Source organism: Magnolia sinica, chromosome 2 (genome assembly GCF_029962835.1).
Source record: "Magnolia sinica isolate HGM2019 chromosome 2, MsV1, whole genome shotgun sequence".
NCBI classification, from domain to species: Eukaryota; Viridiplantae; Streptophyta; class Magnoliopsida; order Magnoliales; family Magnoliaceae; genus Magnolia; species Magnolia sinica.
This window is the reverse complement of record NC_080574.1, coordinates 22,847,482-22,898,081: the sequence shown is the minus strand read 5'-3', so window position 1 is coordinate 22,898,081 and position 50,600 is coordinate 22,847,482. Positions and strand designations below refer to the sequence as shown.

The 50,600-nt window shown below is 40.9% G+C and overlaps 3 protein-coding genes across 3 annotated transcripts; 1 reads left to right on the top strand and 2 right to left on the bottom strand.

Annotated features, from left to right (window-relative positions):
* The first annotated feature begins 10,545 nt into the window (after positions 1–10,545).
* Positions 10,546–14,272, top strand: LOC131236640 (uncharacterized). Its single transcript, XM_058233947.1, has 6 exons — positions 10,546–10,942; positions 12,601–12,712; positions 12,827–12,920; positions 13,041–13,218; positions 13,337–13,406; positions 13,513–14,272. Exons 1-6 carry the CDS (start codon positions 10,617–10,619, stop codon positions 13,822–13,824), a joined length of 1,092 nt encoding a protein of 363 aa, XP_058089930.1. The 5' UTR covers positions 10,546–10,616; the 3' UTR covers positions 13,825–14,272.
* Positions 14,273–15,392: 1,120 nt separating this feature from the next.
* On the bottom strand, positions 15,393–17,831 carry LOC131236639 (probable methyltransferase At1g29790). The gene has a single exon (XM_058233946.1). It carries the CDS (start codon positions 17,436–17,438, stop codon positions 16,125–16,127), a length of 1,314 nt encoding a protein of 437 aa, XP_058089929.1. The 5' UTR covers positions 17,439–17,831; the 3' UTR covers positions 15,393–16,124.
* An 11,532-nt stretch (positions 17,832–29,363) lies between these two features.
* On the bottom strand, positions 29,364–32,441 carry LOC131224313 (uncharacterized). The gene is made up of 5 exons (XM_058219836.1): positions 32,404–32,441; positions 32,057–32,309; positions 31,658–31,816; positions 29,807–29,953; positions 29,364–29,700 (listed from the first exon to the last, which is right to left on the bottom strand). The coding sequence occupies exons 1-5, from the start codon at positions 32,439–32,441 to the stop codon at positions 29,581–29,583; spliced, it is 717 nt and encodes a 238-aa protein (XP_058075819.1). The 3' UTR covers positions 29,364–29,580.
* Positions 32,442–50,600: the final 18,159 nt, after the last annotated feature.

Below are 50,600 nucleotides of genomic sequence, written 5' to 3'. Positions count from 1 at the left end.
GTCAAAATAAATGTTTTATTTTAATTAAGGATCATATAATGAAAGAATCAACTAGAAAGGCCAGAGGGGGCTCATCATCTTCATTCCCAAATTTTCATGGGCCATTTGGATTCTTGTGTTAGCCTATACTAAGATTCACAAACCCAGGTTGGCAATGTCATCTAAGGGATTGACCATTCCCCTCTCCAACCTCCCTTCCAATAACTTACCTTTCGCCACTTTCATTTTTTTTTTCTCTCTCAAGTATTCTTCTTTCATTTTAAAAATGTGTCAACCAAACAACAGATTCACAAATTCCATGATATACGATTCTTATTCCACGCTGTAAGTTAAAACAAAAGAGACATCAATCTCAGGAGCAGTTAGTTCAGGGTCAACCACACTCTGGATTCATAACTTCATCAGTACTTAATAGCTGTAGCCATCGAAATGTCCACTAATGTATACATGGTATTTACCTCAAACCCAAACCACCCAAATCATGCGACCCATTGTACATTGGTCATATGTCCAAAATACAATCCTCCTGGACCTGATGTAGGACGTGGATCAAGCATGTTCCTAACACACATTAACTGGAAGAAGTCCAAGGAGAAATCGACAAAATTCAGCATACTTAGACCGGTTGAAATTCCACGAGAAATTTCAGATTGTTTGCTGGACAATTTCTGCCAATTTAGACAGGTTGATAGATCTTGTCGACAGGTTGAAGGCCCGTTCGACAGGTCGACGGGATGAAATTCGCAGAATTTTTAGTTTTAGTCTCTGGATGTTTTTGAGCCTGTTTGACCGATCGACTCAACTAGTCGACAGCAAAACGACAGATGGCGGAAATTTGCACGTTTTTTAGAATTTGTTTCCTTATTCAATTATGACTCTTTTATTACATTTTAGACTTTGTTATGATTATTTAAGCATGCTAAACTCGTTTATTTTGGAAGCAATCAATTAAATTTCCCAATTTTATACTATTTATCTTGTGAATCCAAGAAAATTGTCTTGTGGATTCAAGGCGTTTACCAATTGAGGAAGACAGTTCTCCACCTCATCACGTCCTTCCCCGCATCAGGACCTTTGATTAATCGAGGTACTTGCCTTGTCCACATCATGAATGTCCGCACCATCCATCGTAGTTTCAGTCCAATCTTTGTTAAAGTATTTTTGGGTTTTCAGTTTATAGTTTATACAAGTGGAACCGTGGCCTAGCTATCCAAGCCGTTGATATAATGGACCTCATCCCGGAAGTTCCATCCATCAAAAATATCATTGTTTGAGGATCCTTGTTGTAGAATTTCCTACATTTTTCTTCTTCTTTTTTTCAGTTGAATGTGAACAATTTCTGTATTTTCTTTCTTAACTGCGTATGGTTGCCAGCCTCCATCAGCATCTTGGAAATTGATTTAACAACATTAGTTTTTGCTGATAAGCCTGAAAATGGGAAATGGATTCTTAGTATGGAAGAATAACACACAGCCCGTTTGGATCCTGCATTTGTCTATCTTGGATTTTTCGTTTCTAGATTATCGATCTTTGTATAGAACTTTCAGATTTTCAGTTTGCACAAGTGGGCCAAGTGGATCAGTGATCCAAACTGTTCACACTGGATAGCCAGCCACATAAAAAAATAATAATAAATAAAAAACAAAAAAAAAAAAAAAAAACCCTCCTTTTTTGAAGATCCTAGCTATAGAATATTAGGCTGTGTTTGGGTTGAATGTGAACCAGGGCCTGGTTTCTTTCTTAACCATCTATCTGTTGGAACACCCACCCAAGGGTTAAGATTTTTCCATCTGTGAGATTTTTTGGTGCATCAGGCATTCACAGGGCACTCGACCGGTCGAGGGTGGTGCTCGACCGGTCGAGTGGTGCTTGACTCAAAGTCCAGCGACTAATTGAGTTTATTCTTCCGCGCTGCTCAACCAGTCGAGGAGTCTGCTCGACCGGTCGAAGCTCCGCTCGACCAATCAAGGTTACGCAGATTCATGTCCGGATTTTGTGCGGACTGCGTAAATTTGAGATGATTTTCGCCATGGTGCGGAAGGAAGTTGCCTAAACTATAAATACGGGTTCCTAGGGCTTTTCTAGGTAATGTAAGGGAGTTTCCTAAAACTTTACAGGGGTTTGCTAAAGGGTTTAGGGCTATCAAAGGTGTGTGTGTGTGTGTGTGTGTGTGTGTGTGTGTGTGTGAGAGAGAGAGAGAGGAAGCTTGTGGAAGGGAGGTTATGCTCATAGAGGTGATTCATTGTGCACTCGACATCTCAGCGCTTCTACATTCTCGTAATCAGTGAGATCTCTCCGTTTTTCTTTATTCTCTTATTGTTTATCCACTCCTACATGAGTAAAGAAGGTTTGATCCAAGCGGTGTGTACTTGTGATCGATTGTAACGTTGTACTTCATAGTGAATTATTAATCTGGACAAGGTCCCGTGGTTTTTACCTCTTTGAGGGTTTTCCACGTAAAAATATCTTGTGTTGTGTGGTTTGTGTTTTGATTTATTTCATTGCTTTATTATTCCATAATTCTGGTGTTTTAGGAGGCAAGATCCTAAGGTTTTTGTGCAACGCTCCCAACAAAGTGGTATCAGAGAGTTCAAGTTGGTTGAACGGGGTGGGATCAGCTCTTAATTATGAAAGGTGGCTCATCGAGGATGATCAGTCTCAATGGTTCTAACTGGACCATATGGAAGGCTAAGATGAAGGACTTACTTTATTGCGAGGACTTGTATTCTCCAATTCAAGGCATATCAGTAAAGTCAAAGGATATGACAGATGATGATTAGAAGAAATTGGACCGGAAGGCGGTGGGGTTTATTAGACAATGATTGGACGATTCCGTATTCCACCATGTGTCTACAGAGACCTCAGCCGCTATCCTATGGCTGAAACTGCAAGGGCTGTATGGGAGGAAGACAGCCGGCAATAAGATTTTCCTGATACGATGACTTGTGAATCTCAAGTTCAAAGATGGTGGCTCTATGACTGAGCACATGAATAAGGTCAGTAATATATTGAACCAAATCTCCGTTATGAAGATGGTCATGTACGATGAATTACAGGCTTTGTTATTGCTTAGCTCATTACCTGATAGTTGAGAGACATTGATGGTATCTCTAAGTAACTTTACGCCAAACGGAAAGGTATCCATGGAATAGGTAACTAGTTGTCTCTTCAATGAGGAGACAATGAGGAAGTCTCAAGGATCTACTCAGCAAGAGGCCTTTGTGACACAAGAATGGAGGAGAGGAAAGAACAGAAAAGACGAGAAGGCCCGAGATAAATCAAGAGGTAAGTCGAGCACTAGGAAAGATGTTGAATGCTGGAATTGTGACAAAAAGGGTCACTATAAGCATGAATGTCGTAAGAATAAGAACGACAAAAAAAGAAAAGGAAAGGAGAAGGAAGATAAATCAGATTCCACTGCGGTCGCTTCAGATGCGACGTTGTAGTTATTCTTTCTACAGATCATAATGTTTGTTTCATGGCTACGAGTCAAGACACCGACTGGGTGATAGACTCAGGAGCCTCGTTTCATGCGACTCCACGCAGAGATTTCTTCACAAGCTATAAGTAAGGTGACTATGGGCCGTGAAGATGGAAAATTTTGGCGTATCGAAGATCATAGGGGTCGGTGGTATTTGTGTGAAGACCGATGTGGGCTGCACATTGGTTCTCAGGGATGTGAGGCATATCTCAAACCTTCGCCTCAACTTGATGTCGACGGGAAGGTTGGATGATGATGACTATGAAAGCCGATTTGTTGGTGGGTGCTGGAAGCTCATCAAGGGTTCATTGATCGCGGCCAAAGGAAAGAAGTGTTGCACCCTTTACAAGGTAAGTGTCAGTATATGCAAGGGTGGGTTGAACGCAGCGAAAGATTTAACTATTGACATGTGACACAGGCATCTAGGCCACATGAGTGAAAAAAGGGATTCAAGTACTAGCAAGGAAGTGACTCCTTCCAGATGTGACAGGTATATCTCTTAAAACCTATATTGATTGTTTATCAGGGAAACATCTTAGAGTTTCCGTTAAATCTGCTTCTCATGTTAATAAAGTGCATGCATTAGATTTGGTTTATTCTGATATTTGTGGTTGTATGATGATAAAAACCTTGGGTGGGGCATTGTATTTTGTCACTTTTATAAATGATGCATCTAGAAAGGTTTCGGTTTATTCTTTGAAATCCAATGACGAGGTCTTTGGTGTATTTAAATTATTTCTTACTATGGTCAAGAGAGAGACAGGTAGATCATTGAAGTGCATCCGCACTGACAATGGTGGTGAATACATTGGCGACTTTCATGAGTATTGTAAGTCTCTGGGAATACGGCATGAACAGACGATTCCCAAGACCCCCCAGCATAATGGTGTGGCTGAGCGAATGAATCGCACCATTACAGAGAGAATCAGATGCATGTTATCCCATGCAAAGTTGCCCAAGACGTTCTAGGGAGAAGCAATGCACACAACAGTATATTTGATAAACAGGTCTCCATCAGCCCCGTTGAATGGAGAAGTACCCAAGAAGGTCTGGACTGGATAGGATCCACCGTACAGTCATCTCAGAGTGTTTGAATACAGGGCGTCCATTCATGTACCAAAGGATAAGAAGTCCAAGCTCGATATGAAGATCATATAGTGGTGTTCTTGGGATGCAGTGATAAAAAGTTTGGTTACAGATTGTGGGATCCGACCGAGAAGAAGCTCGTCAGGAGCAGAGATGTTGTTTTCTAATCAGTGTATAGAAGACATTGGTAAGCCAGAGAAAAACCAGCCTAGTTCAGGTAAGCTAGAGGATATGGATCCGGTTATTCCTTCCGTGGTGCCTGATGACGGGGGAGTACAGCAAGATGCAGAGGACGAGGGAGTTTCTACAGAATATGGATCGGGGGAGCAACCCCTACTTGATCCACCTGTTGAGCCACAGGTGAGGAGGTCATCTAGGAACAGACAGCCATCCAAGATGTACTCGCCGCATGAGTACATTATGTTCACTGATGGGGGAGAGCCAGAAGATTATTCTGGGGCCCTAGCCGACGAGCATAAGGGGGAGTGGTTGAAAGCTATGAAAGAGGAGATGGAATCCTTGCATAAGAACTACACCTATGATATAGTGAAACTGCCTAAGGGTAAGAAAGCTTTGAGCAACAAGTGGGTGTTCAGAAAGAAGATTGAGCAGAAGAATTCACAGACGAGGTTTAAGGCCAGACTTGTGGTGAAGAGGTTCAGTCAGAGGAAAGGTATAGACTTTGAGGAGATATTCTCACCAGTGGTGAAGATGACATCCATACGGGTGTTGCTTGGGTTAGCGGATAGTGTGGATCTGGAAATAGAGCAATTAGATGTTAAAACTGTCTTTCTCCATTGTGACCTGGAAGAAGAAATCTACATGCACCAACCAGAGAGATTCGAAGTCAAAGGCAAAGAGCATATGGTGTGTAGGTTGAGGAAGAACTTGTATGGGCTAAAACAAGCTACAAGGCAATGGTACAAGAAGTTCGACTCGTTCATGTTAAAGCATGAGTATGACAGAACAGAGTCGGACCACTATGTGTTCACGCGCAAGTTCTCAGATGGTGATTTTTTAGTTTTACTGTTATACGTTGATAACATGCTCATTATGGGAAAAGAAATCAAGAAGATTGACAGGCTGAAACAGGAGTTGGGCAAGTCACTCGCGATGAAAGACCTGGGCCCACCTAAGCAGATCCTAGGAATGGAGATAACTCATGACAGAAGCAGCAGGAAGTTTTGATTGTCACAAGAGTGGTATATTGAGAAAGTCTTAGATTGGTTCAATATAAATACGGTGAAGTCGATTAATACTCCACTGGATGGTAACTTCAGATTGAGCGACAGACAGTGTCCTAAGACGAAGACAGAGGTGGATGAGATGTAGAAAATACCCTACGCATCAACAGTAGGAAGTTTGATGTATGTTATGGTGTGTACACACCCAGACATAGCATATGCAATTGGTGTTGTCAGCCGGTATCTTGTCAATCTTGGCAAAGAGCATTGGGCAGTGGTGAAGTGGATACTGCGGTATCTAAGAGGCTCATCCAGGTTGAGCCTATGCTATGGTGACGGAAAATCTGTATTAGAGGACTACACAGATGTAGATATGGCAAGTGACATAGACTCCAAGAAGTCTACATTGGGGTTCATGTTCACGTTTGCAGGGGGAGTGGTCCCTTGACAGAGCAAGCTACAGAAGGTCATAGCATTGTCGATGACAGAGGCCGAATATATTACAGTCACAAAGGTATATAAAGATATGCATTGGATGAAGAAGTTTCTACAGGAACTTAGCCTGAAGTAAGAACAACACGTGATCTATTGCGATAGTCAAAGTGCTATACACTTGAGTAAAAATTCAAGTCAGCATTCTAAGTCGAAGCACATAGAGATTCGGTATCACTGGAACAGGGATACTTTAGAACAAAAGGTGTTACATCTTGAGAAGGTCCACACGGACAATAATGGGTCAGACATGATGACCAAAGCTTTGCTCAAGGGAAAGTTTGAGGTGTCGAGGGTGGTGCTCGACTCAAAGTCCAGCGACCAATTGAGTTTATTCCTCCACGCTACTCGACCAGTCGAGGAGTCTGCTTGACCAGTCGAGGTTACGCAGATTCATGTCTGGATTTTGTGCGGACTGCATAAATTCGAGACGATTTTCGCCAAGGTGCAGAAGGGAGTTGCCTAAACTATAAATACTGGTTCCTAGGGCTTTTCTAGTAATGCGAGGGTTTTCCTAAAGCTTTACAAGTGTTTGTCAAAGGGTTTAGGGTTATCAAAGGTGAAAGAGAGAGAGAGAGAGAAACAGAGAGAGGAAGCTTGTGGAAGGGAGGTTATACTCATAGATGTGATCTATTGTGCACTTGACATCTCAGCACTTCTACATTCTTGTAATCGGTGAGATCTCTTCATTTTTCTTTATTTTCTTATTGTTTATCCACTCCTGCGTGAGTGAAGAAGGTTTGATCCAAGCGGTGTATACTTGTGATCGGTTGTAACGTTCTACTTCATAGTGGATTGTTGATATGGACGAGATCTCGTGGTTTTTACCTCTTTAAGGGTTTTCCGCATAAAAATCTCGTGTCGTGTGGTTTGTGCTTTGATTTATTTCATTGTTTTATTATCCCATAATTCTAGTGTTTTGGGATGCGAGATCCTAAGGTTTTGTGCAACGCTCCCAACAGTTAATTCCATAATCAAGACCGTTGGCCTGTTGATTCCTTTGGTTAATAGTGAATCATACAAAATCTCCCAGATTTTAAAGTCCCATTGGAAAAAAAATTAGGAGCTGTTTTCAGTTGAGTGTGGACGGCTGTATTTCTCTTCATAACCGTCTCTTTGTAGGCCAAAATTTTAATTTTAGACCATCCTGCAACGTGGATTTTTAAAAAATAAAACTATTCAATTGGCAATGGGATGCAACAGACCAATGGCTTGGATTACTGAACCGTGGACTCCATTTCTAGTATTTGAAGGAGTGTATACAGTATACTATGTGAAGATGAGAGGCCTCATGTTGGAATTTGAGATTTTTAAAAAATTTCAGATGCAGTAAAGAAGATAAAATAAAATTAAATAGAGAAAAGAAGATCCAACAAAAAGATTAAGAAACTTATTGGAATCGAAGTACGATCAAACTTATTGAAACCAAAGTATGATGAATCACTCAGCTTGAAATTGATTTGCCCTTCTTTAAACACCATAAAATTCAAAAATAATATCTATAATCACAAAACACAACACAGAAAGTAAAATTTAAATGAATGAATAAAATTAAACTAAAGAAGTCTTTTTTTATAGATTTCAATGATCACTATCAAATGGTGTATAAACACCAAGAAAAAATAATTTAAGCTTTTCACAAGCATGCTCACATGCCTACACATAGCTTGCCCACAACATAGCATGAGACCAATGGCATAGTCCCACGCAACCAAATTCAAATGCCTCTTAAAGAGTCCTAAGCTTTTTCCAAATTTCTCTATACGTAAACTTAAAATATCTTGACATGGGGACAAAGTCCACGGCACTATTGAAGCGATTGGATTGTAAGTTATTTAAAATAAGCTACTTATTCCTCAAATAATGCATCTTAATTTTTACTTATTAAGCATACAGGCATATTCGGTAAACAACGTATTTATCAGCTTCACCTTCTTTCTTCTTTTTTTTCATCTCTCTTTATACTTCTCTTTAGCAACTGATGAAAAATAGAAAAGAGAAAAAAATAATTGAATTGATTAAATAAATTTAAGTAAAATATTATTTATAATTAATCATAAACCAAACTTCTCTCAAATAAGTTTCTTATCTACTGGTAGAAATAGAAAAATAAAAAGGTCAGTTATTTGATGGTATCCAAATGGGTCTACAAGACAAGACTTGTTACTATTTGAAAGTACTTTTGGAGAGATTTTTAAATAATTTAAAATAAATTTATTTTTTTTTTTCTTTGAAACACCTCGCATCTGATAAAACCTCATGGCCGTGCCAACTCATCCACTGTACATGCAAATTGTGGCACACGTGAACGTCAATCAAGAGTAGAGCCCGTCCATTCTATGGGCTGCATGATCATCCAGTTAGTGGTCCATCAAATAAATGATGAAAAGGAAAAATGATAGAGGTCCAAATTCATTCAGCAAATCAGACGGTTCACATCATCTGATTACTGTGGTTTCAACGTAACGCGTCATAGTCAACGGGGCCCCCAATTTGGACGGTCTGGATTTGGTTTTGCGTGAACACAATTTAGGGGGTATGGGTTAGATCGTAGCCTAGTTCGTCTGGACTTCCCAACTGCGCGTGGGCTGCACCTTTGCACGCACGCGTTTTCAATTACGGCAATTGACGTGCAAATTCCGTAATCCAAACCGTTGGTCTATTGAGTTTGGAGAATTCTCCAAAAATTCCTAAGATTGAATGGTTAAGATCTTCCTACCAAATAGATTTTGATCTTATTCCATCTACTGGGGAGTGCAAATGCAATAGGGCAACGGTCTGAATTTGACCCCAGGACTGAAAACTCATGCTGTGTGAAGATTCGGGCCACACGTTGTATAAATCTTCCCGACGAATATATCCTTCATGTTTATGATAATTACGAAAACACCTATTATCTTTAGAGAGATTACAAGGTCGTGATGCATCAGAATCGAATACTGTCCTGATGCGCTGATCCTTACAGATGGGGCCACTTTAGTTGATCTAGACCATTGAAATGATGGGAAATATCATGGATGCTAAAGTTCCAAGATTCTTCTTGATTGGAAGATCCATCTATCAGATCAATGGTTAATTTTCCTAGTCGCTGATGTATTTTGGTCAATCCTCTATTTTTAGGCCGTTGATCTAAGTTTTCAGATCTTAATTTCCACCCACCATTTCAATCATGATGTCTCCGTTCTACTATAGATGGGCCCAACAGATGCAAATTTCCTACCATAACGGTTGTAGGGATCCCGCTTCGTGGGGCCCACCGTGATGTTTGTCTAACATCATTCCATCATCATTGATCATCGAACGCGGATTGCGTACTGACCTTGTGAGTAGCCATCTCGCTGCATGTCGGTATCCTGTGGGCCCCACCATGATGCGTGTGTTTTATCCACTCCGTCAATCTATTTTTTGAAATAATTTTAGTGCATGAGCCCAAAAATGAGGCAGATTCAGATCTCAGGTGCACCACACCACAGGAAAACGGTGGTGATTGACGGCCCACCGTTAAAAACTTCCTAGGGCCCACTGTAACGTTTATTTGATACCTAACCTGCTGAGAAAGTCACACAAACATGGATGAAGGGAAAACACAAATATTAGATTGATCCAGTACCTTTATAGCCACAAGAAGAAGTTTTCAGCGGTGAACGTTCAATCATCATTGTTTCCAATGGTGTTGTCTAGAGGAGATTTGTATTTACCTATTTTTCGGGATCATCCCTAAAATGAGCTGAAAAAATGGATGGACCGCGTGGATACAACACAGACTTCATGGTGGGCCACAGCTTTTCCAGCACTGACCAGTACTACACCAGAGAGAGCCGATCGCGTACTGACTAAACTCTGTGGGCCCAAGCATGATGTATGTGTATTATCAACGCCGTCCATCCGTTTTTACAGATCATTTTAGAACAAGAGCCCAAATTGTAAGAATATTCAAATCTCAAGTGGACCACACCACAGGAAATAGTGGGGTTAATGACATCTACCGTTGAAGCTTTCTTAAGCCCCACAGTGATGTTTATTTGTCATCCAACCTGTTCATAATGAAATACAAACTTAACAGGGATGAAAGGAAACTACAAATATCATCTTGATCCAAAAACTTTAGTGGTCCCCAGGAAGTTTTCAACGGCAGGTATTTAATTCCCATTGTTTCTTGTGGTGTGGTCCACTTTACCTTTTAATATGCTTCAATTTTAGCTTTATACTCTAAAATGAGATGGAAAAACGAATGGACGGCGTGGATAAGACATATATTTCACAGCGGGCCCACAGAGATTTTACTCAGTACACAATCCGCTCTGGACACTCCGAGCCCCTCTACAACGGTTGTAGGAAAAGGCAGAGAGCGAGAGCGAGAGCGAGAGAGAGAGATGGCAGCGGCCTGCCTTTCAACCTTCATCTCTCCACCACTCTCTTCAAATCCCCGCCTCTTCTCATCCTCTACTTCCTCATCTTCTCTGCAGCTCCATCGATTAAGGCCCGCCCATCTCAGAAATTCATTCACGCTTCTATCCAACGGCGGAGATAACCTCACTGCCACTATCTCAGACAACACCTCCCTGAAGCTGACAGGCATATATGAGCGCTGCAGCACATGGAAATGGAGAGGCCACGTCATCAATTTCTTGGTCAGTGGAGAGGGCCCACCTCTGCTGCTCGTTCACGGCTTCGGCGCCTCTGTCGGCCATTGGCGAAGGTATTCTACATGCTTCAATTCCATTTCCATTGCCATTTTTGTACTTGGGTTTGTTCTGAATTTCATTTCTTCTGCAATTGGCTCTCGATAATCATGGAGAATTGTTCGCGCAATGTCGTAATTCATGCAATTTCCTTCTGCAATGCCGTTCGGCTCGAGGAGGTGCTCGGTGCTTGGACCTAACTGGGGGAATTTCGATTCGCCCCTGCATTATGCGCGTGCAAGGCATTCCTTTGCGGGATGCAGGCCGTTCATCTGGTGGGTCCTGCTTTGGATAGCGCTGGATGAAAGCTGCGCTTGTCGGATAATCGGGGCTGTTTATTATTTCCGGCACTGCAAAACGGATGTTTAGACATAAAATAGAGCCAGCAGTCCTTATGCAGCAGGAAAATGTCCACCAATGCATCCCGGGGCTTTTTGATGGATGGGATTTTTTTTATCTGCCCGTCTGTGGCGGGGGCCATCAGATGAATGGTGTGGATCGTTCAAATGTGCACGTAATTTAGATCGTTCATCTAGTGGGGCGCACTGCCTATGGGAAATGGACTGAAAATAAAAGGCAGCCAAAGAGGAATGGTGTGGATTGCTCAAACGCTCGAACGGATACCATTTTGATGGAGGACAATTAATCACTTCCTCTAAAAGCTTGAACGGATACCATTTTGATGGAGGACAATTAATCACTTCCTCTAAAAGCTCGAATTGATAGAGCATGACAAATCAATCACTTTATCTCATAGCCTAGGCCCCATATCCATGGGTTAGGTCCTCGGCCGAACCCTCCTCGTGGGCCCCAAATCATATGGGTTCCGCCTCACATGAGCCACCCGCCTCACATGGACGCCTCAACTCGAGTGTGCCCCCGCATCCCACAGGCAACTCCACTTGAGCCCGGTGTGAAAATGCCCGTGCATTAGCACTACCTATGGGACATGGACTGAAAAGACCCATGTAGGAGAATCTCAGATAACCAATTGGCGGTCCTGCAAAATGGATCCTTGAAAATAAAAGGCAGCCAAAGATGTATATGGGGGAGAAATTGTATGCTGGTTAGATGACTGGGTCTATTTTCTGATGGATGAGTTTTTGGGTCCACTCACCATCCAAGGTGGGTTCCAGCAGATGAACATAATAGATCACTGAAAGGTGAGAACTACCTGTATAAAGTCCTATCCCAAATGCCAAAAGCTTGGGCCTAGCGTTGCATAACTACCTCAATTGGTTCTTGCAGTATCTTGTTTTCTTGCTTCGCCTTTTTCCTGTAATGGGTGCTATGATTCTATCTCATTGTATTTTATTCTGTTTGATTTGAATTTGAATTTTATTATTCATCTGTAGAATGGGTTTCTTGTAATTGTGGAGAAGTGATTGTGAATGTCAGGAAATCCATTATCGTCTTAGTTCCTTCTCTTTAATGCCGTTCGGTACTTGGATTTGTTATTTGTCTAGTTCTTTCTCTTTGATGTTGTTATTCATGGGACTCTGTATCTTCTTTGTTTGATTTGGTTTTTCTTTTTAGTGTGGTTCATGCCAAGTGTTCAGATATATAGTAATTCACCCACATTCCTTCTCATAGATGCGATTAGGTTCGCTTGCTTGCACTAGTACATTCTAGGCTTCCTTTTTACAAACATTAAGTTCTGTCTACTCAAGTTCAGGAACATTGGAGTATTATCAGAAAGCTACACTGTTTATGCCGTCGACCTGCTTGGCTTTGGTGCTTCAGATAAGCCGGTGGGCTTTGATTATACAATGGAAACATGGGCTCAGGTATTCCCATCTGCTTCTCTTTGACCATGTTTTACTTGTTAAATTGCTGCAATGTCTTCCTGTTATTTCCATTACCATTCCATCACTGATCTATCATGCCAAACACTTCAACAGTTGATTTTGGATTTCTTGGATGAAGTCGTTAAGAAGCCAGCCGTGCTGATTGGAAACTCAGTGGGAAGCCTAGCTTGCGTTATTGCTGCTGCAGGTTGGGTAATGAATTCTCATTTGTCGAAATGGGTTTTCTTTCTTCAGATATGTTGTTTTGAAAAATACTGTGAAGATTTTAAATTGCTGGAGCATCTGATATATTCCTCCCTCAAACCAGAATCTGTGCACGGACTGGTTCGGGGACTTGTGCTGCTAAACTGCGCAGGTGGCATGAACAACAAGGCGATTGTCGATGATTGGAGAGTAAAGCTCCTGTTGCCATTACTCTGGCTGTTTGACTTCTTATTAAAGCAACGGAGTATAGCATCGGCACTCTTCGAGCGTGTCAAGCAGCGGTACACTTGCTACCCTCTCTCTCTCTCTCTCTACCCTCTCTCTCTCTCTCTCTCTCTCTCATTCATTGGTATATGAGGTAACAAACAAGAAAGGCCTCATGTTTTCAAGCTGAAACAGGGAGAATCTGAAGAACATCCTACTGTCTGTATATGGCAACAAAGAAGCTGTTGATGAAGAACTTGTAGAGGTGAATGACCCCTCATGGTCGAATCCTTCATTATAACTCATGTTCTTTGCCAAATTTCTACTGGTTAGTGACTGGGGTAGGATTTTTTTTCTTCTGAAAAATGCAGATCATCAAGAGACCAGCAGATGGTGAAGGGGCACTCGACGCATTTGTTTCTGTTGTAACAGGCCCACCTGGGCCAAATCCTGTATCGTTGATGCCAAAAATCTCGCTTCCTGTTCTGGTTTTATGGGGCGACCAAGATCCATTTACACCTCTCGATGGGCCAGTGGGAAAATATTTCTCTTCACTCCCTTCTCGGTTGCCAAATATAAGCCTTTATATCCTGGAAGGGGTTGGGCACTGTCCTCATGACGATAGACCTGATTTAGTCCATGAAAGGTTGCTCCCATGGTTGGGTAGTCTTCCATCCTTGTGAATGAACTCTCTACCTTAGAAATTGACTATATACCTCAGTTTTCACTCTCTTGGTGTCAGTCTCCTATCTTTTGCGAGCCTAATTCAAAGCATGAAATCTAGCAATTTATTAGTCTCCTATCCTTTTACGGTTTTAGAGTTCAAGTTGTGCTTCATATACGTAATCCTGTGATTACTCTTGCATAATTTGAGCAGAAGAGAGACATCGCATTCTTCATTTGGGGTTATTTTATCAATGTTGGGCATAGAAAACATGCTGGCATGCAGTCACAAAGTGCCAAACATGGTGTATCCAAACACCGAATTCGAAGTGTTTGGGTTAATTATATTTTGGATGTGTGGATAAAATCTTCTATTGATACTATCATCACTTGTTTGTATATATTGAAGAGCCCAGTGCTTATACATGAACAATTTTGGTTGAAAGAAGGGGATTGAATTTTACTTTTAAGTTCCACTTGATATTCTTGTCGACTTCTGTATTTTTCTGTCACAGAGGAAGAGAGCATTTAATGAACCCGGATGGTGCCACTGTATGAACCGCTGCAAGGGATGACAGATCTAGAAGAGGAGAGTGGTGGGTGGGTTAGATCTGAAGCAACACAAGCCGCGTTGGTTTGTTGGTGAGTCAGCAGCACTGGTCGTTGGCTTGGTCAAAGAGCTCCTTGAGAGGGGAGGAAGAAAATGAAAAAAAGAAAGGGGGAAAAAAAAGGAAGGAGAAAGGGAAAGGGGAAGAGGGGTTTGATGGAGGAGGGAAGGTAGCAAAACTAGGGTTGGAGAAACCCTAGCCCTGATACCATGTCATTGGAGAAGAGCATGAGAAAGGAATTTGGAGAAAATTGATAGTTGAGGAGCTAATGACCTCCCTAGCCTAGAGCACTGAAAATAAAATATCCAACATTTATTGCTCTCTAACATTTACCATGAGCTGCAGTGCAGTGGCATTGCATTTCTGGCGTTTGTGTCCTCCTTGCAGTTTAGCTTAGAGCTTAAATATCATTATCGAGCAATCAAAGGAACCATCCACCAAGCAATTTACACTAATGATTCTCGAGACACTAATGCATTGTTTGGATGTACTGGTGAATTGAATTGCAAACGTTCAGTTTAATCAAGAAGAAATGACTTATCTGTCTTCCATGTTCAACTTGATAGTAACATACCTGCAATTTGGAAGCCAGAGAATGCTATGGAATTACAATTTCGTCACTTCCACCTCATTGGACTAATAACTGCTATTGTTTTGATAGTTCATCCAAATGCACCCGAAAGGCGAGTAAGTAAAACAATGGAAACATGCATATCTGCCAAGGAAAGCTTCTCACACAGCGAGAAAATACACAATCCTTGTAGGAAACTTGATAAACCCAATTCAAAAAACACAATTTGATAATGCTCTAACATATGTGTAAAACTTCTAATATCCAAAGCTCCAAGCAGCAGTTTAAGTGTCAGTTTTCTGTCTCTCTTATGAGAATCAATGATCTTCATAGTGCATGGCTACTTAGGTCTTGAATCATTACACAACAGGTGACTGACAATTGTGATGTTTATAGCATTGGGGTCCTAATGGCAGAGCTACTAACTGCAAGAAGGCCTAGAGAAGACGTCTCCATTACAAATACTAACCCTTGTTTGCCTTGATTCTATTTATGGTAGGTGTTGGTTCTCCTCCCTTTTCTTTCTTGCTTTGGATTATGCTTGCTTTGAGCCTTTGAGGCATGCCTGTCATACATAAATTTACAGTATTACCGTAATGTTGTTTCTTTTTTCTTTTTCTTTTTCCCGTTTTTTTTTTTTTTTTTTTCCTTCTCCTTGGAATAGAAGCAAATAGACAAAATGACAAGGACTCAAGAAGCTAGTTGAACTACTTGTTGCAGAAATTCAGGTTCATCCCATCATCTATATAAATTCTGCAGAGAAAAGCTATTGCGATCGTCTTGTTAGGTGGTTGCAGGTACTAAACTAGATGAGTTTATTATCATGAAATGTACTTGCCTTAAACAAGGCAATAAACTCTACTAATATCTTCTCACCCAAGTAGAGTTTATTCCCTTGTTATTACATCAAAAGGAAGAAAAGAAGATGAATGACAAGTCAAAGAGAGTCTTCAGATTCCATCTTCTGCTCTTCAAAGGTTATCTTGCAAGGCACATCACTCCTAGCCCATTCAAGTTCAATGTCTGATGGCGTGTGCTCTTTTCATTATCCTCAAAAGACCCCTTGTCTGGTATTCTTAAATAACCTCATCTCCAGTCCCATAAGCACTGCATCACCCAAATGCCCATTTGGGTTGGTTAATCAGGTCATGGGTTTCTCCAGCAAGGCGGACAAGTACCACTCATTCAATTCTATTCCACGGTCCAACTTCCGACCGGTGTTCCACCTCAGCTTGTTGAACCCAACCCGGTTGAACATGGGGATGTAGGTTGTGTTCAGCTGTGAGCCGGCACAGAAGAAGCGGTCGAGCCAGAACAACCCACCAGGCCTCAACACCCTGTATATATCATAGAGTGTGAATTCAAGCATGGTGTCCGGGATCCAGTTGTTGAGCACATGCATGGAGTGCACAATGTCCAACGTGTTCTCAAAGAACGGGAGGCGGTGGAAGATGCTGATATGCATCGGGATGAACCCACGTGATGCGATGAAGCTGTTGAACGGCCCGTCGAAATTCATCGTGCTGGTGATGATGGTCACATTCCGTTCCCTCATACGGACTGCGAACGAGCCTGTTCCCCCACCTATGTCCAGCCCAATACGTATTGTACCAGGTGGTTTCACATGCAGGACTTCATCCATTCCGTAGTCAAGCCCTTTGTCAAATAGCCACCGATGGATCTCCCGACTGTGCAGGTCAAAACAGTCCTTGCAGTCCTGGAACCCTTTTGTGTTCTTCCTGTCAATGAGACACTGGTAGTTTTTACAGGTATATGGGTCCCAGATGATGCTTGTATCTGGAGGCGTAGCCCAGAGGCTGGCAGGATATGGCCTGGGTTCCACGTAGCCAATCGGGGACTTTGGGTGGCACCGTCGACGGGGCAATGGCTCACACCCTTTGAGCATTAACCGTTGTGCGAACACATCGTCGACCGGGCATTCCCCTCCGACCTTGTATGTCATGTACTGGTTCAACTCATCTTGGTACTGCCGGCAGGCAGCTCCCAGTGGCGGGTAGAGCTCATCAGTACCAGTATTTGGGGAGCGTCCGAGTGGGAATTTGTGAGCGTTCACTGCAAGCTTGAGCTCGCTCGTGAGGTGGCCACTCCAATCATTTGAGCTTGTTGATTGGTCTGCATGATCAGAGTCTGATTCTCGGATGTGAGCCAGTTCGTAGAGGAGGGTGTCTAACAGGCGGTGCAGCTCTGTGATGCGGGCGTTGCTGATGGTGAGCTGGGATTGGGTGGTGTTGAGCTCATCATGGAGAGCATGGAAGTCCCAGAGAGGGAGGGGGATGTTTGGGGTGTAGTCGGAGAGGTTGAACTTGAAGGAGGGGGAAGCGAAGAGGTAGATGATGAGAATGTTGGTGGTTATAACCAGTAGAAGGATCTTGAGCTTGGACTTTATATTGCTGTCTTTCTGTGGTTTCCGTAGATGGTCTTCAGAACTACCCATCTCTCTCAGTTTGTCTGTCTGTTGTTATTGGCTGTGATATTGCTGTTGTGGAAGGTCTGGAAATGGGTTTTTGGAGAAGAGGGAAATGAGACTCTCTCTCTCTCTCTCTCTCTCTCTCTCTCTCTCTATGATATTGCTATTGTGGAAGAAGGGATGGAAGTGGGTTTTTGGAGAACAGGGGAACGACTGACTCTCCCTCTCTCTGTTGTTTTGGGGGCTCTGAAATTGCTATTGTGGAAGGGATGAAAATGGGCTTTTGGAGAGGAAGGGAATGAGAGTCTCTCTCTCGATGTTGCGGAAGAAGGGATGGAAATAGGATATTGGAGAAGGGAAGAATGAGAATTCTTATAGAGAGAGAGAGAGAGAGAGAGAGAGAGAGAGAGAGAGATTTTCCAAACAGCAGTAGCTAACGGACTCGTAGGCTGCTACTGCGTTTTAAAATTCCGTTGGTATCTTCCTCGCTTTTTCGTGGTATATTATATATACGAAGGAGTTTGACTATCAAGCTTCTCCCCCGTACAGGCCCGCCCCTGCTGCGCCTTATCCGAACCGTTCATCTTGAATCTCCTTTAGTCGACGGTCTGCATGGAAAGAATCTAACTGATCATACAACCACTCTTGCATTCAAGTGTAATCAGGAAGCGCTTTTGTCGACCTTTGTTTCTAAGCTACTTTGTATGGATGATCCGACGAGTGAGATCTTTCTATGACGGTGAGATCTAGATGAACGGTCTGGATAAATAAGCCGGGAGGGGATTAGGTGTTACCAGGTTAACAGGTTAGTTGGTGTATTCCTGATGATGGGGCCCACCTTGATGTATGTGTTGTATATCACGCCGTCCAGTTTTTCAAGCTCATTTTAGGCCATGGTCCAAAAATGATGCAGATCCAAATCTCAAGTGGATGGCAAATAAACATTACATTGAGCCCTATGAATTTTTAATAGTGGGCGTTCAATGACCACTGTTTTATGTGGTGTGGTCCACTTGAGATTTGGACCTCCTTCATTTTTTCAGACCATGTCCTAAAATGAGCCAGAAAACTGATGAAAGGTGTGGATATACAACACATATTTCACGGTTGGCCAAAATTGAAGCATATCCAAAGCTCAAGTGGACCACACCACAGTAAAAAGCGGGACGATGACATCCACCGTTGAAACCTTCCTACAGCCCTTCTCATCCACTTCTCATCCAACTTGTTCATAACGTCACACAGACCTGGATGGAGGAAACACAAACATCATCTTTATCCAAAACTTCTGTGGCCCCCTGGAAGTTTACAAAGGCGGGCATTCAATTCCAACTGTTTCCTGTGGTGTAGTCCACTTGAACTTTCGATCTGCTCAATTTTGGGCTTTTTCCCTGAAATGAGCTGATAAAACAGATGGATGGTGTGGATTAGACACATACATCACGGTGGGTCTCACAGAGTTTACTAATTGCACAATCTGAGTCAGCAAGGTGTTACCCGGGTAACTCCCTAATAAACCTGTCCAGCAAACTTCTCCCCGGAGCGGGAGAGGCACGCTTTCTGATTTTTTGGATCCAGCGCCTCATACGACCGGTACGATATTAGGACGCGGATTGGGGAAGCGGATTGGCTGGTGTACCTCACACAAGCTATATAGCTGCTGTAGGTACGTGTCGTGCAGAGACGAGCACTGACGCTCCTCGATCTCCAAGTTGTACGAACGGCTCAAAGGAGATCAAAGTTACATGGGCTCGACATTGATGCAGCTTTTTAGAGATCATTTTAGAGTATTATCAAAAAAATAATAATAATAATCACATTGAAAGATCGTCTGGACCACACCATAAATAGCATCGGAGATAATGATTTTCACTGTTAAACAATTTTTAGGGCCCATCATAACGTTTATTTTACATCCATTCTATACATAAGATCAAAAATACTTGAATGAAGAGGGAAAAACTTTTCATATTAATCCAAAACTTCTGTGACCCCAAAAAGAGTTTCAATGGTAGACGTTCAATCCCTCAGTGGTTTTTGCAGTGTGGTTAATTTGATAGTTAGATCTGTCTTATTTTTCGTCTTAACTCTTAAGATGAGCTCACAAAATAGATAAACGGTTTGGATATAACACATACCTCATGATCAAACCCTCAGAACTTGAACTTGCTGACGTCAATACAAAAGCTATGCAGCTAGTGTGATGTACACTCGCCGATCCACTTGGCGCCAGTCCCTAGCTAGGAATAGACACGGGCTCTAAGGGGTCACTATGATGTATGGGTTGTCCATCTATTTGGCCATGCCAATTTAAAACACAAGCCCTAACATGAGGCAGATCCAAGGCTCAAATGAACCGCGACCATTGCAAATTTTTTTGGGGCCACCGAAGTTTTGGATCAAGCTGATATTTGTGTTTTTACTTCATCTGGGTCTATGCCACCTTATGAACAAGTTGGATAGCAATAACCATTATGATGGACCCTAAGAATGTTTTAACGGGTGGTTGTCATTATAACTATTACTTCCTGTTGTGTGGTCACTTGAGCCTTAGATCTGCCTCATTTTTGGACTTATAACCTAAATTGATATTGAAAAATGAATGGACAGTGCGGATAAAATCAATATATCACAGTGGCCTCTCAGAGACCCTGTCCGTTTGTAGCTAGTGACAGCAGGTTGTACCTCAATCCGCGTCCACCATATTACTACCCCGCCCGTTTCTAGCCACGAAGGGACAGTTCCGTGGGTGAGCTCACTGTTATGTATTTGTTTATCCATGACGTCCATTCCTTTTCTCAACTGATTTTATGGTACGAGTATAAAATTGAGGCAGATCTAACAAGTAGACTGCACCATAGATGACTCTTGCCTGTAGTTCACTTGATCTTGGGATCTGTCTCATTTTTGTGCACATACCTTAAAATAATACGAGAAAAGGGATGGAGGGCTTGGATAAACAGATACATCACATTGGGCCACCCACAGAACTGTCCCTTCGGGGCTAAAGACAGGCGGGGGTAGGACGTAATCCGCGTCCATATTAGAAGTGCGGGTGGACTTGGGAATCGTCCCTGTCAACCCGGTACTCTCAACGGTTGGAAGAAGAATAGAGTCATGGATTATGGAAGTTGTGATATGATCATCCAGACTATTGATTTGGTAGGCCACAACATGGATAGATGATAGGCCAAAAGGCAAGGTAGCTTGGACGTAGGGGACGCGCATTGCGTCCTACCCCGCCTGAACTGTAATCCATCCGGGCAGGGCTCTGTGGTGACCACCATGATGTAAGTGTTTTATCCACACCGTTCACCGCTTTTATCAGATCATTTTAAAGTATGAACCTAAAAATGAGGCAGGTCCACAGCTCCACTGGACCACACCAAAGGAAGCTGCACTGATAATGACAGCCACCAATGAAACATTTCTAAGGGCCAACGTGATGTTTTTTTACCATCCAACCTATTCATAAGGTCATGTAGACGTGGATGAAGTGAAAACACAAATATCAGCTTGATCCGAAGCTTCTCCAGCTCCCAAGAAGTTTTTAATGGTGGACGTTCAATCCCCACTTTGTGGTCCACTTAAGCCTTGGACCTGCCTCATTTGTTGGGTCATATCTTAAAATGATCTGAGAAAATTGTTGAACGGCGTGGATAAAACACTCACATCACGGTAGGCCCGACAGAGCCGTCGGGGCGGGGTAGGACGCAATCCTGTCCGGACAAAGGTAGCATCCAAATGGTTGCCTACCACTGGATGGTTAATTCAATTGCTGAGCAGAATATGTGCAACACCCCATATTCAATTACTCATTAGATAAAACTCCTAATGATCGGACGGCCAGGATTATCTTATCAATCTTATGGTTGGGTTGTCAGCTAAACATACGGTGGATTCCCCAAATCAACGGTTCCTAAAACTCATATAATTGTTTAAGCCTATTTTAAAATTTGGCGCCTACACTAATTATTAATACTTGGAGTTAAATCTTCAATTTGACCCGGGCCTTCTCCATAAAGGTTGTCGTTTTTTTTAATTCTTTCCTTCTTTTTTTGAGTTTTTGAATTACGTGCCTCTTACTCCATACTAAATAGATGGATGTCCGGTTACGATGGATCTCAAAGACTATTAGTAGTGAGGGTGTTCATACGAAATATAATCTTTACTCTCCCCATGTCAAGATCCTATCCAAGCCATTGATCTAATGACCCATCATGGATGAACCATTCCCTTAAAATCTACTAAATTGAAAGATTCTAGCCTTTAAATCTTTGGTTTTTTTCTCCCTTGAATGAAAATCTTAGAGTTGATCAATGGAGAGAATATTTTGTGAATGGGACTGTCAGATCAATGGCTTGGATAGATGAAAGATGGGCCTCACATCGACAAACCAAGTTCCTTGTTCATAACAAATACGAAATTTGGCATTTTATAATTTTAGATTAGTCATTATTTTAATTTCAACCATCCATTTCATCCTTATTAGCTAAAAGGTTAGATATGTTTGATTATTAGACAATCTTCCTCCAATTCAGATGGTCTTGAGCCCAAACCCATGCTTTCTCAATGGGTGGACCAGGCATCGAGTGGGGTCCACTTTATTCCACCAACAAATTTTCAAGCACCTGGGAAGGGTTTGAGTCTTTGGAGTTGGGCCTTTTTCCTAGTCATGAATTTTGGGACATTGGTGCTTGGGAGTCGACTGACCTAGTATTTATTTATTCACGGTTGGGTGACGCACGTGTGTCAGGTGGGTCCCGCTTGTGTGATATCTGAGCTGTGCATCAGTCGGGTCCTACCATTGCATTGGATGCTTCCATATCCTAAAAAGGATTGGTCCGGCAATACTTATTACTACTGAGTTTCAGCAATCAGCAGTGAATGTAGACAGTTATCCATTTTAGCATCCTTACCCAATAATCTAACGGTCAGGATTGTCCAATCTGTCTATTTTTCAGCAGCCATCATGTCTACATTGAGGCCTGGCCTGATGAGCGGCTCCGATCTCAAACATATGATGTAAGAAAGGTGTGAGTAGGAGTACGAACTCCTGCACATTACCACATTGGCCAATTTTACGTTCAAAATTGATCACAAAAAGGAGCATAAACTTTTTATTTTAAAAAAATAAAAAATGAAGACAGTCTTACCCTTTAACTAAGGGCCGTTTGGGAGCGTGGATTTAAAATTCCTTGGATTTGAAATCCTCCTATTCTGTTTGGCACCCTGGATTGGGAATTAAATTTAATCCAAAAGTAGCTAACTATACATGGTATACTTATGGTGATTTGAATTTAATTACTAAATCAACTTTAATATCTTTAATTAGTGAACGAACGCATGTAATAGTATACACAATGGTTGCAATAAGCCTACCGAAATATATACTTTATCTTGAAAAGATTAAATTTCAAGTCTTTAATAGGCTACAAGCAAAAGATCGTGTCTAGGTGATTAACAAATGATTTTTAACTGTTGAATTGCATGGACATTGTTTGGATGGCATTGATCATCATATTAAAATAATTATAATGATGCAATTGGTAATCTAGCTGTTTTGGGATTAATTAGTGGGTCATGTGCCCAATAGTTTAATCATCCAATGACATGCATATTACACGTACAACCCTAGAGAGCATTTTAGAGATAATTGAAGCTTTCATCGGGGATTTCAAACCCTCACTTTGAGAGGATTTCAAACCCCGGTAACTTCATGGTGCCAAGTAAGGGATTTTAAATCCTTTCAAATCCCTCCAAATCCATGGTGCTAAACAACCCCTAAGGACATTTTTGCTGTTTTAATTCTTCCATGCAAGCTAACTCATTTCGGCATGATCTTTCGCACCTATGTAAATTAAAAGGCATACAATATAAAGCCTCTTGTATAATAAGTACGTGACATTCACTCCATACATCTAAACAGCAAAAATATCAACTTATAAAAGAATCAAAATTAAAATCAAAACTCAAGTAAGCTACATCACAGGAAAAATATAGAGATAAGTTGTCTACTTTTAGAATTATTTCAAATACTCTTTTTTCTTTTTACTTATAATTTACTTTCTTTCTCCTCTCTCTGCATGCTATGCACGTGCCACACACCTAATATTTAGTCAGGAGAGGAGAGAATAATAGGAGTTTGGAGGATTTCATTATATCTTAAGTAAACTTAGAGACTGTGAAATAAAATAAACTAAAATAAACAAATAAAAATTAGAGAAGACTGTAATTAATGGAAGCTAAACTCCTCCCATGTGATGTTTTAATTCGCCTTATTTTTCTATGTTTCTTTGTTTATTAACACAAGCCCCCAGAAGGTCATTGGACTTTGCTATTAATTGTATGAGTTTGACCATCCACACGCATGCATACGCTACCGCACACGAGGCAATATGTACAACAACCCAAAATGAAAGATCGGATGGTTAAAATGAAAGATTCAACGTTCCAAGTTCAACGAACAAATGTCCACAATGATACCATCCAACGGCTATGATTTTGAAGTTTGTGGGCCGCAAGGATCATCAAATCTCTGCCAGAGTATCTTTCGCTTAATCACATCTAAGCCGGACACGTGAACATTTTCATGGGAGTTCAGGTCCCAAGGCGATTAAAGAAAATAAATCATAGGGCCGCAAGGATTTCATCCTACTCGATCATTTAAGTGGTAGTGGGACCGAGTAATGCCGGTCCCACCCATTAGGGCTCTCAATGGGTCGGATCTGGATTAGATCCAGTTAGATTCAGCTCCAAGTCCAAAAATATGTAGCCGGATTCCGATTCGAATATAATTCCATCCAAAAGTTGATATCCATATACAATCTATTTAAAAATAGTTAGATTCATTTTTCAATCCAAAAATTCATTTAGCCATCGAATTTTGGTTGAATATGGTTCAAATTTGTTACCTTATAAATTTAAAAAATATATAAGTAATATATTTAATTTAGTAAAAAATTAGTATAATATAAATATTTTTAATTTAAATAATGTAGGAGTATTGAGGTCTGAAGAGCAAAAATTGAACAACCATACCAAACTTACTACAATAAAAAGTTGACCGCTTGAAGCATGCAACAATTGAGAAACAGTAGAGATCCAACCAGATCTCACTATTAGACACAAATCCAACGGAATATGATTTGAGTTTATTTTCAAGAACTTGAAGTTAATCCATTTAATTAATCAAATTTATTTTAAGATCCAACTCCACATTATTAAGATTGGGAGCGAACCGGATCTCAGATATGACTCCTCCATTGAGAGCCATACAACCCATCACAGGATCTCAAAAAGGAGGGTGATGAGGCCCACCCATGCAAATTTGCGTGGAAGAGGTTGTGTACCAAACATCTACCACTTATCGGTGTGGGAATCCCTATGCACATGTATCGCCGGTTTTGATGGAGATCCAACTTGAATGTGTAGAGATGACGACTTCCCAGCAATGGACGGTGGTGGATTTTTTATTTTTTGGGGGACCGAGTTTCATGGAATGCGTGATTCACGCTCGTATAAATATATTTTATTTATTCATGTTCCCCAGCAAAGCTGCTAGCAAGTTCTTGGTAATGTGACTTTGGCCATGGTCATGAAAAAACAAAAAAGGTTACACGTGGCAGTGGAATACTTGTGGCTCAAATCAAACCATCAAAGTCGTGGGACTAACTACGTTCATAACCTAAAATGGAATTAAATAGACGATCTAGATCTCCAATCAACAGACGTTTGTTGGCTGAGCATTGATTATTTTCATTTTAACCGTCCACTAGATGTCCGCCAATCGGCCATTTGAGATATCAGTTACATGTGTGCCACGTGTACAACTGGCGAGTGCATGCATGTTAACCATCAAACTCCCCTCGCGGGACCGAATCCTCTGCACTCGGACTGTTTTAGGTGCTTAAAACATCCAAGTTTGAGAGGCCCACCATTTTATATATAAAATCCACTCCATCCATCAGGTTTTATTTTCAAATCTAGGAACGGGGAAAAGAACCCAGCTAGATATACGACTCATTTGGGCCACCCCACAGGGAACAGGGAACAAAGGAGAAGGAAGGTTCTATGCGGTCGACCTAATGGGAACTTCCCATGCCGTTGAGCTGTATGGGCTCCACCATGATGCATATTGAACATCAACACTGCACATTTGATGGATCCCGTTTAAATTATGGGATATCCTAAAAATAATTGTATATAGAACTCAGGTGTGATATACCATCTAAAATCATGTGAAGACATGCCTAAAACATATAAAGGCACTTGGTGGGGCCCACCTGAAATTTGGATGCGTCTGAAACTCGGTCTGACCCCTCGTCCAAGTGGGACACACATAATGAATGAGCTGAATTTGTGAACCACACCTCGGTGGGCCCAACAAATGATTATGAATGTTTTAATGGAGGGAAACCCCTATCAACTTTTGTATGTGGTGTGGCCCACACAAGTCATGGATTGACTTGATTTTTAAGCCCTAGGCCCACCATGGAATGGTGCATCTGACTGATGGGGTAGATTTTAGACATGAGTCACGGTGGGGCCCACACAGCTCGACCTCATGGGAAGTTCCCATGAGCTCGACAGCATGGAACCTTTTGAGATATATATATATATATATATATATATATATATATATATATATATATATATATATATATATATATATATATGGGGTTGAGCTGTGTGAGCCCCACTGTGATGTGTGTCGACCATCAACACCGTGCATTTGATGGGTCCCCTTTAAATTATGGGATATCCCAAAAATCAACCGTATACGGAACTCAGGTGGACCATACCATCTAAAATCATGTGAAGACACCGTTAAAACATATAAAAGCATTTGGTGGGGCCCAGTTGAAATTTTTATGCGTCTAAAACTTGGTCTGAACCTCATCCAAGTGGAACACACAAAATGAATGGGCTGGATTTGCAAACCACATCTCAGTGGGCCCAAAAAATGGTTATGAATGTTTTAATGGTGCACGGCCCCTCTCCACTTCTGTATGTGGTGTGGCCCAAAAAGTCACGGATTGACTTGATTTTTGAGACTTAGGCCCACGATGGAATGGTGCATCTGACTGACGGGGTCGATGTTTGAAACGCATCACGGTGGGGCCCACACAGTTCAACCTCATGGGACAGACTCGCGAGGTGGAGCGCATAGTACCTTTTCCACATATATATATATATATATATATATATATATATATATATATATATATATATAGACGGTTCAAAAAATGGTTACAGCTGATGGACAGAGTGGATTTGTCTGTAAAACATGGTGGGCCCCACCGAGGCTGGGTGTTAGACACTTCCATTGAGCGGCGTAAAACAGGTATTGCAGACGATTTATGTCCTTTCAATAGCGGAAGAGCTTCAAAGCTTCTTCACTACGATAAAATACACTTGCATTGATCTTATGACAGAAGTGAGAAAGAAAGATGGCTATTGACTTAAGCAAGCATTATAATACAAATGCTGATAAGAGAGAGAAATTCCTTACGACGCGGATTTCTCGTTTTCTCGAACTCTGGGATCACGCTTTTCGATTTCATTACTAACCAGGCTGTCAATTGCTGGCCTAGTCCACGGGCTTCTGGCCTTAGCCTTACCCATGGGCCCTGTCATAAAATTCAAGTCTGTTTAATACAAAGGCCCATCAGCCCGGCCCGAGTCGGGCTGTCATTGAAAGCATTTTTATAATATATGCATGTGTAATTAATAAATTAAACATATTTAAAATAGGTTTTTGTATTTTAATGTTTTAGATTAAACAATTTCATTTAATGTAATTAACTTTCGTTATTTTTCTCTTTCATTTCTAGTAATTTCAATATTAACATTTTTTTTTTTTTTTACTGTTGGTTTTTAGAAGTACGAGAGAGATCGGAATGTATGTATGGGAAACGTACGAATGGGATACGGACGAATCTCTAACATCCAAGCTCTGTGGGTCGCCAGCATGTTTGTGTGATATCCACTCCGTTGATTAGTTGAGTGGATTAGGTGTTACCCAGGTAGCACCTTAGTGGGTGTTACCTTTACCATGGTGCCCACCTTGATGATGTGTTGTATATCCACGCCGTCCATCCGTTTCTCTAGCCCATTTTAGTACGTGGTCTGAAAAAACTAAGAAAATCAAAATCTCAGGTGAACCACATCACACGAAACAGTGGTGTTTGAGTGCTTCACCATTAAAAATTCCAAAGGACCCATCGTGAGATTTTTGTAAATTTTATTTTCCATCCAAGCGGTTGATAATGTCAAGATGACCTGGATGAAAGGGAAAATATCAAATTGATCCAGAACTTTGGTGGCTCACAAAATGTTTTTAATAGTCATTCGTCACTGTTTTAGTGTTGTGGTCCACCTAAGAGTTGAATCTTCTTAAGGTTTGGCATCACGTCCTTAAAATAAAATGAAAAACAGATGGATGGCGTAGATATATAACAAATATATCAAGGTGAGCCCCACAGGGTAACAGCTAATCCGCTCCCATGTTTGGACTTAGGGTGTCAATGGTCCGGGCTCGGGGTCTGCAAAATCAGAATTTTAAATAACGCTGGCCCGAAGGCTCGGCCTGAAACAGTTCAAAATCCGAGCTAAGAACAAACCCTGGCCCGGCCTGTTGACAGCCCTAGTTAGGACCCGTCCGCAATAATCATGATGGGATCGGCCACTTCCTCTGTCTTCCTCTTCCTGTTCTTTTTTTTTTTTTTTGGGTTAGTTTGTTAGTACACACCCACGTCAGTACACACACTCCATGTTAGCCACCCCCGCTAGGGATTGATACCAAGACCTCAAGTGTTGAAACCAGGTATCCCCACTCAGTCTGCCAATTGAGCTACGGATCTGGGTGTGGATCGGCCACTCCCTCATGGGTCATCCAAAAGCTCTACTTGATTCAAAATGTAGGCGGGCCACTTCTTGGGGCTTACTTTGTAGTTTACATTCCATTCAGACCGTTCATTAGGTGAGCTTCAATATCACAAATCATCTAAAACTCAGGTGGCGACACTGAATTTAGAGGTTTTAATTGTGATTTACATTGTTTATGAGGTGTGGCCTACTTGAGTCTTGAATTGAACTTGTTTTTTTTTATGTATATTGAGAAATAGATAGCTCAACTGATGGACGGAGTGGATGTAACAGCTATTATGGAACACTGCCTCTCGGTGTATTGGGATGCCATTTGCGTGGTGCGACTTCAGCGTTAGTTTTTCACCATTTAAAAAATGGCAGTCCCTCTTCAAACGTACACATGGCACACGTGTACAGAAATCTTAACCATCGAATTTGTGGCCCAAGTGTAGATTGATTCGTAACTGAAACTTTTAACTGATAAGATTATTTTAACCATCTGATTTTCCTTTGTAATTTGAACAGCATCTTTGGTGTAGTCATTTAATATTCCTTTTGTAGCAATTGAATTGTATAAGGTTAAGTGATTTCACATGGTATCAAAGTAGAAGTTTAAGTCTTCAAATCCTAAGAGTAGTAAATATGCTTCTATAACATATTCTCTCACAGAAGGCTAGGAAAATTAAGTTTGGCCCGAGGACTGACAAATTATGGTCAGCTTGTTTATGACGTGGGTGTCCCTCCACCCTGCCGGGTTGGGCCTAGGTCTTCAAGAGTAAAGCCAGGCCCAGCCCATTGCCACTCTAAATGGAATGTCTACTCTACATGCAAGTCAGGCTGGATCAGGTCGTTCTACTCGAGCCCAAGCCTGGCCCACAGGCCAATCTAATTAGTCCAAGCCCTGTTGAAAAGTAGGCTGGCCTCTTCGGGCTGCAGGGCCCGTTCCCCACACCACTATATGTATGTCCATGCCATTCATTTTATTTCTTAGGAGTGTTTGGATGCACCACTGAATTGAATTGCGAATGTTCATTCAATCTACTAAGAAGGAAATAGCAAATAACCTACATTAGGTCGAAAAAGCTTAATATTTCAGTTACATTTCTTTTTTCCAATCCAAACGGTGCCATTGACTACACTAGTATTTAGGTAAATCACATCTGAGTTACAGATTTAGAGCTGTCCAAACACAACCCATGGATGCTAAGGAAATTACACGTTAGCTATTTCCACTTAATTAGATTAAATAACTGCAATTCAATCCAATAGTGTATCCAAACATTCCAAAATAAATGAATCAGATGGGGCCATCGACTCGACAAGCTTGCGCTAATTTCTTTAGATCATCGATGATCATGACCAACCTTGTGTTGAGCCGATTCACGAAGAACTTCGGTAGCCATCCTGCCGGATCCAACTGAAAAATACAGATCGATTCGTCAGTCCCATTTTCTAATTTTCTGCTGAGGGCACGTTTGGTTGCACCAAATATTAGAAATTGCATGATATTTGGCCATAATTACCTGAACTATGTAAGTTACCATGCATGAATCGTCTTCTAGCTTCTCCACCACCCATCCTGACTGCAGCAAGAACCCTCTGATCAAGTTTTGCTGCTTCAGTTGCAGCCCGGCCGCTATCTCTTTCGGAAGCGATGCGACCGCAACCACCTACACATCAATGAAATGTGATTATGTTAGTTTTCATAATTGAAATTGTACTATAATAAGGTCTAAGGAGCCCACATTCGTCTGTCTGTACCCATACACAGGAAGCTATATGTACCAATTTGGCCCACCTGTGTGAGATCATAGCTTTCCATCTGGTTGGGCACAATGATCACATCTTCAGCTTGTTTTGTATATGCTCTCAACAACTTGGGTAGCAAAATAACCTGATTCTTTTGGCTAGAAGATATAATCAGTGTGGCCCATTTAATTGGAAACTCTAATCAGGCACACGTGTGCCAGCATGTAGATGAGACTTTTATAAAATGCCACCCTTTTTCGGTCTAATTGAATATATATATATATATATATATATATATATAATCACCCCCAAAAAAAAAAAAAAAAACTTTAGATGTAATGAGGGTTCAATTTAGTTTACCATTTTCCATCAAATAATTGCAATTAGACTGTTTGCAAATAACAAAAATAGTCCCAAGGGGTGGCAATCTTGGACAGTGATATGTATCGTTCAAAAGTATTGGATAATGATCTAGACTATTCAATTACACTTGCTAGTAAGACTCACAAGAGTTTCAACACGAGGTCATAGGTTCAGGCACCCATTGTAATGAAATCTCATTATAGCACGAGTGTGTGAGAGGTGTGAGGGTATGTGCAATAATAATAAAAAAAAAAGTACTAATTAAAGGAAATGGTATGTGTGACACATGTACAAAGAGGAGCCAAGAGAGAATTTTAAAGGAACTAAAAAAAGAAATAAAAATAAAAGAAAAATTACGGCTATATTTTAGATCTACTTTTAGTTAGGCTAATATTGTACATTGAGGTAGAGCAATAAATGTACAAATGAATATAATAATGCAAAGTCATCAATGTAGGCCCTACATAGCTTACCACTTGGTGGTAGCTAGGATTAGAGCTAGGCATCGAGTCGAGTCAACCGAATTAGGGTAGACCCAACTCAATCTAGTTTTGAAATAGACCTGACTTGAGCTCGACCTGACTCGGTACTGAGTCCAGTGTGCCTGACCCGATTCGAGTCCAGATCTAGCCTGGACTAATCTAGATCAAGTTCCACTTGGTCATAAGTACACGAGAGTCGAGTTTCGAATTGAGTCGAGTCAGTATCCACGGGCTGAAATCAGAACTCAAAACCTACGTACACTTGTCAGAATTACAGCCTCTCCATCAGTGACACTGCATCTCATATTTGAAACGTCAAATCTACACACACACACACATACAAGTTTTGGATTGAGTCGAGACAATACCGAGTTGGATTTTGGGTGGAATTGAGTCGAGTCATTGGGTGACCCCTACTCAACTTGGTTGGAGTTCGAATTGAACGGAGTCTACTCAATTTAGATTGACTCACCCACTCGGTTCAGATTGAGCCAGGTCTAAACGAGTTGGACGAGTCGAGTTCGTCCCGTTCCCAGCTCTAGCTAGGATCACCATGGGGCCTACATGTAAAGTGGGTTACTTGGGCGCGAAATAAGAGGAGTGGGTAAAATCCAAGTTGGCATTCAAAATTCAAGCACCACTAACTATAATGTGAATATTGTATAATATCCCATGGAATCTTATATGTGATGGCTTTCCAAAACCTAATTAGATGGGTAAAAATGTCCTTTTGCTCCTTGCATTATATATGGTAGAGATTACTATTGTTGTTGTTGTTACCAGAGTTCCATCATCCATGGTTTCACGTCGCTCGTAGACAGTGAATTCCCTGTTCTTGAAAACTGGCTTCGACGTGTCGCCGAACCTGAGCCTTATGATGCTGAGGTTGTGGCAGATGTCCTTTTTGTACTTGGCTTCTACCAGGTCAGGGTCCCATTGCTGTTTCATCACAACCGTTCGTTACAACAATGCATGTTCACTCATTAGATGTATTAAATTTTGAACTTTGATAGAATTGGTAATGTTTGGATGCACTATTAATTTGAATTGCAATAACTAGTATGAATAACACAATTGCAATTTTGAGCTGATTCCTTTAATGGCCAACTAATTCTTGCCATTCAGTTCAGTTGCGCATCCAAACACGGCCTATACTATGAAAGGGAATGGTCCAATTACCTTTGCAGCGTCGATGGCATTAGCGACAGTTATGAACTGTTGGGGCGAGACTGATCTAAGCAACCAACGGCTGCGAAAGATGTGAAAGGAGCCCGATCGGCGCTTTGATATCTCGATGCCATTTTCGAGTGCAAGAATCTTCCATTTGTCGGCGGTGTCAGACCGGCTTGCATCTGAAGCGGACAAGAGCTCCTGTATGCAGCTCTCGCTTGCAAAGTAGACATACCTTCCTAAGGATTCATCACTGATGGACCTTCAAAGACCAGAGAGAGAGAGAGAGAGAGAATCAAGATTCTGTTGAGAAGAAAAGAATGTGGTGTGACAGAGATGAATGAGGAGGTCATTACCAGGATTGAGTAACAGGTGCTGGAGTGCTCGGCTGCATTTGAATGAAGGATCCTCGTTGGAGATGAAAAAACTGATTTGAATATGGGAAAGAAGAAGGAGATAGATTTAAATAGAGAGAGAAAGGAAGAAGAAGAAGTTGGCTCTAGTCATTGATGCACATGCATTGCCAGTGCAACCTCCATGATTAGAACTGCACATCTCTCTCTCTCTCTCTCTCTCTCTCTCTCTCTCTCTCTCTCTCTCTCTCTCTCTCTCTCTCTCTCTCCTGGTATGTACGTTTTCCACCATGTCTTAGGGGTAGCAATGGGCCAGGTCGGCCAACTGGTTTGGGTCAAGCTCAATGGATAGTGGGTCAGATTGGGTTAGAAAATGTGGCCCATTTACTAAATGGGCCCGCTCGAATTGAACTGATAAGCATAAGTAGAACCAAAGGTGGTGTGTGTATGTTTAGCACCAGACCATATTCGTGTTCTTGAGCCGAGCATGCACGTGCCTGGTGAGGTCCGGGTTCGGTTGAGTCCAATCCAATTACAAATAAGTGGGCCGGGTCAGTGGGTTGGGTTCGTGATGAAATTCTTAGAACTCAGGCCCATTGCCACCAACATCCAACGGGTTGCTATCAAATGGTTGATTTAAGAGAAAAGGCCGACTGAATAAGTTAAACCACCTATGTTGAACGGTTCAGATTGTCCTATTCCTGTGGTATTCTGGAATATGCACCATCAACAAAAGAGTCCGGGATTTCTTTCGGTCTAGATTGTGACACGTTTATGCCAGATGGACGGTGACACGTCACCACCATTTAGGAAGGGTGGAAAACGTAAAGAGCAGTAGGTATATATGTACAAAAGAAAGAATCTTGCCTTTGCAAAAGGAGGGGAAGAGGAGAAACAGTAGGCACATGTGACTGTTGTGGGTCAGCTCATATTACCTTGTACTGCCCGTTTGGGGGTGGCATGGACCCTATTCAAACGGCTAATCCAGTGCCACGTGCCGGCTTCGTAGGCTGCACGTCATGTGGATCCGAACAGCTGGGTCCCATAATCAATCATGTTCATGCTTTGGTGGGGCCCACCTGTTCCTTGGTCCTTACTCATCCATCCACAATCATTCACTCCAACAATATAAGTAAATAAATAAATACAAGAAGTGATAATGTAATCTCAGTTTTGGATTGGTACTTGAAAATTGGATGGTTGTGGGCCGTGTTTGTTGGTGTGCCACAGCGGGGAATGATCATATGAGAGAGCTTGAGTTCATGAGGATTACTGTACGTTCGTTCTCTGTGGGGCCCACCCATGATGCGTATGTAGAATCCACACCGTGCATGCGGTGTCCCTCCTCATGCTCATCTTGCCTGCCAAGAATCATCCTGTTTCAAAGCTCAGGTGGGCAGCACCACATGGAGAGATGAACGGTCACGACTGGAACTTATGTATTCATGTAGTGTGTCCATTTGAGTTTTGGTTTGTCCCTTTATCTTAATCGGGTGCACCTGATGGCTGGATTGATGATGGTGGATCCCACATTCCATCTGAAAGTTTCCATGGTAGGCATCGCACTCCTCATTGTCCTCACTTCTTTTTTTTCGTGTGGTGTGCCCACTTGATTTCTGGATGAGGATGGATTTCTGGACCTATAGCCTAACATATGGAGCTACATATAATAGACGGTCCGGATGGCATCACAAATGATTAGGTCCCTCCACACATCTTGAACCTATGGCAGTTACCATACCTTCGAACGTATGCGATCATTGCACGCGCTGAAGAATCACACCCAGTCGGGGTTGTCAATGGGCCGGGCTCGGGTCTGCAAACATGGAATTTTGAATAGGGCAGCCCGGCCCGAAACAGTTCAAAATCGGGTCAAGAGACCATCCCCAGGCCCGGCCTGTTGACAGCCCTTCACTCAGTTGTTGATATGAAACGGTCCCTTCACAGGAAGCGTATTGCGTACTGAGTAAACTCCGTGGGACCCATAGTGATGCACGTGTCTTATCTACGCCGTCCATCAGTTGAAAACGTATTGGGGGCCACACAGAAGTTTTGGATCCAGATGATATTTGTGTTTTCCCTTTATCGATGTATATGTGACATTATCAACAGGTTGGATGACAAATAAACATCCCATGACCTTACCAACTAGCCCATCATCACTGTTTTCTGTGGTGTGGTCCACTCGATCTTTGTATATAATTCAATTTTAGGCTCATGACCTAAAATGAACAGGCAAAACGTATGGACGGCGTGGATGATACACATGCATCTAAAGTGGCCCCCACAGAGTTTACTCAGTACGCAATCCCCTCCCCCCTTCACAAACTATCACAAGACACTGAGCAAACCGTTGCACCATCCATTCCATGCATATCTCTTGCTGTAGAGTGACCATCATAGAAGGGCCTGCAGATGGCCTATGATTGTAGCTTTCAACCCATTCGTTGGATGTGGACTGCTGGATTCTTTTAATCATCCACATGTATTGCCTACATGCTGAGTTCATCGGATTGATTTTTGGGTAAGGGAGTCTAAATGGCGAGGACCTCATGATGAACGGCATGGATCTCACAGACGTGTAGTGCAGATCCCAGCTTCTCTAAATGTTACTGAGTTAATAGCTCCCTACTTTTTCCCTATTTTGGGTTTGACACGGTTGTTTAGTATCCCTGTTTGGGCTTCTCTATTAGCTTTGTTTTCTTTTGGGCCTTCGTTGGCCTTTATATGGCTTCGACTTTCTGTTATTGGATGTGTTAGGTACTCCTCCAATCTATGTGATTTGAAGAAAATAGAGTCACTAACTCATCAGCATCACTACATACTGCAAACGTCAGTAGCCATAGAGCCTCATCTAAATCTCAGAAAGAGTCCAACTCTTTTGTATATGGACCGAGAGACTCAATCACCAAGAGGCTGATTATTAAGGGAACCGTTTTGTTTTCTCAGGTCAGCAATGCAGAAAACCCAAAAACCATAAATTAAAAATATAATTATAAATAAAGTAATAGTCATGAATGTAAGACATATAGATCCGACAAAAAAGTTTTTTATTTTTTTTAAAGGAAAAAAGAAAGCATACAACATATAAAAAATAGGATTAAGGAAATTACCCGTAAGAATAATGTTGTATTTTTATAATGAAAATATTTTTTAACTTTATTTTTAATAAGTAAATAAATATATTTATTATGAAATTTTTTTCATAAAAAGTATGTATAACTAAATGATATTAAAAAAATGGATTGTGTTCAAATTTTACTTGGGCGGTCGCATCGTCGACATGTGGAGATTGGGCTTCAAGGCTTCTCAGGCGCTTTATTAGGTGCACTTAGTAGCCATGGTTCACCTTGAAATGAAACAAGGTCTAGCTTGAGGTATGAGCCTCTAGCTATAGCACCTAAGGTTTTTATGTGAGTATTGATTGAAAGTAACTATGACATGGTTGTGCATTTACATGTGGTGTCACATGTTGGACTCATGGTGGCAATTATGATACTTACAACCTGAGTTACTTGTGGCACCGGTTTTATAGGATTAAATGGGTGTTGATGTATTAAAGAAGCACCAGGCTACATGACCCTTCAAATTCTATGTATCCTGGATACCATAGATCAAAGGTAATATTTTCCATTTTTCGGATAAAACTATTAATTATTTATTGCTCTCAGATTTGACATCTTGTTGTATTTTTTTACGCAAACCGTTATCAAAACTAAAAATTTATTCAACATTTAAATGTACAAAATTTGGTGTTGAAATTTGAATTAAGAGTTCATTATATTATAAAGATAATTTATGAATTTTCTTTATTTGTACTTGCTAGAATTACAGAAAAATGACACTGAATCTATATAAAGATATTGACTATTCTAATCAAGTTGTAAGCCTACATAACTGATTTTATTCATCTTAATTCTTTTATTCCTCTATTATGGACTTAACTTATTTTCTAACAGATAATCATTTACTAGTGCTGATAATTTATATCCAAACGGCATCTTATTATCATTAGTATTGCATCAGGCTCTTCACACTACATTACCTTCCAACCAACCAGCACTATCTTCAGAGGTTCTTTCTTTAGTTGTGCCTGTACTTCACCTACCTATCCCAAACATTGTAGGCCCACATCAAGGAGTTGTTATAGGTGAGCCTATGCCAACTTTTCTTATTTAACTTTGTGAAATTCATTTTTACCATGCATTCTCGAGTTACCAATTGGAGAATTGCAATTTATCAAGAGGGAGAAGAAGCGTCCCGACAAATAATGCAGTCACGGAATGGCCATGATGCTACTTGTCCACCGATCTTTATCTTAGCTAGAGTTGGCAATGGGCTGATTATTTGGGATAGGTACCTGACCCGAGCACAACAAAAGTCAGGCATGAGTGGCCTAAATGAGTGTGGGTAAGTATTTGGATATTAATTTGAGTCTGATTAATAATGGAACAATGTGAGGGTATATAATCAAAACTGCTGGTATATATATGGTCGAGCTGTGTGGGCCCCATCGTGATGTGTGTAGAACATCAACATTGTGCATTTGATGGATCCCCTTTAGGTTATGGGATATCCTAAAAATCAGCTGCATGAGGAACTCAAGTGGGCCATATCATCTAAAACCATTTGAAGACATGCCTAAAACATATAAAAGCAATTGGTGGGGCCTACCTGAGTTTTGGATGTGGCTGAAACTTGGTCCGACCCTTCATCCAAGTGGGACACACATAATGGCTGGGCTGGATTTGTGAACCACATCTCAGTGGGCCTAATAAATTATTATGAATGTTTTAATGGGAGTGTAACCCCTCTCAACTGTTATATGTGGTGTGGCCCACCCAAGTCATGGATTGCATTGATTTTTAAGCCTGTGGCCCGCCATGGAATAGTACATTTGGCTGATGTGGTAGATGTTTGATACACACACAACTTGACCTCATAGTACCATTTCTCATATATATATATATATAGAGAGAGAGAGAGAGAGAGAGAGAGAGAGTGGGTGTGTGGAATGCTCACCTACACACCTTAGGTGAGCACCATGTGCACCATTGCATATGTGTCTTAGACACAAAATCTGAGTGGTCATCATGATACGACACCCCTTGAAACGTCACAAGCCCAACTTTCAGTTTGATACAAAAGTGTGATGGGCTGTGGCAAAAGGAAACAACTTCCACTGTTGATTTGCATTTCTCTTTGTTGTGGTCTACCAAAGTTTTGGATCAGGTTAAAAATTGGCTCATAGAGTTTCAAGGGGAGCGCGAGTGAGCATTCCTCTCTCTCTCTCTCTCTCTCTCTCTCTCTCTCTCTCTCTCTCTCTCTCTATATATATATATATATATATATATAATTTAATTAATTTATAACTAGTAATACTAATTATTAATGGTAAATTAGCACTTAGTGTATTTTTAGTCCACGTAAATGATAACTTCAAAGCTATCAAATGCAGGTGACATCCAACTAGAGCTGGGCAGAATTTGACCCGATCTGATCTGAACAGAAGGTCAAGATTGGGTCAGATTGAGTAAGCCCACTCAGATCCGACTGTACATCGAGTTGAGTTTAGATCAGTGGCCAATCCGAACCGATCTGATCCGGGATCCAATCCGATTGGATCTGATCCGATCCGATCCGTACAATGTTCATTCAACACTATTTCTTGTAAAGTTGTCCACTTAAGATTGGGATATACCTCATTTTTTGTTTAATACCATAAAATGATCTAGAAAAATAGATGGATGACATGGATAAAATAAATACATCATGGTGGGTCCATAGAGCACCGACCATCAGTCATAGGCCGGTGGCAGGGGAGTAGTCAATCCCTCTCTCAACTCATGGCTCGAGGTGCATCGAGCCCCGAGCTCTGACACAGAAAGGGAATTCTATGCGGTCGAGCTCATGGGAACTTCCCATGAGGTCAAGCTGTGTGGGCCCCACCATGATGCGTGTTAAACATCAACACCGTGCATTTAATGGGTCCCCTTTAAATTATGAGATATCCCAAAAATCAGTCGTATACGGAACTCAAATGGGCCATACCAACTAAAATCATGTGAAGACATTCCTAAAACATATAAAAGCACTTGGTGGGGCCCACCTAAAATTTGGATGCATCTGAAACTTGGTCTGACCCCTCTTCCAAGTGGGACACATAATGAATGGTCTGGATTTGTGAACCACACCTCGGTGGGCCAAAAAAATGATTATGAATATTTTAATGGGAGGGTAACTCGTAACTAACGTTTTTACATGAAGCTTTCACAGACTAGTAGTAGCTGACAGGTGTACCAACGCACTAAGCCAACAGGTGATTTGACGTAAGTTAGTTCTGTGGGTCCCATCATGAGGTAGGTGTTATATCCAAACCGTCCATCCATTTGACGGGCTCGTCTTAAGGCTTGAGTCGAAAAATAAGACAAATCTAAAGGTCAATTGGACCACGGTGCAAAAAGCAGTGGGGTTGAACATCTACCATTGAAACAAAAGATTCGATCCGAACCGTACCCAACCTGATCCGACTCGGTTTCCCTGACTGAGTTAGACATGGTTCGAGTCAGGCCAACAGTGTGACGGATCGGATCGAGTTCTGTCAGACCATTGAAAGTTTCGAACCGAGTCGAGTTGGACCCAATCCAGTCTGACTCGACTCGATGCCCACCTCTACATCCAACCCTTTAAATAGGTTCACTCTACTATGAAGAGTATCTAATACAAATTTCGGCCATATCTACTCATCAAGTGGGCCACACCACATGAAATGATATCCAACTATTGATAAATAACAAATCACAAGTGTGGTCACACCTTGATCCATAGCTCGAAAGATACCTCGTTCCAACACTGAGGTCTTGGTATCCATCAGTGAAGTGTGATCTGACAGTGGGGGTGTACTAACAAGGTAACAAAAAAAAAAAAAAAAATCACAAGTGTGGCCCACTCAAGGGGCTGTTTCTGAGTTCTCTAAAAGAGGGTTGGATGTTGTATGCACACGAAGGGTTAGAAGGTATCCACTGGCTGGATCGTAACTTGTACAGCCGGTTGGACTTGAGCCCTCTCTCTTACGACACTTTATATGTGGGGCCACCATTGTATGTCGTAGCATGTATACCATCCAACCCGTCCACAATTCTTCAGCCGTTCGTTTGTTATGTGGACTGTGGCCCAACTGATTAGTGGATCAACCTGATTATTCTACCATGGGATCTAGATGATGGGACCACCCTGATAAGTAGATTGGATCTTTAAGTTATACGCCATGCTGGCACATATGGTGGCGTGTATATTCACTCCTTGTACCTGCTGACTTCTTAAGATCCGAGCCTGGCAGGAAGCAAGGAAAATCTCATAATCCATTTATCCTGGGCCCATTCATTAAGCCCATAAACTCTATCTAGGCCCAATCTAAGCCCACTAACCACAGCAGTTTTAGCCCAACCTAAGCCAAGCCCAAGAGTTCATACCATTGGGCCCACATTGAAGTTCAAGATCTCTACCCCTTATTTTTGACCCCATCCACCGTTTTCATGGGCCCCACTCCTCAGTACCTTCACTCATCATATAAATTGCTCTGCCCACATTGTTGTTGCTCCCACCAAACATTTCCTGCGCATATGGGACAATTTGTAATCGGGGGACATCCAAACAGTCCGCTTTCTATTTCGATTTTTCTTCTTTAATTTCAAGTTTTCAGAAAGCTTGATTGAGACCTTCCTAACTTAAAACATTGAAAGCTATGGAAATCATGATATGGTGGACCTTTAAGGAGTAGATATGGACAGTGGTGAACATACCAGGCAAGAGTGGAGGAACACTCAACTCACACCATAAATAGGCCAAATTTATCCTGATGGAGAATATATTAAGGGAGTTATATTTATTTACTCTAAAATTCAAACACTTATCATATGCTCTGATATCATATCAAACAACCACTTTCGCCAAAAGCTCCAGTTGTTAGGAGATTATCAAAGAACTTTAACACTCCAAGTGTTCTAGGCTTGTAAAGGCCCATTTTGATTTCGTACGGACACTCCTGAAAATTTGATCCAAAACTACTTGTTATTGAGAAATGTTCCAATCCTCTCGGAGCACTACAGGTTACAATGCTCCTAATTGGATTGGTGACTTGTACAGTCCAACCAATTAATCTGAACTGTCCATTAAGCTCAGAACATATTTCATAAGCTACCATGCAAAATAACACTGATCAGATGATCTAATCCATCCATAATTTGGCCTCATTTTCTGTCAATATGATGGTTTAGATTTACTGCTGAAAAAGACTTGGCCGAGGTTTTCTTACCATTCCAAATATTTCAAACATCGTGGCCCTCCTTCCCAATGGACTAGATTTATCTTTGTATCAAAACATCTATATTGTAGGACCCACACATGATGGATGGCTTGGATACTGCACTTGTCAACTACCGTGGAACATGTGGTGGCGTGTGCATGAGCTGCGTTGTACGCGCGTGTGGGCTTTGTCGCTCTCAGTTATAAATACTGACCGACAAGTCTATCCATTGTATTTCTCGAATCAATCCATAATAAATAAATAAGGAGATCGATCCCATAGTGTTGATGTCGAAGTATGTGGGCCACCTGAGGTGTGCGTACGAAATCCACTGCACTTATTATGTTTGCTTCCTCGTATTTTTACCGTGTCTCATGAATCAAGCCAATCCAAAACTCAGGTGCACTGCAGCACGGTCCGGAACAACGTAAAAGTATATGTTGAGATCGAGCACGTCTTTCTCAGGATATAACTATTCTGAATCCATGGCATTTATCTCGGTTCATCAAGAGAAACCTGAAATTCACAAGGAAATTTTCAAACCAAAAAAGGAATAATTTTTAAAAATTCATAATAAATTGATTGATGATTAAAACGAGCTTTACAACTTTCTTAAATGATGACCTGAAACCTATGAAGAAGTTTTCGGAATTAAACTACAACTAAAACTCTTATAAATGGTGACTTACTATAAATGGTAAACTTATTATTTATAGACAGTTGTGAATCCTACTAGACATCACGGATTTGGGCCAAAAATAGTATGTGTGCTATTTGGCTCAACCATGCTATTCTCTTAATTATTCTAACTACTTTTTATGTTGGATGCAATTCCTAAAGCTCAACAAATGAAGTGTTATAATCAAACTAAAACTTAATATAAATAATAAAAACAAAAATAAAACAAAAATTCAACTGTCAATCCGATGGAATCTCGCAAATTTGGCATGCGCAACTTGGTCGGGTTGGGTGGCTAAAGTAGCTCGTCCTACCCCAAAATCATATATGACACGTTGTATAACTTGTTTCGGTTTGTGAGATACGCCCATTTTATGGTTCCGACGGTCTGGATCACTTCCGCCTCCAATCGGGCCTTTTCTGGTCCACCTTGGCCATGAAATTATACGCGACCCGCTCTACATCATAAAATCATGCCTAAAAGCTCTAAATTCACAGTGTGGCCCACCCGTGTTTTGAAAATGACCCCATTTTTTGTCCCTTGACCCCGGTGAGGCACATCTGATGAATGGATTATACCTGATATACACACCACGGTGGGCCACACACACAAAATCTAGAAAGTCTTCATGAGTGGGAGTTCTCTTTCATCTTTTACCAGTGGTCTGGCCCACCTGATGGTCGAAGTGCATGCCATGCATACATCACAGTGGGCCCACCTAATGTATGCATACATCATTATGAGGCCTACCCAATGCTAGATACAGAACCGCATACACGTGAGACTGAATTTTCGGCCATATAACTAGTTGGGCTCGAACTGGGCCTATCTTGAATAGCCCAAACACGAGTAACATTTGTATACAGACCTTTTTCAAATCCATGGGTGGGCCCACAAATGGTTTTCATATCACCATCACAAACGGTCGGCAGGGATGGGTTCAGGATGCATTTTCTACCATGAGTTAGACATGGGCACACTTACTTCACGCTAATGGCAGATATGGACCCACCTGCCCTATCTCATTCCATGATGACGTGGAAGTTGGATTACTGATATACACAATATACTCGGGTTTTTCACTTTGCATAAGTGAAGTAGCAAGGTTGAGTGATCCAGACCGTTGGTCTGATGCAGCCGCATCGTAAATTCCTCTCAGAGGACAGTCTTAACCATTCGTGCTGGGGCCTGTAAATGGATGGTCAAGAAGAGATAGCGCTGAGACTCATGTTCAATTTAAGAAAGGCACAAACTTTTAAAGGATGAAAATTTTGGACCATATTCCATCCATGGCAGGTTGCATTGGACCAACGGTCTGGATCACTGAAACATGGCCCTGAGTTGCCCAAACCAGAAAGACGAGAGTACTCACACACGGTGGACCTGTTTCCACGTGCAAGAGGGAAGTGCAATTTGTGATGCTGACACAGTCATCATTGACTCTTGATGGGGTGAATAGAATCAGTCACGAGATATCTGCCTTCTCTGATCTCCGTACATGACAGTAATTGTGTCGCACGTGCGTGACTCACAGGTCGCACGTGAGAGCAAGGAGCCAAACAAAACTTCCAACAACCATGAAACAAGTCAGAACTAGTCAAGGAAGATGGTACACCTGTGTGTGAAAGAGAGAGATTTACAGCGGCTATTATGATCGTTTGTACCACGTATGATAGATGTGTAAGGCTCCTATATATTCGGTGGGCCCCACATGATTAATAGTCTGAACCTGATTATTAGATTATTTGGACTAGGCCATAGTAGTTGTGATGAACTAATATAATAAAAGGATTGGGAGCACTTGGATTGTATTATGTATTCGTTGTATTTTTGGACAAATGGGCTCTATCTTTGAGAAAGAGAAATTGTGATTGGTCTTAATTCAACATTCAATCTCTCACCCTTATATGTTGCAAAACCTTTTTTACTATGTAAGGTACTATGATTTTTGGGGATGCCGATTGCTTGTGAAAGACTTTTATAGGCTTGTAATTATGTTTGTGAGAAATATATATATATATATATATATATATATATATATATATATATATATATATGTATGTGTGTGTGTGTGTGTGTGTGTGTGTGTGTGTGTGTGTGTGTGTGTGATTTTAAGACATAAGCAGAAAATAAGATAAATTCAAAACTCAAGTGGGCCACATGATACAAAAATGTATATAGGGAAATGCCTACCATTGAAACCTTCTTAGGTCTACCTTGATGTTTACATGCATACATATCATTCATAAGTAGAGCTGGGCAACGGACCGAGTCAGATCGAATTCGGTCGAACCCGACCATATTTGACATTTGCATGGCCTGACCCGAACCTGATCCGATCTGGGGCCAAGTCCGGGTCATCTAACCCGAACAGATCCAAACTCCTGCTAACCTGAATCGGTCCGAGTCTGACTCGGTCAGGAAAACCGAGTCGGATCGGATTGGGTAAGACTCGATTAATTCGTTTCTTTCAACGGCATAGAAATCATTATTCTTCGTCTCCTATGATGCGATTTACTTTATTATTAAATATACTTAAAATTTAGTATCAACTGTTAAAATGATCTAAAAAAACTAATGGACGGTGTGGATAAATTAAAAAGTTCAAGATGGGCCCCACACAGATAAAAATGTACAGCCATGTAGCTTGCTAAAGAAGCTTTACACCAACTACGTAGCTTCTCCGGGAAGCTTTATAAAGAAATTGAACCAGTACGCTCTTATCGTACTGAGTAAACTCTGTTGGTCCTATCGTGAATTCATTTGATATATCCACACCGTCCATCCATTTTTTCAGATCACTTTAAGGGTTGAGCCCAAAATCGAATCATATCCAAAGCTCAAATGGCTCATACTACAGGAAATAGTGGAAGTATTGATTTCCATCATTGAAATCTATCCAAGGACTCCAGTGATCTTTATTTGTCATCCAACCTGTTAGTAAGATCAAAAAAACATGGATTAAGTGGAGAAAAAAAAATCTATGGCGATCAAGAACTTTTCAACAGTAGACGTTAAATTCACACTGTTTCCAGTGGTGTGGTCCATTGTTCTTTGAATATGCTTCTTTTTTGGGCTAACCACTTAAAACTAACTAATAAAATGGATGGACAGAGTGGATAAAATGCATAAATGATGGTGGGCCCCACAGAGTTTATTTGTGTACCGAGTTACTAAACACGTAATCTGCCACCCTTTATTATTATAGCCTGTAGCTAAACTGTAGCTAGCACAGCTGTATTACAGCTGCTATAGTACGTGTCGTGTGAAGACAACACAGACGCTCCTCGAGCTCCGAGTTGTGAGAACGGTTCAAAGGAGATCAAAGTTACATGGGCCCCACAGTGATGTATTTATTATATCTACACCGTTCATCTATTTTTAGAGATCATTTTAGAGCATTATCCAAAAAATAAATCATATCCAACGATCATATGGACCACACCATAAATAGTGGCGAAAATAATGATTTTCACCGTTAAAAAATTTGTGGGCCCACCATAACGCTTATTTTACATCCAATATGTCCATAAGGTCACCATTACCTGATTGAAAAGGAAAAAATAAATCTTATAAAGTCACACGTACCCGAATGAAGAGGAAAAACAAATTTGATATTGATCCAAAACTTCGGTGACCCTAAAAAGGGTTTCAATGGTCGACGCTCAATCTCTCACTAGTTTTTGCAGTGTGGTCTAGTTCATGGTTAGATCTGTCTTATTTTTTGTTTCAAGCATTAAAATGAGCTCACCAAATGGATGGACGGTTTGGATATAAAACATATCTCGTGATCAGACCCACATAAACCACTTCATACACCGTTCCTCGATCGAGAGCTGCGAGTCTCTTTCTCCTTCCCTCTTTCTTTCTTCCGTATATGCCTACAACCTTCTTCTTCAACAGAGATAAAGAGATAGAATCACATATATAAAGATAGAGAGATAGAGTTGACGGGAATAGGCAGGATTTGTTTGGCGCCGAACCTAAATCTTAAGCGGTAAAAGTAAAAGAATACACACACACACACATACACGGTCCGGATCGGGTCGATCCGAATCGGATCCAATCGGATCGGGTCTGTTTGGAACAGGGCCTATCCGAATTCGACCCGAAAATAATTCGGATCTGAATTCCGCTATCCGATTCTGACCGATCCTGACCATCGGTTCTGTTCGAATTGGGTCGGATCAGGTCTGATCGGGCCGGATCCAACGGTTCGGGTATGAAATGCCCAGCTCCATTCATAAGGTCATTTTTATTGAGATGAACTGAAAACACAAACATATTAGCATAATTTAAAACTTTTATGACCCCATCAATGTTTCAATGATGGACACTCAATCCCTATTGTTTCATGTCATGCGGATTACTTGAGTTTTGGATATGCCTCATTTCTTTAGCTCATGCCCTAACATGATTTAGCAAAATGAATGGACAAACCGAATAAATTTCTCATTGGCATCTCAGTGGGGCCCACCTAACTTCTCATAGTAAAAAAGTTCCTACAAAAAGTTTTAGCAAGCAATCCATGTTCGATTTTTAGAAAGATGTCAACACAAAGAATGTTTTCCCATTTCGAGGTTAATTGAGTTCCATCCATTGACCTAAACAAGATTAATTGGGTTCCATCCGTCGATTGACAGTGCGTTTCAACACTAAGGCATTGGTTCCAAGTGCAAATGTCGAATGGGTCCAACTTTATAGCTCAATGGTAGATAGACTTTATCTCAACACTGTGATCATGAGATCAAGTGCCTATATTGTGTGGGTATGTATAAAAAAGTTTTTAAAAAATAAGAATTATGTCTATAGGGAAAAGGTACTATGCACTCGACCTCACTAGTCCGTCCCATGAGGTCGAGCTGTGTGGGCCCCACCGTGATGCATTTTGAACATCATCAGTCAGATGCACCATTCCATCGTGGGCCTAGGTCTCAAAAATCAAGTCAATCCGTGACTTGTGTGGGCCACACCACATACAAAAGTGGGGAGGGGCCGTGCACCATTAAAACATTCATAATCATTTTTTGGGCCCACCGAGATGTGGTTTGCAAATCCAGCCCATCCATTATGTGTGTCCCACTTGGAGGAGGGTTCAGACAAAGTTTTAGCAGCATTCAAAACTCAGGTGGGCCCCACCAAGTGCTTTTATATGTTTTAACAGTGTCTTCACATGATTTTAGACGGTATGGCCCACCTGAGTTCCATATACGACTGATTTTTAGGATATCCCATAATTTAGAGGGGACCCATCAAATGCACGGTGTTGATGGTCGACACGCATCACAGTGGAGCCCACACAGCTCGACCTCATGAGAGCTTATCGTGAGGTCGAGCGTATAATACATTTTCCCATATATATAAAGATTAATCATTGTCATCATTGATTCTCATCTAAAGCAATTACTCCTATTTAACTATGTAAATAACTCCCTAAATGTCACGCTTCTAAATTTAGATATAGAGTGCACACCCTTAAACCCGAGTTTCGGCTCATGACTCGTACATTGAATGTACTTAATTCCTTCTTCATACAATTGTATAAAGACACAATTTAATGAATTCTAAGATCACATTCATCCATCAACGTTTGTATTACATTCCTATAGTTTCTATCATCGTATATTCAAAACCACATCATCTAAATAGGAATCATCTGAGTCCACTCATTTGAAACTTCATTCAACTTAAATAAAAAATTGAATATTGTTCAACATGATTATATTTATAAACAATGATGAATCATATTTATGTATAAATAGATACAAAAATAAATCAAACTCTTAAACAATAAATATATAAATAATTCATAAATCCATCATAGCAAGTTCATCTTTTGCCAAATACGGCTCATGGTCCCGTGATTCATCCGGCAATCGATCCTCATTTTTTGGTACTTAGTTCGGATTTCATGTTTCATTCGTCCTTGTTTGGTTGTCAATCCACAACGTTAGCTGCCAGGCTAATAAGAAGTCCGAACATTCATATCAAATTATAATAGAATATCGATAATCATGCACAATATAATTTCAAAAAGAAAATTCAATTATTATACAATACATCAATGCATCAATGCATTAAGTGGGAATCCATCTACTTGCTTAAGTTGGAAATGCATCAACCCGCATCTGTCCCTTGATAGGCTTCTACTATTTGGTAGGCATAGGCAAGGCATGCATCGACTCCTTAAATAGGCTTCTACAAGTATAGTGGGATTCTGTTAATGATTCTACTAGGTATACCATACAGGGAGGTCCCCAAGATATTCAGCACATATTATGCATGCAAATAATAGATGCAGAAGCATATCAAGTAATCGTGAATCATACATTACATATATCATTCCGATTTTCATATTCGAATCAATACGGGCCCATACCATTTAGTAATATCAGTATATCATTCAATTCATGTCCAATTAGTAACTTTGCATATAGGTTGCATCAACACAGTAAATCAGATCATTGATTTTATACTAACACTTTAATCAAATCATATCATTATTAATATATTAAAATATAACTTACACATTCATCCAAATCAAGTAAGAATACATGCAAACTACATTAGGGTAAGTATACAATATATCAATTAATTCATCTATTTTAACTTAATGGGAGGAACATATTGGGATCACTCACCTTGATGCGGTAGAGATGATTTCGTGAACTAATAGTTTGATTCGAATTAGGATTTTCTAAAATCACATAAATAAGAGTTGTTTTTAATCTTATTAATTCACATGATGGGGCCCACCTTTGATTAATCTAAATTCATTTAATATGTAAATAAATTAATAAATTAGAAAATAATATTTCAAACATTAAGGTGTTGTTAGAATTAGCCCCAAGAATTTCCGCAGATTCGGGTTGTTTTCAATTAAAGGTGGGCATCGGTCCGGGTCGGATCGGATTGGGTCCAACTCGACCCGATCCGAAGTCTCAATGTCTTGATCCGAACTCAATCTGATCCTGGACTGAGTCCAGGTCACCTGACTCAGACCGATCCGATGCATGGCTGGCCTAACCCAAACCGACTCCGACTCGGTCAGGAAAACCAAGTCGGATCGGGTTGGTAGGATTCGGATCATATAAATTTAATCTAATTGTTTTACGTGGTGTGGTCCACTTCAGCCTTTAATATACCTCCTTTTTGTGTTCAAAGCCTAAAATGATATGTCAAAATAGATGAATGGCTTAGATAAAACATATACATCAAGGTGGGCCCCACATGGTTATGAAAGATCTATCTGTTATGTATCCTTGCTTTTATCGAATATATATATATATATATATATATACATATATATATATATATATGATATTTTAGTGTTAACGTGCACTGCACGAAAGTGCAGTGACAACGTCTCACGCAAGTGCACCTGTGCACCTAACTTGCTTTATTGATGTTAGCATGATCATGGGGTATGTGTTATATTCAAACCGTCCATCCATTTGGCAAGTTCGTCTTAAGGCTTGAGACGAAAAATAAGACAAATCTAACTATCAAGTGGACCACACGAGATGTTTAACAGTGAAAATCATTTTTTGCTGCTATTTGTGGTGTGGTCCAGATGATCTTTGGATATTATTCATTTTTTGGATTATACTCAACAATGATATCTAAAAATATATGAACGGTTTACATATAATAAATACATCACTGTGGGGCCCATATAACTTTGATATCCTTTGAACCGTTCGTACAACTCGGAACTTGAGGAGCGTCAATCTCGTCTTCGCATGTACCTAGCCAACTAGCACGCTACGGAAGCGGATAGCGTACTATGTAACTCAGTACGCTACGTGTACTGAGTAAACTCTGTGGGGTCCACCGTGATTTGCATATTTTATCTACTTCGTCCATCCATTTTAACAGATAAGTTTATGGTTTCATCCCAAAAATGAGATATATCCAAATCTCAAGTGGATCTCACCACGGGAAATAGTGTGAATTGAAATTCTACCGTTGAAAATTTCTTGGGGCCCACAGAAGTTTTGGATCAAGCTGATATTTGTTTTTTTACCTTCATACATGTCTGCGTAATCTTATGAACAAGTTGGATGACAAATAAAAATCATTGTGGCCCTAGCAAGGTTTCAACGGTGGAAGTCAGTATTCGCATTGTTTCTTATAGTGTGGTCCACTTGAGCATTGGGAATACTTATATTTTAGACTCAACCACTTAAATGATCTCGAAAATCGGACGAACAACGTGAAGAACCCAATACATTCATGGTAGGCCCAACTGAGTTTGCTCTGTACGATAGAAGCCAACTGAGTAACTCAATATGCGCAATCTTATTTCCCTATTTCCCAGTAGGCTATAGCTAGCTGGTGCGTGGTACTGACGCTGACGGATTGTTACTCCTGTGTTCAGTGATCTGTGGGCCCCACCATGATGTATGTATTTCATCGATGCCGTTCATTCATTTTTACGGATCATTTTAAGGCTTCATACAAGATATTAGAGGGATAAAAATCTCAGGTAGACCACACCACAGGAAAACAATAATGATTGGATATCCTCTATTAAAATCCTCCTAAGGCTCCGGATCGGGTCGGATCTGATTAGATCGGGTCCATTTGGATCGGATCGGTCCGGATTGGCTACGATCCGACCCCGATCCGAAAACCATTCGGATCCGAAATACCTAACTTGATCCGCCTCGATCCAGGCCGTCAGTTCGATTAAGATCTAGTCGGATTGGGTTGGATCGACCGGATCGGATCTATTTTGCCCAGCTCTATTTTCAGTAACAATCATAAAAGCTGAATTTTCTAAAAGTTCAAACGACGTTTTGTAATATTCTGGAATATTATGCTAGAACTCTCTGACTTTGCAAAAAATTCTATTTTAAACCCTAAGCAATTTATGATTATTTACACGAATTTTGAGAGATTTATTTACTTTGATAATTTAATGTTCGAATTACCTTTGGTAGATGGATCAAGGCCAATCATTGATTGTCACTTGATCAATTTTAAGGGACAATCGATGATCATCTTGATCCGATCATCCATAACTTAATTAATTACAATTCTTAATGATCACATCGATTGATCAATGTGGCCCACTAGATGGTTAAATCAACCATCAAATCCGGATGTCATCATCATCTAATATCTGAATTTTGATAGTCGGTCCAGATCGACTTAGATCTCAACCATCTAATGGTTCCACATAATGAATCACTACTATTTCTCCATATCGAT

Excerpts from the sequence above, each read along its gene's own strand:
- LOC131224313 (XM_058219836.1), bottom strand. The coding sequence starts at position 32,441 with ATGCAGCCGAGCACTCCAGCACCTGTTACTCAATCCTG. Across the intron at positions 32,310-32,403 it reads GCACCTGTTACTCAATCCTG|GTCCATCAGTGATGAATCCT; the intron begins GTAATGACCTCC and ends TGGTCTTTGAAG. Across the intron at positions 31,817-32,056 it reads ATGCCATCGACGCTGCAAAG|CAATGGGACCCTGACCTGGT; the intron begins GTAATTGGACCA and ends GTGATGAAACAG.
- LOC131236640 (XM_058233947.1), top strand. The coding sequence starts at position 10,617 with ATGGCAGCGGCCTGCCTTTCAACCTTCATCTCTCCACCACTCTCTTCA. Across the intron at positions 10,943-12,600 it reads TCTGTCGGCCATTGGCGAAG|GAACATTGGAGTATTATCAG; the intron begins GTATTCTACATG and ends ACTCAAGTTCAG. Across the intron at positions 12,921-13,040 it reads TTGCGTTATTGCTGCTGCAG|AATCTGTGCACGGACTGGTT; the intron begins GTTGGGTAATGA and ends CCCTCAAACCAG.
- LOC131236639 (XM_058233946.1), bottom strand. The coding sequence starts at position 17,438 with ATGGGTAGTTCTGAAGACCATCTACGGAAACCACAGAAAGACAGCAAT.